This window comes from Aythya ferina, assembly GCF_964211825.1.
Source record: "Aythya ferina genome assembly, chromosome: 3".
NCBI classification, from domain to species: domain Eukaryota; kingdom Metazoa; phylum Chordata; class Aves; order Anseriformes; family Anatidae; genus Aythya; species Aythya ferina.
This window is the reverse complement of record NC_140298.1, coordinates 110,938,434-111,010,522: the sequence shown is the minus strand read 5'-3', so window position 1 is coordinate 111,010,522 and position 72,089 is coordinate 110,938,434.

The window sequence follows — 72,089 nt, the reverse complement described above, 5'->3', positions numbered from 1 at the left end:
TGTCCATATTTCTGAACCACGGTAATAGCATTCCAAGATTAACAGAGATGAGGAAAGCATTCATTTGTCTTCCATGGTGATTGTTTATACAAGATTTTCCAGAGTCCCACACACACACCAAAAAAAAAAAAAACAACCAACCAACCAAACAAACAAACAAAACAAACAAACAAACAAACAAAAAAAAAAAGGTTATAAATGAGGGAGCAATGGAACAACACCTCTGGAGCTCTGTTTTGTAAAGAAACTTTAAATAGAAATGAAAATGTCACATTCATGCACAGTGCATTTCACTCCTTTCCCCTTTAATTTCTGGGCTAAAATAAAATTCAGCTTTATTATAATGGTTAGCACAGTCTGTCATTTCTTGGTAAAAACCTTAGATAAATGCCAAACATAAAGTTCTCTGATTATTTTTGGCTCACTGACTCTATCACACAGGACATAACTTCTATGTGATAACTTTGTTGATCCTTGGAAAGAATAAGATGCAGTAATTGTTGGGGTCAGATTGTCATCTCCTGCCATGCAGAGCCACGTGGTTCTAGACTATTTCAAGTCAGATAGATAGTATAAAGAGCCCAGGTTGTTATAGGTCTTTCCACAATAATTCACAGGGATGCCCAGGCCAATTGGAGCTACCAGCATGTCAGGGTACTTTGAATAAAGTTCCATCGTGATAAGAATATGTAGCTATAGGGGTAAAGGAACAGTTTTGAACCTTCATTTAGGTTAGGGATGAAAAATATGGCTGTGAAATCTGTATGTCATATGCATACCCTCGTTTAGGTTAGGACATAGATGAAATGCTTTAGGCTTGTTGCTCATGTTACAACTACATGTCTGAGTAGGTATAAGTTGGTAGGTACAGGAATAAGTTTGCTTTAACTGTGCTAGTCAAGTGAGTCAGCTGTCTTTAAAATATTTTTCCTTCTCATGGAGATCAATGAACATAGGCAACACAGATCATTTAAGCAGGTTTGTATTTATAATATAGGGTTTTTCATAATCTAGGTTAAAAGTGCAAAAAGTTGCTATCCTTCCCAAGCTGAAACATGCTACTTGATTATATAAGTGCCTTCAGACCATTTCCATGCAAAATGGAACAAGATGACCATTAATCACTGTTGGGGTAGTTTAAAAAAGATTTCTTCTGCTTTACATCCAGGTGGTTAAAGTCAGTCACTGTGGACTAGATTAATCACTAAGTGCATGTGTCTGCTTCTGAGTTTGTTCTCTGGCTGCTATCCAAGGGAGAAAGAAATAGGAACTTCTGCACAATATCTGTTTCATCTTAAAGCAAACATCTGAAACAAGGCAGATGAAACTTATCTGAGTGAGACTTTCTCACCATTAACATAGAGGGAGCACAAGGTGATTAACATACATGCAAGCATCTACACAAACCTAAATTTATGGGAGATTAACGTTCCTCTGTGCCTAGCTGAGGAAGTGTTAATTAACAAATAGTATCCCAATAAAAGGAAGATGAAAGTAGATACTTAACATGAATAAGTCCCTTTCAGTGTACCCAAGTGCATTGTAAACTGATAGTGATACAAAGCAGCTTATGAAATCTGCTGTCACAAGCACACAGTTATCAGTGTTTAAAAGGAGTACAGATGTGTAGACACTTAGATGTGTGTACTATAACCATATCTACAGCTGCAATGTTATCATATTGTATACAGTATTTATTATATATCATTCTACAATCTTCAGGCAGATTCTGAGGAAGGAAAACACAAGGGTGCAAGAAAAATCTGTCTTCTCCAGTATCTGCTGATTCTTCCAATAATTTTTAGTGTCTCCATAGTTCCTGTTGAAAGAACAGATGAGCTAAAAAGAACAAATATATTTTGACTAGAAATAAAAATGTGAAAGAAAACTGGGGTTGTGAGCCTGTCTGTTTGAACTGGGGCTATCTGGTAGGTGGTATTTTATAAAACAGGATGGGGTTTACTGTGATATAATCTCAATCTGGAGTTCACAATATATTTCCAGCCTTCTCTCTAAAAGAAAACATCTCTAACTTTAGATTTTTGCTATGTAAAGATGTGTTCCAGCTGCCAGTGCAAATGGATGCAAGCCACTTACCAGCCTATGCATGTCTTGGACACCACAGAGGTTTGTAAACAGCACAAGAGGTTAATATTTAAATCAAACAAATCTCCTAACAAAATTCTTCTTCTTTCATTTTTAGTTATCTAGATGTTGGTATTTAAATAACAGTTAGGTGTTTAAAACAGCACTTATATAGCACTTGATTCATGTGCCAAAACACTTCCCTCTAGTGCCATTTGAGACACTCGGTGCCGTCTAGGGTTCAGACCTACATGAAGCTTGTAGATACAGAACTGCGTTGTGGTTTCAGCTGGGTAGGCAGCTAAGCCCTACACAGCCACTCACTTACACACACTCACAGTGCGATGGGGAATAGAATTGGAAAGGCAAAAGTGAGAAAACTCATAGATTGAGATAAAGACAGTCTAATAGGTAAAGGTAAAGCTGCATGCACAAGCAAAACAAAATAAGGAATTAATCCAGTACTTCCCATTAACAGTCAGATATTTAGCTATTTCCAGGAAAGCAGGGCTTCACTGTATGTCACAGGTACTTCGGAGGACAAATGCCATAACTGCAAGTGTCCCCTGTTCTTCTTCCTTTCCCCCATCTTTTATTGCTGAGCATGACATCGTATGGCATGGAATATCCTTAGGGCCAGTTGGGGTCAATTGTCCTGACTCTGTCCCCTTGCAGTTTCTTGTATATCCCCAACCTACTTGCTGACAGTGCATCATAAGAAACAAAGACCACAACACTCTGTAAGCACTGCTGGTATGCTAATAACTAATATGTGATTGTGTTATTAACATTGTTTTCATCACAAATCCAGAACACAGTACCATATGAGCTGCATGAAGAAAACTGACTCCATCTCAGCCAAAACCAGTACACACAGAAATTAGAGGAGGCCTATTGCCACTTGGACAGGCATCTGGTAACTAACAGAGGTAATCTAGAGAATCTTCCATGATAATAGATACATATCTATAAGCAACAGAATCAAGCCCTAGGTAGTACATTTAGTAGAATTTAGAGAATTATTCAGATAGTTGCGAAGTCCTTTCATGGCTTGCCAGCTGAAATACAGCTTAACTTATCTGAAAAAAAGCTTAGTTCTGACACTTAAATTTTGGAAATCCAAAGTTAATTGAGAGTGATGTTAACAGTTTTCTTTCAGCTGGAGATTGACCATGTGTTAAAGATGATCTTGGCTACATACCATAGCTAATGTGTAGTATAAATGTCCATGGAGAAGTGTATATAGACCATAATAATGGACCTAATTTAGGCAACAAATGAATAAATAAGCAACTGCAATTTGGTTGATAAAGGTCTTACAGCCTCTGACACTGTTTTGTACTAGATGTGTACACTTTGTAAGCTGCTCCCTATTGTATAAAGCAACTATCAGCCTAGTCTCTGTATCAAGCTATGTGGAATCACTAGTTGCTTTTAAATTAAATTACATTAACATCAATTTAGGTTAAGAAACAAACAAAAAATTCCAAAATTCTACCACCACCACCACCAAAAACAAAATTTTAAATTGGGAGTAGAAAAGTTAACAATATTAAATTCATTCAAGTAGGCAAAGCTGAGGAGACCAAACAGATTAAGATGATCCATAAATGATTAACACAATTTTTGTTTGGACCAGCCACCATGTTATCTTTAAAACCACATCTGCAATCTGTACAGCATTTGGCTGCACATGACAAAACAAGATGTCTTCTGCTCTGACTAGAGCTACTTGCGATCCTGAAGGCTTTTATAGAAAACACTGGAAAAGCACTAATTCTTATTTTCAAAACGTGTCACCTAGAAGTAGATATTTCAGTATCAATAATTACATCTTATAATTTAATAAATAGCAGCTCTTCTAGATGATGTCTAATTAAAGTATAAAATGTAAATTCTATTTCTGTTTACTTGAATCACTTAGGACTAAAGGGTTATAGTCTTCCTGTAGTACCTTATTCTACAAATCATTCCACTGATTACTTGTATATCTGTATTCCACTGAGTACGCTCATCAACATTTTTACTGAATCAGGGGAAATAAGATTAGAAGGGACTTAGAGGTCATTTAGTCCATTTTCTTTTCTCAAGCCGTGATCAACTATATTTAGAACAGCCCTGACTGATGACTAAGATTTTACACTCTGCAAAATCTCTTTGGTATTACTTACTATTATTATTACTTTTATATATTTATTTATTTATTTTTATTTTTTTAATAGTTAGAGATGTTTCCTTCATGCTTAAACTAGTTCTCCTTTACTTTAGTTTAAGTCCCTTGTCCTACAATGCTCCTTGTCCTACAATGAACATAGAGAAATCTCATTTGTCTTTTTTCCTCTACTTATCTGCTCGTTAGGTTGTTGAAAATAAGCTATCACCCTTAAGCTATCACCTTTAAGACTTTCTTTTCCAAACAAAGCAACCAGAGTGCCTTCAGTAAGTCAGGTTCTCTAGATTTCTTGCCAACCCCTAAGTGCATGAATAGGTCTGTGTATCCTCATCAGGCCTCCATCCATTGACCCAGGAGCATTATACAAACATTGAGACCCCAATACTTACCCAGCATGGTGTAGGCAGGTCTGTATCTGGCCCTGTCTCCTGCTCATCCTGACTTGTTCACTTTGCTTCATAGATTGACCGCAGACATTTTGCAATTATTTGATGCTCAACAACTTGTCAGTGGAGACTGCTATTGCCTTGATCTGACCCTGCTTGAATATTGCAGGACTACCCCTGGGGTCACCATCCTGCCTGTGCTTTGGTCACCCTCAATCCCCAGCTTGGCTTTCCATGTGGTGCAGTCTTACTCCTGTTTCTCTCTGATAGAATCATTTTGCTTCCCCTCTGTTGGAACCATTTTGAATTTGGGGAATTTCTTTTTCTGATTTGTCGAGATCATTTTGTATTCTAGTCCTTCTCTCAAATCTTATTGCAGCCCCTCCTAGCTTGGTGCTGATTAGTAATTAAATAAGTATACACTTCATGCTTTTGAAATAATTAAGGGAAATATCGAGTGGTGGCAGACTGAAGACAGACCCTGTGAAATTCCACTTATGGCATCCTTCCAACTTGGCAGTGAACCTTAACAGCTACTCCCCCAGTATGATATTCTCCCCTTCTAGCAGTGACATATTTCCTCAGCTTCTTTAAGAGAGTCCTACTGAAATTTAGCCACATGACCTCTGTCTTTTTTTTTTTTTTTTTTTTTTGAGGAAAGCTCTTCTCACAGAAGGAAGCTGACTAGAAAAACATGATTTGTTCTTGGCTGCTCTTCATCTCCTTATAAGCATGTACTTGTTGTATACAAGTAGTTCAATTATTTATTCCAGTATTTTCACAGGAACTGAAGGTCAGCTGCTAGGTTACTCCTTACACCCATTAAAACTAGACAATACATTTTCCTTTTCCGGGCTTCTGAAGCCTCTCTAGTCCTTATGAGTTCACAAAGTTACTGACCCTGAGACTATTTGAGTCAGTACCATAAAGTGAATTTCATCAAGCTCAGGCAGTTCAAAGTATCCAACTTATCTAGCTGCTCTCTAATTGGCTTCTCTAACTGCTCTTCTGGCCTAAGATTTTACCCCTCATCATTGATGGTGACGTAATGAGCTGCCTGATGATCACTGTTATTGTCAGTGAGGGCTGGAGCAAAAAAATGCAGTAAATGTTTTGGCTTTTCTTTGCATCACCTGTCAATAGCTCTCTCTCCTTGTTAAGCACCAGATCAACTCTGTGCTTGATCTCCCTTTTCCTCAGTAACATATTGCACTTACAGAGGATTCTTGTTTTTTTGTCATCCTTGCTGGAACACTTGGTACTTTTTTTTCCTTTCTAAATGTAGGTTTCTAAATCTGCTTTTAGGCATCTAATAAGAGCAGACTGCTTTTTCAAGGGTGCTAACTCAGCTGAGTATCTGAAGATTTTGTTCAGGTGCTTAAATGCAGATTTACATCTCCAACTTAAAACTTTGAAGTCTGAAAATGTTGGTTTATGTAAAGAAGTATCATATTGCACTTAACTGCTTTCAAAAACAAAATAGGACAGGAAAAAAAAAAAAAAAAAGGACAAATACTACATCTAATCTATCAGAGCTTCAATCTTTTTTAAGGTTGTTGTTTTCTTAATTTATTTTAAAAAGAATAAGCTCTTTATTGTAGTGCTTTTGCTAATTCTTCCAATAAAATACTAATTTCTTTTCCTTTTGCACATGTAATAGTCAGAACCTTATTTCTTGATTTAAAATTAAAGCAATTACTTACTGCATTATTTCCTTAATAGAAAAGCCTTAAATTACCTCCCAATTTAGAGTGCCTCAGTGGTTTCTACCAAGTGGTAATCTATGGTGTCTAGCTTTATTTCCACTGCAAAAGAGAATAATCTTGTTAATATTAACTCATCTTCCTCTTTCAGGCATTCTGAACAGTTCTAAATGACTTTCCCCCATTAATAGAAAAGGGAGGGAGAAAGGATCATCTCATGCTTAGGGCTACAAACTAAGATTCCAACAGAAATAACTCCATATGGTTTCTGTATGGTAGTGCTTCATGACCATGAACAAAATGCTTACAGCTTTCCCACACACACTATGTCTCTGAGCTACATAGATGCAATAGTACTGTTACAAGAGTTACTTAAGAGAATTCTGATTCCATAGACTGCATAGACTCCATGTGCATACATTACCTTATTCATCTGTGGAAACATGTGAGGATACATTCTATGCACAGAGATTCTCATTATTTGCCAGTGAGACCATACCTAATGATGATATTTCAGCTGATGTTTATATCACTTACCAGGAAATCTTATAAGGATGTTTGTATTTGTTATTATTATACATAATTTATTCCATTGGATCAAACTTTTCCCATGGCTAGATCCCACCAGCTAGTTTTCTTCATCCTCTATACCAATCAGCCTGCAACCCTGTGCCACATTGTGCCAGAGAGTTTCATGGGGGCTGTAGAGGACTCTGTGACAGTCAGGCTATAGTCAACAGAAGTTTTGAGATGTTTTAAAGGTTGAATATTGTTTTTCTCCCTTCGATACACATTTAGTAGCTGAAGAAAAATTCTGATTTGTGTTCCATACACACTGAGAGAAACAGGTACCCAGACTGTTTAACTTGTCTGAATCATTAATTAAAATTATAGGCAACTGATAAGAGGAATCTTTAATGAATGGCAAAGGGCTTAGCTCCACAGCCACTTCTGATTCCTGCATAACCTAATCATCATGCATTGGGCAAAAACTGGAACACAGATCGTTCCATCTGGACATCAGGAAGCATTTCTTTACCGTCCAGCTGATGGAGCACTGGCACAGATTGCCTGGAGAGGTTGTGGAGTCTCCTCCTTGGAGATCTTCAGAGTTTGCCTGGGCATGGTCCTGGGCACTCTGTTCTGTGTGTCTCTGCTTGAACAGGGGGTTGAACCCAGTGGTGCCTTCCAACTTCAGCCATTCTGTCATTCTGTGATTTTGTGATCACTTGACTTTTTGGGAAGGAAGGAAGGAAGGAAGGAAGGAAGGAAGGAAGGAAGGAAGGAAGGAAGGAAGGAAGGAAGGAACGCAGGCAGGCTAGATATGGCTAGTCTAGATATAGGTAGTGAAACTGATACAAATTGGATATAATCAAGGAACTGAAGTCTTTCAAATATACTTTAATATACTAAAAATAACCAAATATTAAATCACAAGAGCAAACCAGAAATGATTCATTAAAAAGATTTTTGAAGATTTTAAATGCTGTTTCCCATAAGTAAGAATAGGACTGAAAGAATAATTTTTACTCTGCTCATCTCTCTCAAATCAAAAATTTCAATTCTGGGATTCTTTTTTGGTTGGTTGGTTGGTTCTGGTTTGGTTTGGTTGACTTTGGTTTCCTTTGGCTTAGTTTGCTTTGGTTTGGTTTTCCTAGTGGAAGGTGGAAGCTACAAAAGTATTGTTTTTGATATTTTAGTTTTAAATTTATTGCTGGAAAAGTTGTCAATATTGACAGTTACTAACATTGTTCAGTAGGGTTTTTCTACATAGATAAAGGTGTGGCATTGTTCTTATTTCAGTCATATTGTTTTCTCATAACAGATGACAACCATAACTCAGTGCTCCTCAGCAAGCATTCAAACAGCCAAGCTCAGGTAGAGGAAGTGAACAGCTGTTAGAACAACAAATTGATCCATTTCTTACTCTATTTGAGTGTGATCCCATAAAGATATGCTCAAGAGATGCATCACGTTTTTCTGCTTATTCATCAGTATTACCTTCCACCCACGCTCCCAGTAAAACCACTCAATCACTGATTCTACCTGTTGGTTCTTCTTTACTTAATCTGACACACACTGGATATATTTGGAGTTCAGGAGATAACTGTTTTTAGAGAGGAAAGGCCAGAGAGTGAACTTCAGTCAGTGTGAATAAGCAAGTCTATAGTCACTTTAATATCACTTTATTGATAGGATTATCATTAAATACATTAAATATTTACAGAAGCCTCAAATTCTACGATTTCAATGGCAATAGAGCCAAAATATATAGGAGTGCTCTTATGCAAGATGTAGATCACAATTTATAGCACTCCATATCCTTCAGTAAAACTCACAAGATGAAATGCTTTTGACTTATGATCATTGCAGAACATGTCTCTGACAGGTAGATCCCAACTTGTAAAGCTTTTTCAACAGGAAATTGCCTGGAAATCAATAAATTTATCTGTGATGGAAAATAATAGTTAGTGATAACAACTTTGTTCCAATTATCTGGATATAAACTGCACATGCATACCCAACATCACCCCATGTTAAGTATCCGTGACTTGGGAACTGCACTTATGTATCAAGAGATGCATTCAGCTCAAGATTATGTACTGAATATCTCTGTTCTGGCTGAGCTTCACAAGTCTCTTGCTGGACTCAGTACTCCAGACATGATATCACAAGTGCCAGGCAGAGGAGAATAATCATTTCCCTTGACTTGCTAATTGTACTCTTACTACTGCTGACATCATGCAAGACCATCTCAAAATCCCAAATAATATCAAGGCATTAATTATTTAATGCTTCTTACTTATTCTTCACTTATCCGATCAGACATTGCTAAATGCACCTATTTCCCCAGAATCATTGATCCCGTATGTGTGGCTCACCAGTTGACCTGCAGCTAGCCCTGTGGCTGATCTTGCATACAAGATTTCAGATTTTTCCATCCCTTAGGGACAAAGTTAAGTTTCAAGGCCATTATGTCCCAGCAGCAGCTATATGCTTTCTACCAATTATAGTTACTTCTTAACTACTTGCTGAAGAACTGGAAGTAAGAAGGCAAGTGGCATTTTTTGTCAATTTGGAATGTAAACAAATCTTTGCAAAAGTGAAGAGAGAAACATTTCCAGTTTGGTTCTCTGCCCCATCTCTTGGGAACAGTGCCAGTTTTCAGACCAGGAGCAGGAGCAGGAGCAGGACACCACACATCTATATGTATACTCCTGAAATAACTTCTTTAGCAGCTGATCTATGCATAAAGATCTTGTCAGAGATTAGGCAATGTCAGAGATGTTCTCCATCCATGCAATTCTAAGGATTCAAACCTATGAGTATCTTGATATCTTTTCTGTGTTTCAACATCATGCCACTTGCTTTGTCTCATATTGTCATTTTGCTTATCTTTCCTGATGTCACAGACCTGTTACCCTTTTTCTATTTCTTGTTCTTCAGCCCCTTTAACAGAAGAAATTGTGCTGTTAATAGTGCACAGTGGAAGATGACATTGATTCAGTAACAAACAGTGTCCATCAAAGTTTTCTGCTATGTTTCTGAAATTTTTGGATACTGCTATAGGCAGCAAGAATTTGGCCAGACAGACTTTCCTGGCTCTGTCAAGCCAGTGATCAGAATATATATCTCCTTTATGGGAACATAGTTTCAGTATTTCAAATGTCTTCTGGGTACATCCCTCTTTGAACTGATTGCAGAGTGGGTTATGTCAAATAATAGTCTGAGTGTGGTATATAAAGCTTGATGATGTAAATATTACATTAAAAACTTATCAAGGGATTTTCTGAAGGAAGTGAGTACTGACCAGATATAAGTACTTTTCTAGATTTCTGGCACAGATTCAGGTGCACTAAACTGGGGCTAGATTTTTCTCAAATATTAAGTGGAAAGTGCAGACTCTAAAAGTACATTCCTATTTTTTGCCCTCTTCAAAAAGAGGAAAATAAGAAGATAGATTTTAAAAGCAATGCCATTGATTCTTCATTACAGTGTAGGATTATGAGATACTAGCCATGAAAAGTCAAGGCTCATTTCAGCATGTATTGGATTTATAATCAATAAAATAATTACTTTATTCAATCTTAGGTACTGGGTCAATTAATTATGTTAAAAAAATTATTTCTGGCTTTGAGGATTGTTTTACCTATATTGCATAGCAAAGTAATGATATAATTAAGAAGAAATTAATCACTCTAGAAAGGTAGTTTTCCATTTGCATTGAACAGATAAAAAGTAGAATGAATATGTATTTTAGTCAGGATGAGTTATATACATTTAGCACACACAGCTAAACTAATCAAGACTAATCACCATTATGCCCATGTCACAGAGAAAAATTGCTCCATTCACATTGTTTAAATCACATCAAATCGAAGTGGGGTTTTTGTTTGTTTGGGTTTGTTTTGTTTTGATTTATTAATGGTGTGTAGTTAATTGACAATCAGTGAACTATATATCCAGGATCAATATCAACAATTTACCACATAAACCATAATACTTCACACCTACAAAATGTTAATATATATGGACTAATTTCTAAATGTTCTTCTACAATTAATGCCAAAATTTTTAACCACATATCACAGAATCATAGAATGGCTCAGGTTGGAAGGGACCTTAAGGATCATCTAGTTCTAAACCCACTGTCATAGGAAGGGATGCCACCAACTAGATCAGGTTGCCCAGGGCCTCATCCAACTTGGTCTTGAACACCTGCAGGGATGGGGCATCTACAACCTCTCTGGGCAACCTGTTCCAGTGCCTCACTACCCTTCAAGTGAAAAACTTCTTTCTAACCTCTAATCTAAATCTATCCTCTTTTAGTTTAAAACCATTCCTCCTTGTCCTATCGTTATTTACCTGAGTAAAGAATCCTTCTCCTTCCTTTTTATAAGCCCCCTTTAAGTACTGAAAGGTTGCAATGAGGTCACCACAGAGCCTCTTCTCCAGGCTGAACAGCCCCAGCTCTCTCAGCCTTTCTTCATAGGAGAGGTGCTCCAGCCCCTTGACCATCCTTGTGGCCCTTCTCTGGACTCATTCTAACATTCCTCATCCTTCTTGTGCTGGGTGCTCCAGACCTGGACACAGTGCCCCAATTGGGGCCTCACAAGGGCTGAGTAGAGGGGGCAATCACCTCCCTTGACCTTCTGGCCACTCTTTTTTTAATGCAGCCCAGGATTATTTATGCAGCTGGACACTGAGAGCTCATATCAAGCTTTTTCCATCCATCATAACCCCTAATTCCTTCTCTACAGGGCTCGTCTCAATGAGTTCTTCTCCCAGTCTATACTCATGTTTGGGATTGCCCCAACCAGGTGCAGCACCATGCATTTAGACTTGTTGAACCTCACTAGGTTCCCACAGGCCCCCTTCTTTAGGCTGTCTATGTCCCTTTGGATGGCATCCCTTCCTTCTGTCATATCAATCGCACCACTCAGCTCAGTGTCATCTGAAAACTTGCTGAGGGTGCACTCGATCACACTGTCTATGTCATTAATGAAGATACTAAACAGTACTGGTCCAAGAACAGCCCCCTGTGGTACACCACTTGTCACCAGCCTCCACCTCCATAGATCCATTGATAACCACCCTCTGGGTGCGCCCTTCAAGCCAATTCCTTATCCACTGAATAGGCCACCCATCAAATCCATATCACGCCAATTTGTAGACCAGGATGTCATGTGCAACCATGTCAAACGACTTGCAGAAGTCTAGGTAGATGACATCAATCAGTCTTCCTTTGTCAACTGATACAGTCACTCCATCATAGAATGCCACCAGATTGGTCAGGCATGATTTACTCTTGGTGAAGCCATCCTGGCTGTCACGGATCACCTCTTTGTCTTGCATGTGCCTCAACACTGCTTTCAGGAGGATCTTCTCCATAATCTTGCCAAGCACAGGGGAGAGTCTCACTGGTCTGTAGTTCCCCGGGTCCTCCTTTCTATCCTTTTTAAAAAGAGGAGTGATGTTTCCCTTTTTCCAGTCACCAGAGACTTCACCTGACTGCCAAGACTTTTCACATAGGATGGAGAAAGTTTTGGCGACTACATCAGCCAGTTCCTTCAGGATGCCAGGATGCATGTCATCAGGCCCCCTAGACTTGTTCTTGTTTAGTTTCATCAGGTGGTCTTGAACCTGCTCTTCACTTAGAGTGGATGGGACTTTGCTCCCCCAGCCTTCATCTACAGGTTCAGGAAAATGTCTTGAGGATCCCAAACTTGGGATGCCTGACTAGCAGTGGCAATCCAAGGCAAAGAATTTGTTGAGTACCCCAGCCTTCTCCATATCTGTCATTAACAGTTCACCCTTCTCATCCATCAGAGGGGGTACACTCTCCTTGGTCTTTCTTTTCTGAGCAGTGCATCTAGAGAATCCCTTTCTGCTATTATTTGTATCCCTTGCCAAGCTCAGTTCAATCCTCACCTCACCTTTCCTTATCCCATCCCTGCACATCCAGACCTCATTCCTGTACTCTTGTGCACATTAATTCACACAGTTAGTTATACAGACTCCCCACACAAACTACAGACCATGAGGGTTACCAGCACCCCTGTCTTTGGGAGATTAGGTCCCTACTTATTTCCCCTTCCCATGGGTGATCTGGGTGCTTCAGTTGTATGTATATTCATCCTGCTCCGTTCAACACCCCATGCTCACTCAGGCAGAAAGCCCCTGTGAGTTCACAGACACATCCATGGGGGTCTCCACTCACTACTGCCAGCTGCCCGTCTCTGGCTGGGTGTTGTCTGCCCATGGCATCCATGGTGTATAAAGAGTGAGACCTTTATTCTGAAATTCCTTATAGCCTTTTTTCCCACTTTTATATATTTTATTTTTTTAAGTGATTTCTGTCTATTTTATGAGTTTTTCTTTCTAAAGTAAGTAACAGCTACATTATTGGCTTTTTTCAGTGTTGAGGAACTGTTCTCTAGTCCCAGCACTACTCTGCATGATACAGATTGAGTCACTGGTTTTATCTTTGCAGACTGGTTGAAGGCTCATATTACCAGTCTCTGTAGCACAGCCAGCTGATGGCACTGAATGGTAGAAATAGGAGAATTGTGTGGGAAGAAGTAAGGAAGCTGAAAACATACTTGTCTTGCCCAACAGCTTGAAGCATGTTTACCTTGACCCGAGGTTTTCAGAAAAACTTAAAATCTGAAAAACTTGCAAAGCTGTTAGGATTACCCCTTCATCAGGGCACACTGGGATAACAAAATCAGGCAAAAGAGACTCCTAATACTAGGAGTGTGAGAATTAAGAAAATGTTAGCCTGCAATTTTGCATCTCATGTCATTGACTTTGATGCTTAAGACTGTATGGGCTTTGAATGAAGGTTTTTCACAATTGAAGGCACTGCTAGTGACTGTATTTGACTGTATATTGCCTACTATCTAAGAAGAAACAAGTGTATCCTGAAGCAGTTTTTTCTGAGCGACAGCATGTGAGAGATTTCTCTGCTCTACCTAGCTGCTATATTTAATTAAACTTAGAGGAACTTCACAGATCTGAGATGTTTACTTTCCTTGTAGAACTTGACCAGCGGGATTAAACTTTATAAAGGAACAGAAGAGACAGACAGGCAGACACACAGAAACTGTAATGATATATAAGAAGTTAGGCTAACAAAGAGATAAAGGGGAAAATGCTTTGAGGATTTTGCAAATAGACACATCTTTTCTCATCACTGAAGAAACAAAACAAAAACAAATGCACATAGGAAATTGGAGTGAAAAAAAATGTTTTATTCTTCTTGGTATTTTTATCCAGAAACAGATATACCAGCTCTAGTTTCTAATGATGTTCAGAGCAAAAAATATTGGAGGATTTAAGGCTTTCTAACTTTCATTTAAAACTGTCCTGCAGGGACTTCTACTACTACCAGCATTTTCATTATAGACAATTTCCCATCATGTTGGAAAAATCCTCTGGAATTTGAAAGAAATAAAATTAATTAATTTAAAATTAATAAATTTTAATAAATAAATTATTTTTTAATAAATAATAAATAAATAAATTTTTAAAAAGGAAGGCACTTAAATCAGTCAGTAGAAAAATCATACAATATTATATCATTAGTATTTGTTGAAAAAATATGAAAATTTGTTATTAAAAATTCAAAAAGTCTGTATATATTCTGTTTCTCTGTTCTTTTTCTTTGGAATCTCATAGAAGTAGGGGGTAACACCCAGAAAACACAAAGGTGTTTTTAAACAAAACATCTGATTTCTCAAGTCTTTTTTTATTTCCTCCCTTATCTCTTCTAAGTTGGCAGCAATATTGTTCTTAAGAACCAGGAGTCTTCAAGGTTGTAACAACCCTCCCAGTGAGTCAGTGGATACTCAGAAGCAGCCTATATGGTCTGCCCATAGTTCAAGAAAGAAGCCAGTCATCAACCCATCTGAAATAACCAAGCAAATAATTCAGTGTTGCATCCTTGTATTATGCAGTGTTACTACATAGAAATCATTGGAAAAGCAAACTTTTATGTAGAGACAATAAAGGCTGATTTCTTAGCATAGACAGCACTCTCCCATCCTTCCTTATGACATACATTACTTCAGTTCTTGGATTATTGTGTGCTCTCTATGTTTTGTTTCTCATCCTCTGCACTGCTTTAAATGGTGTTTGCTCATTTGATAAACATATGCTTATGGTAAGGGCCGGGTCCTGCACCTGGGGCGCAATAACCCCAAGCAGAGCTACAGGCTGGGATACAAGTGGTTAGAAAGCTGCCTGGCAGAGAAGGACCTGGGAGCATTGGCTGATGGTCAGCTGAATATGAGCCAGCAGTGTGCTCAGGTGGCCAAGAAGGCCAACAGCATCCCAGCTTGTATAAGAAGCAGTGTGGCCAGCAGGTCTAGGGAAATGTCCCCCTGTACTCGGCTCTGGTGAGGCCGCACCTCGAGTACTATGTTCAGTTTTGGGCCCCTCGTGACAAAGAGGACATCGAGGTGCTCAAGCGAATCCAGAGAAGGGCGACGAAGCTGTTGAGGGGTCTGGAGAACAAGTCCTACGAGGAGTGGCTGAGGGAGCTGGGTTTATTCAGCCTGGAGAAGAGGAGGCTCAGGGGCGACCTTATTGCTCTCTACAGGTACCTTAAAGGAGGCTGTAGTGAGGTGGGGGTTGGCCTGTTCTCCCACGTGCCTGGTGACAGGACGAGGGGGAATGGGCTAAAGTTGCGCCAGGGGAGTTTTAGGTTGGATGTTAGGAAGAACTTCCTTACCAAAAGGGCTGTGAGGCATTGGAATGGGCTGCCCAGGGAAGTGGTGGAGTCACCATCCTTGGAGGTCTTAAAAAGATGTTGAACTTAGTGATATGGTTTAGTGGAGGACTGGTTAGTGTTAGGTCAGAGGTTGGACTCAATGATCTTGAGGTCTCTTCCAACCTAGCCAATTCTGTGATTCTGTGATTAAAGGAGACACCAGCTGGGTTTGATCCCAGGACTGCTATTTTTTGGGAAAAAAAAAAAAAAAAAAAAAGTCACCTCTGTCTTTTCCTGAACAACCTCTTATCTTATCCTTGTTAATCAGTTCCTAGTCCACATTTCAATTTTTACTACTCTAATTCAGTTTAACATGTAGTCTATTATACAGCATCAATTTCCTACACTTCAGTGAAAATATAATAGATATTTTTCATTTTCTTTGTCTAGAAAATCAATTATTTTAACAAGCAAAGGCTATCATGTTAGTCCGTCATGTTCTTCTACATTGCCTTTTCTCATTTTCTATATATCTCAATGTTTTTAATTATTCTTTCCCATTAAACCTGATAGTTTTGCATATAGCAGATTAGTGCCTACCTTGATAAAAATGTATTATATATGCATTTACCAATTCATTATTCCATATCTTCAGTATGAGAGATATTTATAAGAATTTACAATTAATTCACTGTGCTACACATTTTGTCATTCAGCAATGGTGTTTATCTATTTTACAATTTGAATTTCAGGTTTAGTTCTGTCTTGTGTGCAGTTATTCCTATTTTATTTTTCTTCTTAACATATTTGCCTCCATTATCCATCTTCTCTGTGTTTTTCTTTGTTCCACATCTCTCTTTTCACTGGAAGCTAGAGTATTTGTTTACGGTTTGGACCAGATACATTCTTCCTCTTCTCTTGCTTTGTGTTGACAGCTTGCATTTTATCCTTACTTTATCTCAATCATTTTCTGATTTGCAGGGATTCCTTCATGTTGTTTTTCCTTTTCTGTTCATTGTAGATGCTCAGTCTATGCATAACATCTTTGTTGATGTTGCTATTTATCCGGTTCGGAGTGCACTCCTTCTCACTTTTCCCTCACAGTCTGCAATTTGCAGATAATTTTATTCACTTTTTGTTCAAGATATTTGAAGCTTCCAGTAAATTCAACTCTGACCTTGTTTTACAAACTGATTTTCTTGATATTTTAAAGCTTACTGTCTTGAAATCAGAGAGGGAGAAACAGAAGATATATCTACCAATTAAGAAGTTAACAAATTTAAAACCAAGTACGAGATTGTTTCAAAAGGGTGAATGTTATTGCAATGAAAATCCAACAAACTTAGGGCTGAGTTAAACATCATTTTCCGCTTCACATGTGTAAGGCTGTATGGCTGTTGCTATTCGTTGCAGTTTGCAAAATTAGTTGATTGAAAGCCATAATCCTCTGCAAGGTAGACAATTATTATTCTCATTTACAGATGGGTAAACAAACATTCAGGTTAAGTGACTCGTCCAAAGTTAATCAGTGGTGGAAGTGACACTTCATGCACCTGAGTGACAGTCCTATAGATTACACCAATTTAATGTTGTCTATGCAAACTGCAGATATGAGGGCAGGTTTGCATGCAATTTTTCTACTACCCACTTCTACCTAACTTGTGTTTAAATTTACCTGTTCCAAATAGTTCCTGATAAACAATTATTATCGCAATGATAGCATGAACATTTAACAGAGGCCTTTGGAAAGTCAACAAAGAGAGCTCCATGGTGACTGAAAACCAATTGGGCAGAGAGAAGAATAAAAATGATTTTTGTAATGATTCCTTTTGAAACAAGTATTCGAGTTGCATGAGAACTCATGGCTCAAATAGTGTTGCACAGTCTTATGAATAGTAATGAAATCAAACCCTAAATAGAGGTATTAGATTTTAATTGAGCTATTCTTTAAAAGACTTTTTTTTTTTTTTCATAGTGTCAAGGTCATATTCTCACAGATAAGAAGTTTATTATACAAGAGGAACAGCGATAATAGGCACCAGAGACATATTGAGTACATGTGGCATGCTACATGAAAGAAGAGAGAAAATATACTAAAAGCAATAATTGAAGTATACACAGAAGACATTCCCATTGATAAGTAGTTTAAATTATTAAAGCATATAAGAGGTTATTGAGTAGAGGGTGTATAAATTACTTTTTGCTGAATATAAGTTTTGTTACACTACAAAACTTATTCTTTTTAAATAAAGTTTAAATGCAATTCATTTTTTAAAATATCTTTTAAAAATATTTTTAAAATAGATGTGTGATTAAAAATGTAATCCTGATGCATTTATGATCAGGTTACATATACAAGATGCTAATGTTTTTAACTGTGAGTCTGAATAGCACTGATTTGAGCAGACCAGACATCTTGGCTCTGAGGACCTCCTAAGGCTTCCCTAGACTCTGCAAAGCCTTTAAGCATGAGCCAAACTTTAAATACAGAAGTAATACCATCTTCCTTAAGCAGAGTTTAGTCATTTACTACTAAAGCCAATGAGATTTAAGCAAGTGCATAAATACTTTCGTAAATCAGCTTCTTTACTTTTCTATTTGTCTATGTTACGCCATACTGAGATTTTTGCTGGTTTATATCTCTTTATGGAGTCTCTAGCACTTAGTGTCTGTCTCCGCCAAAATTTGTGCTGTTTAAACCAGTATTTCAAAATTGCATCTGGAGCCTTATTAGGTTTCAGAACATACCCTTTCTTTACAAAGTTTTTGTTTGTTGTTGTGGTTTTTTTGTTTGTTTGTTTGTTTTTGGTTGGTTGGTTGGTTTTTGTTTACTTACTTAGTTCAGGATGGTCCATTCTAAAAAGAATATAAAAAGCCATATGGGTCTGTGGCAACAAGTTTTCAATCAAGCTATGGGATGTGCAGAACAGTGCACAAAAGTGGGTTCTCCATGTTAAACTGGTTGTGTCAAAGGAGCAGGTATGTTTTGCAGAAATGAAGAATACTTATAACTCCTTCTCCAGAACCTTCCACCTGAATGCACAGCAAACCATCTGCCTTCTGATATGCTATGCTTAACAGCTAATGTGGGTGTTACAGCCCCTTTTGATCCATTGGTATAATTTCCATTGCAGAAAGAGTGCCATTGTCTTTTTTTTTTATTATTTTTTTTCCTTTCCATTTAAACTTCTAATCATCATATTTGGTTTATTTCAGCCAGTAGTAGTACTAATAATTATAACACAATGTGCTCATACAAAAAGGAACAGATAATATTCATGGAACAATATTAGAAAATATTCATGTGAACATATGGCACACAGAAATTACTATCCCATTAGCTGTTAGCTTTCTGTAAGTAGAAATTGGAGTCAATTTACTATTGACATGTCCATGCAAACAACCTAACTTCTGTAATAGCATATTCATAATTTTCTAGTCAGGAATCATTTCCAGCACAGCAACAGAGTGTTACAAAACCTGCGTCAAAGAGATTTCACTTCTTGCAGTTTCATGTCTTCACTGTTGACATGATTATATTGGTAATCATAACTGGCAACAATAGTAGAAAAACTGGTCTTATTTTTTTGTCTTATGCCTACTACTTGCAGAATTTCAACATGTGTCTTGTTAAAGCATTTTGTTTAGTTCAATAGTAGGTTGAAAACTCTCTCTACATCCATTCTTCACAAAAGGTTGCTTATCAATACAGCCACTTATACTGAGTACCTAGTTATATTTCTACCATTCAGGTAAAAACCTCTTTCTCTGAATTCAGGGATTTTCTCCAGTACTTTTCTGGAAGTATGAGGGGAAAAAAAAAAAAAAAAGTTACACTTTCAGAATAGTTTTTCATCTTATATCTCACATTTAGCTTTTTTTTTTTTTTTTTTTTTTTTTTTTTTTTTTTTAATGCAGGCATTGGATTAAATCTTATATACACAGAATTAAGTTCCAAATATTTAAATCTTATGACCTTTGTTTTTTTACTTACCTGAACAGCACACTGTTTTGCTTTCATGGGTAAATACTAATTCTATTTTTCTTAATGGAGTACACTAGAATTAGCTTTTTTTTCTTCCTTATTTTTTTTTTTCCTTTCTTCGCTACATACATCATTTTCTTTTTGACACCCTCAAAAGTTCATTAAAATCCAAAGGAATATAAATGTTGTCCCAGCATGATGAAGAACCTATTTTTTTCCAAGAAACTCTAATTGATTTTTTCATGTTTATGTAGGAATTTTCTGAACCCTGAGACAAGGGAGCTCTCCCAGGAGTTTCTCAAAACATCATAGAATTGTAGGTGGCAGTCAAAAGTATTGCCATGGCCATGGTCCCCACTGCTCTGAAAATGTCTGATATTTATTTCAGAATGCAATTTTCATCTACGATTTTCCAGTAAACACTCTTCCTGCAGACATTTTCAAGCTAATCATAAGTATTAAATTCTCTTCCTTTACCTCTCAGATTCTATTACAGCAGATTCAGTTATCACAGGAATGAGAAAATCTTACAGAAGTTTTACAGTGACATATTCAGTATTTGCTTTAAAATTAACCAGAATTTGCAGCAGTTCTGAAGTACTGGTATCTGAAATGCCACCGTTTCCTTAGCTTAGAAATGAATATATGTCCACAATGTTTTATATACTCTCTGGTCTAAGCATTAATTCTGAGCAAATACCAATTATTAAAGGTGATTTCTTTTTTCCTACCTCTTAGCCTTGGACACAGTGTGATATTCATATTGATGGAAATTTTTGTACATTTACTGGTTGCATAAGAACAGAGCTATCTCTGCAGAGTTATTTATTCATGACTGATTTCCTCCTCTTCACCCCTACCATCTCCCCTTTGTATTTATCAGTACGGTATGTTTAAGAACACTGGAGTTTGAATGGGCAGATTTTATAGGATCCGTACCATAACTGATTTTTTCTGCATGAAGACTTTAAAGCAGACTATAGCAGACTATATGGCAAAGGCAATGACTAAAAGCATTTCTATTTACAGTAAATAGAGACAAAAATCATGATATTAAATAAGGATGTATTCATCTAAGTAAGCTGTTCAGCATTGTATCCACAAGGTAGGCCAACATCATACATTTCAATAAAAGGTTTTAGTATTGAAATGGTCATCTAATGGTGATTATGTCCATACATAAGTACATAATTTCCGCTAAGACTGAGTGGTTGAAAACCAGCATAACAGCCTTGATGAAACAGCCTTTATATTCTTTCTTTATTGTTTTCTTATGACTTTTTAAAATTCATTAAAGATATATTAGATGTATGAAAAACTTTGACTAATTTGATTTTCAAGAAGCATCATGATTTGCACTTGAGCTTAAAACACAAATAAATGAAACAGTGGGATAGGATTGGAGGGGTGGTGATATCCATCTTTCAAATAAAATTCCAATATTTCTGCTGAACACGATGTTTTTCTTCTTATGTTCCAAGAAAGGACTATATCTTTCAAGGTCTATTAAGATAAAAAATTGGAAACTTTGAGCAACTATCTCTTTTTCTTTTTTTCTTTTTTTCTTTTTTTCTTTTTTTCTTTTTTTTTTTTTCTTTTTTTTTTTTTTCTATTTTTCCCTACAGTTATTAAAATTAAAAAGGTTGCTTTCTGAAGTTAACAAAGATTCAATCAGTTTCAGGTGTGCTAATGAGGAAACATTTCTAAGGGGTAATTCTCTGACTTTTAATGGTGTTTTCACACATCCAGTTTTAAGAAGTTATTATAGCTAGGCAAGTTGTCCAGCTCCTAATTGCTCCCTGTAGTACGTAGAGAGTGACAGACTCTTCCAAAGAACAGGTTGGGAACATAAAGTACATGCTTGACCAAGGTTACGCAGCTGCTCTATGTCAGAGACAGCCCTGAGTGCTAACAGATGGACTCCGAGGAGTGTGAAAAGAGGTTGCAGGACTGCCCCTGCACTCAGGGCCCCAGAAACATCTCCCCATGGTTACCTGGAGTTCAACCCTCATGATATTACTGCAATGGAAATGAGATGTAATGGGATACATTGTAAAGATCAAATCTTCTGTTCAATCTTCTGCTTCTGATCAAATCTTGAATTGAAGATCTGCTTCTCCCTTCCCTCTGAGGGCAGAGGTAATTCATGCTTACACATATACGCTACAAAGTCTTCTTCATATAATGTGTTGATTGTACCTACAGGTCTTTCATCTTGCCAGTTGAAGAATACCAGGCAAATTAACCATCAATCAATGTGATGGACAATATGCACATTTTACTTTGTTCTGAATGATAGAAAAAATAGCCTAAAAATTAAACTGGTTTCTATAATTTTCATTCCTTAATTTTTTATCTTTTATTTCCTTTTAATCAGTTGTCCATAGAGATGGTATTATTCATTAACTTGTTTGCCATAAACCAACGTCAGATGAACCTGAAGAATAAGGTTTTTCTGAAAGCTCTTCATGGCGTCCAGTCACCACTTGCTTTTTGTGATTGATTAACTTTGGGATTTTCAAAAATTTTCAGGACTTAATGCTCAACAAGCAGAAATGGGAATGACCACTTAGATGAGTAAAACAAAAGAATAGTAAATAAAAGGCTTTCTAAAACACTCTTTTATCTTTGTTCTTAATTCAGGATTTTTAACATCTGTGCCCATTCAGGCACCAATTAAAGGCCATTTTTTCCACAGTTTTCAGCATGCACTTGCTAACTATATGAACCACTTTTTGAACAAAAGATTGCAGCTGTGTTCACACTTTACTAAAAAAGTGGCAGTTCATTTAGCCACCTAGAGATGCCACAGGTACCTTGAAACAGTGGCCTTAAATAAGGCATTCAGTAGAAAGGAACTGGAAGTTCCAGGCAAAGCTTGTTTTATTCTCTCACTCCTTGAGTGATATAAATTTGATAAGAAAGTACTTTCTAATATATATTTTTATACGATTTTATTAATTAATATAGCAGGGTCTAAGAAGCAGAGGGGAGATGAAGAGTATAACAAATGATAACCAATTCCTCTTTCTCTTTTTTTCCTCCTCTCTTTTTATCTGCTTTTTGATGACATATACAGGAGTGTTATAAAACAGCGTATTTCTTTCTTTCTGTGGATCAGAAAGCATTTAGCTGCTTTTACGCTTTTTATTTTTCTTGATGCATTCTCTCAAAGTAATTGCATTGGAGTGCACTATGTTTTCTAAAGTTTTCTCTTTCACATTTCTCTTATATTAACAGTAATGACAAGGAAATAAAAATGGATATTACTGAAGCATATTTATTTGTTTTGTTGCATAAAAAAATTACAGATACTATATCCTTTTATGGTCTTCATATCAACATCAGTATCAGTGGAACATTAGATTTATCTGATGAAAGCAGCAGGCAAGGTCTACAAACCTCTCATTCGTCACTTTTATGTCAGCCCTGGGGAAGCATTGGAAACTGTTGTCTACTAAAAGGTCGTAGCACTTCAAGTCCTTTTTTGTGTATTTTTTGTGTACCTTAGTATTTCATGTAGCTTCTGGAACAGTACTTACTTTGCCCTCATGTTCCCTTTCAGAATTCTACTTGTATAGTGATTGAATGTATGTAAATGTATGCAACTCTTTGCAGCTCTATTAATAACTGATGGAAATGAGCATTTCCCTTCACTGAGTGTTTTTTCCTGAGAAAGTAAAGCAGTTCCAGGAAGGACATGAGCATTCCTACAATTGCCCACTGTAGTCACCAAATGACACTGTTTGAACAGAATTTTGATTCCACCACTTTGCAGAACAGTGAAAGGGATAAATGGTAAAAGACATAAGCACAGGACAATGCTGTAAAATACAACATCTTTTTATACTCAGAAGAATCATTTTATACTTTGCCTAACAGATATATTCTGCTCTTCCTGCTTCTGTTTGAATCCTAATTGCTTTACCGTGCTTCTAACACTTCAGTTACTTTTGAGGTATCATCTTTCAGTGTGTGCACTGTCTTGTATTTCATGATACTTCTATCATCAGAATGGTCTATAAAGCTAATACTTCTTTGCTACTGTCTTCTCCTTCCATCTCTCTCCACTATTAATCTGCTTCCTCTGTGTCATAAAATTTCTCCACAAAATATCGTTGTCAAGCACCTCATCAGTTCTCTTTATGTGGTCAGTACAGCCAATGTCACTAAGTTTGTGATATCCTAGTATTGGTACTGGTCAGTCAAAGACACTTCTGATGTAAGAAAGAAAGCATGAAATACTTGAGTATATGCAAAAGTCTTTGCATATGTCTGTGGATTTTGTTGAGAATATACTGGTGCTGTTAGCAACATACTGAAGAAATACAACCTCTTTTTCCTTTTCACCTGATGATGTAAGAATAGGGAACAATAGCTTAAATGCTCTTTCTCTTTCCTGGCGGAATTCCAGGTACACAGATGATTAAGCAGGTTTATCCTCTGTTTTGAAGAAGTACCACATGGTGAACATCCATGTTCATGTTGATGGTTCTTTTGCATATTGTCCTTTACTTCCTCCACAACAGCTGCTCATTTTCCTGTAGGCTTCATGGAGAAAGTCATACTTGCTATTTCTCTGCCAAAAGCCTCCTTCCTTCTTCTTCCAATTCTCAGCCCACAGAGAGCTTTCATAAAGGTCATGCAAGCACATGTGATATCAATGTTTGTGTGAATACATGCTTGCATGCATATTCATGGCACTTTCACATTTGACAAATGTTGCAACAAACAGAATTTCTCTCATAGAAGTGTTTTTTAAAAAAAGGCAAATAAAAGGGGTAATAACTACCACAGAAATATTTTTCTTTCATTTGGAAGAAAATGCTTGCAGGTATGATAGCATTTTGCTGGGCAGCAATCAGTAAGTATGAATTTGTCATGTGGTGAAAACTGAAGGTAATGAGAAAATTAGGTCCATGAAGCTATGCCAGCATATACACTAGCCAGATATTCTTAGAAAAGGCTACTAAGGATGTACTGTACTCAGAGAAAGCTCAAGAGGAACATAATTTTCCTGTACAGCATCTCAGATATTTCAAACCTGTAGCACATCGTTTGTTTTTTTTTTTTTTTTTTTTTTTTTTTTTCCCTCAGAACCAAATCTGTAGCAAAATGTCATAAATCAAACTCCTTTTAAAAATTGATCCCTCTACCCTTTTCTTTGTTTTCATAAGGTTGCAAAGAGGAATGTAGCAGAAAAATGATGCTTATGGCATACAAAATATCTGTTTCAAATACAGTGTCTTACAGGAAATGACTGGAAAAAATGTAGATCAGCAGAAGGCAAACAGGGGAAAAAAAAAAAAAAAAAGTTTAAAAGACTTTCATTTCTTCTCTACAGCTTTGTAAGATCCAGCAGTTTTAGGTGAGTTTCTCCGTAGGGTTCTGTAGCCCTATACAAACTTTAGAAAGAGACCCAATGTGAATCCCTGCAATTTCTGATAGTTTGCCATATTTTCCCACTTCTAGAAGTCAAAGGACAGATACTGAGCATTACTTCTGTAGAAAATTAAACTAACTAGCATCATACTTATGCTAGTATAGTTCCGTATATGTGATCTTGAAAAATATTAATTGCAGTTTTATCAAAAGAAATTTAACATAATAGAGACTGAAAGAAGAACTATTGATATATAGGACAACAGCAGGTGTCACAGAAAAGGCACAGACTAAAAGCCAGGAGAAAAGTTTGACCATTTTGAAGTATTATCAAAGTATAAAGCAATGACTTCTCTGTTATCTTTTTTCCTCCTGCAATTTGTCTACAATAGCTGCTTAGAGGGAAGGTTGGCTGAATTATTGTCTGGCATATTAGGGTCTGAGACTAATTATGCACATATTACGCAGATTTCTAAAGAACCAAATGCATCTGCAAAGTTGAGAGAAAGAATATATAGTTAAAAGACTGCTTTCATATTATGGGACTTAGAATATATAAATCTCTGTGTGGTTTTAAAAGACAGGGTGGAAGTTGAACTCAGTTTTCCTCTTCCTAGTATATGGCTACCAATTTTTATGTGACAGGCAGAAAATATATTTATTAATTAATAATTTTTCCCCAGTACCATTCTATACCATTTCATATTATTTACTGCTATTGATTTCCTTTGACTCTTCCTTCCACTCATTATCTCATCTGATTCGTAATTCTTTATTATGTTTTCTTTTCAAATATGACTGACTCGCATTCTAAGAATGTATTCAGTACTTTTTTTTTTTTTTTCAACCACAAAATACATGATCTGTTGTATTTCAGCAATTTAAATCAAGAGCACAAGTCTTTACTGTGCTTTTCTCCCCAATTAGAAAGCTAAGTGTTTCCCAAGTTTCTCAGAAACTTTCTCACAGGTGATTATATACCAGGAAAAGCTACTCAAAGTCTAGTTTAAGTCTAAAAGAGAAAGATCTTAAGAATTGGACTTATGATACATGTAAGAAGATTAAACAAAAATTTATCTTCCAGTGAAGTTGTTCAAGTAAGGAAAAATGGTCTGTAAGTCAGGAAGCCCATTTTACACTAATGTGGTAGTATGTTACAAGTGGCTATTCCTGTTTCAGAAAAAAAAAAAAAAAAAATCAAATAATAGTTCTGATGTCATAAGTCCATGTAGGTGCCAAATAGTTGGGGCGGTAGCATCTTTTTAAATTAATTCACCTTTGTTGCGGGAAGCAATAAAGCAGCTATCTTTAAAAAAATAATAAAAAAATAAAATATAAAAATGCAGAGATCCCATTATATCTTTTATCTATCTCTGTTTCAAAACTAAGAGAACTAAGAGTTGAAAGACCTTCTGGACTGCATACAAGCTTTGAATTTATTTATTTATTTATTTATTTATTTATTTATTTATTCTGAGGTAAGTCTGATTTACTTTTGTCAGTATTTCTTTTGTTTTCACATGTGATATTTTCATGCTCCTTTCCCCAGGTGAAGTCTTCACCCTGGCTTCGTGACAGCATTGATATCTCATAACAACCAAGGCTGAAGCCACCAACAGGAATGGCATTCCCAGCAATTAGTAAGTAGGGCTAGGGAGGTGATCGTCCCCCTGTACTCAGCTCTGGTGAGGCTGCACCTCGAGTACTGTGTTCAGTTTTGGGCCCCTCGCTACAAGAAGGACATCGAGGTGCTTGAGCGGGTCCAGAGAAGGGCGACGAAGCTGGTGAGGGGCCTGGAGAACAAGTCCTACGAGGAGCGACTGAGGGAGCTGGGCTTGTTCAGCCTGGAGAAGAGGAGGCTCAGGGGTGACCTTATCGCTCTCTATAGGTACCTCAAGGGAGGCTGTAGCGAGGTGGGGGTTGGTCTGTTCTCCCACGTGCCTGGTGACAGGACGAGGGGGAATGGGCTTAAGTTGAGCCAGGGGAGTTTTAGGTTAGATGTTAGGAAGAACTTCTTCACTGAAAGGGTTGTGAGGCACTGGAACAGGCTGCCCAGGGAAGTGGTGGAGTCACCATCCCTGGAAGTCTTCAAAAGACATTTAGATGTAGAGCTTCGGGATATGGTTTAGTGGGGACTGCTAGCGTTAGGTCAGAGGTTGGACTCGATGATCTTGAGGTCTCTTCCAACCTAGAAATTCTGTGATTCTGTGATTCTGTGATATGTGAGGGCAAGAAAGAACAAGCTGAAGAAACCAACATATCTGTGCATGCAGTCTGTAGTAGCAATGAAATTTAGAAGAAAAATAATGTCTCCCATAGTAATGTGGTAGTTTTACTCAGATAGGCCTCTGAGCTCTACCACAATCACTTTCTCACTCCCCCTTCTCAAAGGAAAAGGGGGAGAAAGTATGATAAAAATGGCTCAAGGGTTGAGATAAGGACAGAGAGATCACTCAACAGTTATTGTCATGGGCAAAACAGACTCAGCATAGGAAGATTAAATAAATTTATTACCTATTACTAACAAGCTAGAGAAGTGAGAAACAAAGAAAAACTAAAAACAGCTTTCAGTCATCCACCCTCTTTACCTCCTACCCCCAAGCAGCACAGGGGAACAAGGAATGGGGGCTGCGGTCAGTCCCTGACGCTTTGTCTCCATCGCTCCGTCACGGTCCCTCTCTGCCCCTGCTCCACCCGGGGTCCCTCCCACGGGATGCCGGCCTTCCCGAACTGAGCCTGCAGGGGCTGCTCAAAGGCAGCAGCACTTCAAGAACTGCTCCCACACGGCTCCGTACCACGGGGTCCCCCAGGAGCAAACTGCTCCAGCACGGGTCCCCCATGGGCGGCAGCTTCCCCCAGACACCCTGCTCCTGCGTGGGCTCCTCTCCACGGGCTGCAGCTCCGGCCCGGGGCCTGCTCCTGCGGGGGCTCTCCATGGGCCGCAGCCTCCTCCAGGCCACATCCACCTGCTCCACCGGGGGCTCCTCCACGGGCTGCAGTGTGGAGATCTGCTCCATGTGGGACCCCTGGGCTGCAGGGGGACAGCCTGCTCCACCACGGGCCTCTCCACAGGCCGCAGGGGAACTTGCGCTTTGCTGCCTGGAGCACTTCCTTCTGCACTGACCTGGGGGTCTGCAGGGCTGGTTCTCTCACATTTGCTCACTCGACTCTTTCACCTGCAGTTGTACAGTATTTATTTTTTTTCCCCTTCCTTAAATCTGCTCTCACAGAGGCACAGACAACATCGCTTATTGGCTCAGCTCTTGGCAGTGGTGGGTCCCTTTTGGAGCTGGCTGAAACTGGCTTTTATCTAACATGGGGCAGCTTCTGGACTCTTCTCACAGAAGCCACCCCTGCAGCCCCTTGCTACCAAAACCATGCCATGTAAACACAGTACAAATATACAGAAATAGATTGACAAATGAGAATATAATTTTCTATGAAATTACAGTTGATTTTTTAGGACTCTACTTTTATAAAGTGAGTGCTTAAATCCAACCCAAACTGAGCACATTTTTTGATCACATGCTCTTTTTAAGGAAGTGTTAATTTAAGCACGTTTATGTTAGCTTGACTGATTTTAGACCACCTTTAATGAGGTGACACCAAATGAAAATGATATGAGGGACAGTTGTATTTCTGAATAATGATTCAAAGATCGAAGCCGTAATTCCTTTAAGTGGTATATTCTTTATTGCAGCGCTGGATGCACGGGGGATCTCTCCACCTATCGTGCATACCCAAAGCAAAAAGCAGTCTTGAATTTATACAATCAATCTATCAATATTCTACAAGCACCTATACATATGCATTACCTATCCCCGCCTTCCCTCGCTTCTCATGCTAATTAGCCTTTTGGCACCTTGCGCCTGCGTAGAGCCTTCCAAGAATTGTGGGCAGGGGTCTTTGGGACGTGGGCAGGGGTCTTTGGGAGGAAGACCCCGAGTCTTCCTCACAGTGTACTTTTCACCTTTGGTCAGGAATCTGCTGAATTGGCAGGTTTCTTAATTGCAAGAGCTGGTTGTTGCTAATTCTTCCATTTGTTGTATCTTTATAATGAATTCCAATGTCCAGTTTTGAGATTTATAGTCCTTACGTTTGTTTCTCTGTCCGTCTGCCGCTTCCTTATCATGAGTTCCAGTGTCTTGTTTCGAGATATACAGTCCATGTCTGGGGATTGTCCTTGCCTCCCCAATGCCTCCCCAATACCTCCTTAATCAATAAGGAAATAATCAAAGGGAATGATTTTTTTTTGTGCTGGTTGTCCACAAATGCATGCACCCACTGAGCACGTTTTAACACATTTCACAGCATGAACTCCATGTATTAAGCTAATCTGTAGTGTATGGTGGTAGGAAAGCATCAATGAGACATGAATTATTGCATGACTATGGAAATATTTTTTAAAACTTTGTGTAAGTATCAATAAATCCTGAATGGGCCATGAAGGATCCATAGAATCCATTCCATCTTCACTTTTCTGTAGTTTCTAGGAAACTGATAAAGGTGGGGTATCTGGCACTTTTATTGACCATATTTGATTGGTCCAATGCTTTGTTCATGTAGATGTTTGCTTGTAGTTTATGCAAGAGAGGGAGAGAGCATATCAGAACATCCAGAGATTCCTTTGCATAAATTGAAGGGTTAAGCATCCCTCTGCCATTACAATGTCACTCCTTTGTTGCCTCAATGAATGTTAGTTTTGAGGCAATTTTATACCCTTCTCACATATAGTTGCTCCTTTTTAACATACCTCCCACCCTCATGAAAGAAGCTTGAACTGAACTGCTAGAGCTTTTCTGTTAGGATCATATTTGTCATTATGTAAGTTGGTATTGAATTAAAGGGCTGCCATCCTTTAGTTGTATTCAACGTGAACATATTGTGTGTCTACATTTTTTATTCAGGCCAGAATTCTTGGTTCATAGATTTATTTCTTCAATGAAATTGCTTAGTGCTGAAAGTTGGGCTTTGCTGTTCAGGTGAAATGGTTCAGTGCTACCTTTAAATAAGAATGTGTGTTTTTCAGTAGTGCAGTGTTTTGCTCCCACAGTGAAGAATGTGATTCCAGCAAGTCCAAAGTGGGTGAAATAGTTGAATATGTAGAACATACAGACTCTTATACTGAATAAGCAGAACTTAAGCTACCTGTACAAACACTAGAGACTGTTTACTAGGGTGCTCCCAGGTAACAATAAAATAAGTTTTCTGCAGGGAAGAAATATCGTATTTTTTGGTGTCTGGGAATCACTGTGTAGCATATGATTTTTCAGTTGTCAATGTATTATTCTCAAGCTCTGTTGTATGACTTGAGCACCATCACAATACAGACCTAAAGACATACTCTTTGTCAGAAAACAAGGTAAATTTTTTGTTCTCTAATACTCCGTTTTTATTAAAATACAGTTAGCTTAGGTCAAATGCTATTCAATAAATGCAAGTCATTGATTTTGCTGCTTTATAATATAATTTATTCTCCTCATTCTTGTAGTATTCAGACACCATGAACATAATACATTATTCAACAAATACCAACAATTACTCCTTGAATAATTTAGTTGATTAATATTTTATTCCTGTGTTAAGACCAGCTCTATGTGAGGGATCTAACCCAGCCTTTTTTCTGCTGGACCATTTGGAAAAGTTTAAGTAAATGCAACAGCTGATATGGAACTTCTTTTGTGGTGTTGGGGTACAGAGCAAGGTAAGATACTTTAGGATAGCTTGTGTATTTTGTAGAAAAATGAGTGATTGTATCTCTAGGTGGTTTTTGTTTAATTACTGTCTGTGTTTGATTATAGTAGGTAATGAATAAATACAAAGTACAGAATGACTTATATCAAATGGATAGCTGTTAAATATGGCAGATAACTGAGGGAGAAACTTGAATAAAATTTCAGCCCATTTGAAAATGAAAAACACGTGAACTGAGGAAAACAGAATGGAATCAAGAATCCATAAACCTGAAAATGTCAGAATGACTTAAGTTTGAGGATTTGTTCATCAATTAAAACACATAAACATATGATGTGATTGCAGTCACAGCTTCATCTCTCAAATGAAAATGTTCTATATCTTCTTGCCTCTCCCCAGACAGACCCTTGCAGGAGTCAGATAATTCATACTTATTCAATACAGAAGTCTCCACATCTCAAAAAACATTTGCTAGTTATAGGTGAATGGCCTCATCTGCTGATCAGTTGTATTTGACTGTCCCAGGTAAAAAAGCATTATCCAGGGACAAGCAAAAATTTGGATTACACAGCAGTGGGAGCACAGAGTGCAACCTCACTGGAAATGTATTCCCAGCTGTAAGGATCTGATATGTCTGGGATCATGCCTCCCAGATGCCAGGGCATATATACATATGGCAATCACAATCTGACACATCGGATGCCTGTAAACAGGATCTCCTAGTGTTGTAAGATCCACTAGCTAGAGTCATGCACACAGGGTCTTTATGGCACGAAAGGGCCTGCACACAGAAAATCTGAGAATGAATTTTCACAACAGAAATTTGTGAATTCCACTCCTATGGTTTCATCAGAAAATCAGTCTTTTTCTCCGTGTACTACTATATGCATTGTTTCAGTCCTTGCAGCACCTACTATATGCTACTGCCTTGATATCTTCTGATGGATAGTTTATCAGATATCTTCCTTGAAAGTGAAGTGACTGTTGTTTTAAAATGTTCACTAAATGTAGACCTTCATCAAGGTGAGGCTGTCTTCTGTTTAGATAAAATGATTATAAGTGTTTGCTTTCGAGACTGTAATATCCTCTGTATCAGTTTGCCTGCAAGTACATAATTAACCTGTCAGCCCACCCTGCAGTAATAAGTGTGATAGACGGGAAATATATTAGGAAAGAACCTGTGTGTGATATGCTTGTGAGCCCTACTTTATCCTTCAAGTATCTATCCTTCTAATTAGCACTGAGGTAACTGCAGACCTTAATGAATTAGCATATAATTGTTATCAATATACATTATTTCTTTTTGTTCTGAACTGCTCATTCAGATGAGATGTAAAAGATCTGAATTGAGTACTTGGGGACAGAAAATATAAACAAAATAAAATGGATATATACTTTGAGGAACCCAGGGCCTCCAGTATTTGCAAAGTTTTTCTTGGTAAATAAGATGTAGCATGAACTACAGAGTAAAAATCCTGAAGGAGAAAGACTAACAAAAACATTGTCTCACAAATATTTAATATCAAAAATAAAGTGTTTATGATTCATATTAAAAAGATGTACAAAATCTAACTTTGAAATTAAACACTGTCACAATTACTGGAGGGCAAAACAGGTGTTTGGTGGAATTGATGGGCTGAAGGTATCTCAGTGATGTAAGAGTTTGTATCTGCTGCTTTTCAGTGCAATTCACCACTGAATGTCAAATGGATATACTCATTTTATATGAGAACTAAGATAATACTAGATACAATAGATAATATTTTAGAGGGTTGATATCAGAGAATCATTTTTAACAATCATAAGAAATGGTGGTATATGCAAAACTCGGGGGTGAGGGGTGGCTATAGCCTCTAAGTCTTAGTGGCTACCTCTCCACAGTGATAATCACAGAATCACAGAATTGTAGGGGTTGGAAGGGATCTCAAGAGATCATTGGGTCCAATCCCCCTGCCAAAGTAGGTTCCCTAGAGATAGATTAGCAGAAACAATTAAAAGAGCCAACTGAAACATGTGTATGTGTATATGTATATATATTCAGATGCTGAAAAACAAATCTTATGATATGAAACTTAAAGAGCTCAATTTATTGAATAGAATGGTTGAGAGGTCATTCTTGGTCATTGTGAATAGGTACAGACACAAAGAAGAAATACTTGATAGTGGATGTCTTTCAGTATGGCAGACAAAGACCTAACAAGATCGAATGTCCGGAAATTAAAGGTAGACAAATTCAGCCTTGAAGTAACAAAATAACTGCATTTTCCTAGCAGTAAAGGCAATTAAACATTGGAGCACCTCAGCAGATCTTGGAGTCCCTAAATGAAGAATAGATTTCTTTCTGAATGGGATGCTCTCATCCAATTTCTGGAAAAAAAAAAAAAATATATATATATATATATATATATATATATTTGTGTGTGTGTGTGTGTGTGTGTGGTCTGAATAGAAAATCAAATAAAAGATCATAGTTTGTGAGTGAGATGTCTATATATGCTATGGTATGCAACGTCTTCTAGTGACAACAAATATAGTAGATATAAATTATCAGAAGTAGGGTCAATTCACATGGGTTGAGAGCCACATTAGGATAGTTACACTACCATAGAAATACTTCAGATAAATATAGACAGTGCTACACTGTGCCTATAACCATATGGATTTCAGTATAATTAAAAGTCTTTGCAACTTTTTTTTTCTGGTGAAGGTGAAGAATGTGTCCAATATGCCATGTGCTGATGTGCATCTGCTTTACTTCCAGGAAGCCCTGCCTCTGTCACTTGCAGAGCAGGTATTGAAATTCTTGCCCTTTTACATGAAATGATTGTCAGTCATGTGGGATGCTGCACACAACCACACTTGCATACAGTAGATGGACTGACCATTCTTTCTTTTTTTTTTTTTTCATTCCAGTCCAGTTGACTCTCCATTCTCCCATCAAAGTTTAGTCTCCCATCAAAAGGCTTACTTAGACTTACTTTGTAATATAGGCAAAATTAAACTCTCTTTTTCAAGAGAGATGTTCTAGTTACTTCTGACAATATTTTCCTGATTAAGCAAAAACAACAACAACAAAATCTCAAGAGGTTTCTAGAGAATGTATGTCACATTTCATAATGCTTACTGCCACATTTCTTCAAATGACTTTATATCATGCATAATACAAATGTGATAACTCATCCTTTTTAAAATTGTGCTGGATAAATATGACATTCTTAAAACTTTCATCTTCATCTGTGTAACAGTAATTGCCATCTCTTTTTTTTTACCTTTTCAGAGATCAAAACACTGAAAAGTTTACATTAAACTGGGAAGAAACTGGTCACTAAGCTCTCCATTCCACAGACTGTCAAAATAAATTTTGTTGTGCATCAGGAGGAACACATTGTTCATATCACACAGAGACTGAAAACCATGAGAGACTGAAATTCATGGCCAGCATCCCAGATGGGGCTGGGCAAAGGAGCTGCAGTCTAGCCCTTAAAGAGTATTTTAAAAATGACCTTTCTAAATCTCAACTGTACTGTTATTACAGTACAAGAGAAAGAGTAGTCTGAGAAGGCAGAAAGTAGAAGGACGTTGGACAGAGACTTTTCTATGTTCCCTTCAATATATGATAAAAGAGACATTTTGTGTCGGAGTGACCCATTGCTTAATGTATTTCTGCAACAGATCTTGAGTTCTGAGAGCTGTAAGGACTATTTTCTGTTAACTTGAACCACTGTATCAGTCAGTTTGTCAAGTGCTCAGATGGGACAAGAACTATGAACAAGAGATGAACAGCTCATATACATACATCATGATTAAAAATATTTGAATGACGGGAAATATAAATTTGGAGTATTCTAATCATAACTAAAAGGCAGAGAAGGAAGAAAATAATGGATTACTTTTAGCCATTCCTGTTGTTAAAATTTTCATTTGAAATTGCATGACGAGCAGTCAAGAGTTTGTCTTTTGAAATCTTTTCCAGATGTGACAAGCTACAGCAAAACAATAGATAACTCATGTGCTTTCATATGACATCTATTATTTTACATATAATGTTTGTCCTCCAAGGTGATTTTATTTTTTTACTTTTATTAATCCTTATTAATATTAAAGAGAGAATAGTAAAATACTTTTTTTTTTTTTTTTTTTTTTTTTTTCTGGAATGCATAAATGCTATAGCTAATCATTTCCCAACAATTATCATAAAACAGCAGTGACATTTTCAGCTCTTCAAAGTTATGCAAATTATTGAGTGGGTAAGTACAGCAGCTCTTTTCTCTATTAGAGCACTGCTGTTTAAAGTGGTATTGCATGTCAAGGAGGGCAAGGTGCGAGTAGTTTGATTAGAATAATCCACCCTCCACCACCATCTCTTTGCTTCGTGCAACTACATGGTACAGACACCCACTGTCCATTATTAAAGCACATTTGCATTTATAAATTAATGGAGATGGGATAAAAAAAAAAAAAAATGTTTTGTTTTACAAAACCCAAAAGAAAGTAGGCAATTCCGACCTAAACTGTCTTTTATTCTACAACATCATCATTCAGTGTACAAGTAGTTTGTCTCCCCATGGACTTTTATAGTATTAGAAAAAAAGGGAGATGAAGATTTTCAATATTAAATCTAGACTGAATTTTGAACCCAGAAGGTCATTCTGCTCTGTATAACCCAGACTTTTCTCTTCTGTTGTCATAAAGTCATGTGGTTATGGATCTACTCAGCTGAGAGATCATAGAGACAAATGACAAAACCAGAAAGAGCAGAATGGGAATAATCTCTTCCCATTCAGTGTAGCTTTGGAATGGTAGAAAATCATTTCCATTTATCTGGAGGTCAGTTTCAGAGATGCCTGATAAAAAGCATATCTACTGTTGTCCAGCTTAACAGGTAGTTCTTTCCAAACAGTAGTTCTTTCCAAATCCCCAAAAGAGACAGTAACTTCTTTCACCCCTTTCCTTTCTGCGGTGCCTCAGTTACACTGCCTATGAACACTCAAAGTGATACTGCTGCTCTAGGATGTTACGCATTGTCCTACTCATACTAATCCTACTTGTATTTTTCCTGTCTGCTTTTTTGTGAGTTTTTGTTTGTTTGTTTTGAAATCATCCGCTGTCTCATGTCTTCTTCTTCAGTTCCCGATCTGCTCGTGTACTGAAGGAACAGTCTAACTATTAAGCTCACAGCATGGAATCATGAGTGCTTCAGGCAGTAACGGTGGAACCTGATGCTCAAAGTCCTTCAAGTACCAGTGTGCCCGTGGCATGCAGTGCAGTGTTTCTTAGAAGTACCAGCACAGGAAATGAAAGTGATGCCATCATAAGGTCATGCCTGAGGGGACATGGCCTGCTCCTTTTTTGGTTCAGGGAAATCCTGTTCCTGGCTTTGGAGTTAGCTCTGCATAAACCCATCCGAGGGTACCTCACTAACATGTATTATGCAGAATGGACTTGCCTTTGTATTGTATACTATCTGAGATGGCATTTCTGTTGTGATCTGTATATAGGATTCAGCACTTTCAAGATACCTTTTGATTGACTATAAAAATCTACATAATATTAACAACATGAAAAAAAGGAAGTCAAATGTGAAAGAAGCCAGTTTCTCATTCTTTGAAAGCTAACTACTGGCCGCTTTGCCTGTCCTTCTAAGCCAGTTAAATGGAAACATTGCTCCCTTGAACAAACTACATGTGAAAGCTATTAACATTGCCCAGTGCATATTTCTACTCTCTCTCTAAATACCTCATTGAGATATTCAATTCTAATAGCTAAAAGGTCTAATATCCATTCTAGCATTTGGACGGATGGATTTTTTGAGGTGTTTTTTTTTTTTTTTTTTCAGTAGAAGAAATAAAGCCAACTCTACTCTTATCTTTTATTTTCAATTTAGCTTCAGAAATTAAATCTCTACCATATAATTGAACCAAAATTATCTACAACTTTCCAGTTCTTTTCATTCTGTATAGCCATACTGCGGATAGAAATCCAAGGCAATGATCAAGTACAAGTCACCTATTGTCAGTGAATAGAACATTATACTATGCTGAAGAATTTTCCTTCATTTTAGCTGCTGTTACAAACAATTTCATGGTCACAATGGACTTTCTTTAGAATAAAAAAAAAAAAAAAAAAAAAAAGGCAACTTCTTTTCTTCCAAAGTAACGCTGTAGTATTCATTGCAAATTCACACAAGCAAAAAGCAAGCTATAATATAGATTTCCCTACACATGAAAAAATATTATTTCATTCAAGAAAAGTGACTATAAACATAATATTTGTTTGCACATTTTTACAGAAATAGTATATTTTAAGAGTTTTGGGGTGCTCTTTTTCTTCATTCTTCTGTCCTCCATGTTGAAAACTAGATTTTGTAACAGATGCTCTAGCCCAAACGTTAATATGTTATATCCTTTGGGCAGAATAAGCCTTATGTGCATCTTCTTTTACATCTTTCATATTATCCATAGAGTTTTATGACTCATGATCTCTGACTTTGCAGCTATTTCCTGCCCCCACCCAATGTTAAAACCTTCACTACAGAACTTGAACTGGGTAGTGAGATACAAAGACAACATATAGTAACATTTGAAACCCACAAAAGAGCATCAAGATAAGCCTATGTTAATGAATAAAACAGTGCCATGGGTCTGACACCAGTGATACATCATCCATTAAATTTGTTAAATTTTTGAACATTTCTTGGTGTACTTTTTCCTGGGCCAAGTTAGCATTCACCCAAGCAATTCCCAGGGATGTTCAGGGGGCCAGAATCAAGGAAGGACAATTCCTGTTAGGCAGCTGAAACACAGCTTCCAAGTTTTGGAAAGTGAGTGTTTAGTAGGATGAATGTGGCTAGATAGTCCAGCTGTCGTCAGAGCCAAAAAAAACATTAATCCACTATTAAATGTATTGGTATAGATGGTCTCTCAGGCTACTGCCTATTTCCAGAGACAAAAATAAATTCTATAGAGGTTTGCCTTTTCCCTCTCAAAAGGACACAACATCGCTGATGATGACACTTGTGTTATATGTGAAATTGGCATGATGTAAACAAATAGGAAAACAACAGAAGGTATTATCCAGGCTCCATCACTTGAACAGCTGTGAAAAATTACACTGTGAATAAAGAACTTTTGAAAGCAGTTCTATAGCAGCTTGTCTACCCCTTGCAGACAGTCTTTTGAGCCCCATGCAGACAGAACTGTCATGTTTTGAGCAATGAATACAAAGTGCTTTTCTTCTATCCCATGTCCCTCCCAGGGGTATTCACTCCATGTTGCAGTACAGATACGAGATGCTTGTGCTTTCTCCAGACCTTGATGCTGTGACTGTCTGTGTCCATTAGTTGCAATGAAATCAATGTTATGGCAGCCCTCTGTGTTAGCACCACAAACGATAAAATAAATAGTACTGTCACTAATACTAAAACTACATAGAGACATCATAATACAGCTACAAGATTCTTCAGGTACTCTCATGGAGTGAGACTGAGAAAGGCATGAAAATGTATACATCACAAAACATGGAGTTGAGGAAGAAATGTTCAAGAGAAGGTCAACACATAAATCCCACACGTTAAAAGAGTAGGTACCTAATTCAGAGTACAGAAGGGAGGACCTCTCTCTCCCCTCCTATTCTGTGTTATGAATACCCACTGTGCTTATGCACACAGTTTTTTTCTCCTCCCCTTTTTTCCCCATCAAAGGCTATAATTGCTTTGAAAGACTTGGTTGCTCACTCCATAAAGTCCAAAACTGATGCAAAGATTCAAAACAATAAAAGCATTTTTTTTATTTTACTTTAGTTAAGGAAAATAAAAATAAAAAAAAAAAAGAAAGGAAAAAAAGAAAAAAAAAAAAAGAAAGAAAAAAGAAAAAAAAAAAAAGAGGGAGAAAAAGAAAGAGCTCTGTTCATTTAAACTTGTCCAAGTTGCTTTTAGGGACTTAGATTCTCAGTAATCCTCTAACAGTGAACCTGTCCACCTGCTCTTCAATACTGTCTGCCTCTGCAAGCACTTAAAACTCCCCACACATTAGCCATTCTCTGAAATATGCTTGCATATACACAAGTGCAGAAATGCTATTTTTGGAAATTAACCCACTTAACTCTTACAGTGGATCTGAGGCTGGATGTTAGCTCTTACAGTGGATCTCAGGGTGGATCTGCCTCAGAAAACCTGTAAAGTTAAACAGAACCAAGGTACAGGGCTGAGCCCTTGCTTGTTGTCATCTATACTGAGGAATCAGGCAGTTGTGATCCAGGTAACATTTCTGAGAGAAGACCTTGGAGCATATCACTACCCCTTTCTGTTGAAGTTTTGTCACAATCAATGAATCAGACAGAATGGTTAAGGTTGGAAGGGACCTCTGGAGGTCACCTTATCCAACCTCCCTGCTTAAGCAGAGTCACGTAGAGCAAGTTGACCAGTGCCTGTGAACGCAAGGCTGCTCTCACTTGTCTGCAGACAGATCATCTACTTGCTCTTCCTGATCAGGTAGCAGACCCCCACTATAATCTCACCTTTACCTCTCCTCTCTTTAAACATATCCCATAAACTCTGAGTTTGTTCCTCATCCATTCCCAGCCACAGCTCTGTGCACTCCATCTACTCTCTCACATAAAGGGCAACTCACCCTCATTGTCTTCCCAGACTGTCTTTCCTAAAGAGCCTGTATCCCTTTACTGCAACACTCCAGTCATGTAAGCCATCCCCGTATGTCTCTATGGTCCCAACAAGAGCATAGCCTGGCAACTGCACACTGCTCTCTAATGTCATGTTTAATCCCCATACTGAACACATTAGTATGCAGGCACTTTGGAGAGGCACCCCAGCATGTTGAGTTTCTAGAAAGAGTTTGGAAGATTTCTCTACAATGGTGTCTTATAGGCACTTTCTAGCTTAAGTGCATGTGCTGGAGGTGATCCCACTTAAGCCCCATTTTGTTGATTTTGTGATTCCTCCCTATCACATCAACCCATGGCCTTTGTTCAACAGCTCTGCACTCCCTCATCGGGCTTGTGGTAACTCTCTTCTCCCTTGTCATTCTAATTTAAAGCCTTCCTTGTCCCTTCTCTCACCTCTAGCTTGATGGTCCAAGCACTCTGCCAGGTGTGGGAGATATGTCTGAGCTCAAGGGATTGAAGAGACTAACACTCCTTAGGCAAAAGGCAGTGATTGGAGTGATGAACAGCACTGCTTTCATGTTTTAAGGGAACCTTCCTGTTAGGGGCTATCAATAAAAGGTATCTCACATTTCTTATTATTTCCCTGCACAGTGAAGAGAAAACTTGTGTTTGCTTTAAGCAGACTGGATCACTCTGTAGCTTTCTTCACCTTGATGGGAATGTAGATTCCCACTGACTTGCTGAAGATGAAGCACCACCTTATCCAAATGCCTAGGTTACATACACAACAAGGCTCTCCATTCACTGCAGACTATATGGCAAAATTCAATTTCTTTGGAACTGTGTTACTTTCAACTAGCTCTGCTCTTAACTCCACTGATGTTATGATTGTATCTTGAAAGCTAACCCTCCCTCTTTGCTCCCAAAAGAACTGAAAAAAAAAAAAAAAAAGTACTTCATGAGGTCACCTTTTCACTAAATTCCTTTAGTCTGTTTTAGTTTCTGTCTGTCAGAAGTGCATAAGCTTCATGTACCAAAAAGGAGAAAAGCTTGGAACTCCCTTCAGCATTTTTCTAAAATGCTTTTAAAAACTTCATACTTGAAGCTTGTTCTTGAATTCAATTCACTTACGACTGGGATGTTATATTACTATTTTTTAAAATCAATTTCTCCCCAGACTCAGTGGATTAGTGACTGAAATCTGAAAGCTTTGGAGGAAGATGTCTAAAATTGTATTAAGCAAATGTTTATCTCATTTCCTGTAAGTTCAGGATCTGTTTTTGGCAACTTTTCCTCCATCCTTAGTCCTTTAAGCATCAGCAAAGTGTTGTTTTTTAAAAAACGGTATTACCTTAATATATCAATGACATAGAACATCAAGTTTGCAAATTACTTGGCTTTTGTCTTTCAAATGACAACCTGAATAATTATAAACTGCAGACACACTCAGGCATGTCATTATTGGTCAAACTTCACAGTTTTGTAAGCAGTTACAACACCATGTGTAGACATTTGGCTCTGTAATGTACTTATGAAACACTGACCACCTAAACTTTTTACACACAAGGTGCAATGGCATTAACAGAACCCAAGATGTAAATCCAGGAAGAAGCATTGTTGTTCTTTCTAACAATGGAACAGAGAGTGATCTTACTCGTGTTAGCATTGTGCATAACGAGCATAACAACTCAGTGGGCTTTAGTGGAGATCCTTCTAAATTACTTCAGATAAATTAAACTCAAGTCTGGAAATGTTCTATTTTTCTAATGTCACCCATCCAGCAATCTTAACGTACTTAAGAACATCAGTTAAGCTTCGGAATCTCTCCTCCTATGGTTTCCCAAGTGGAAAATAAAAGATAAATTCCCAAGTGGAAAATAAAGTTATAAATTTATGGGCATTTAAATCAACACCCAGAAAAGTTCCCCAAATTTGTGCAAGATCACACAGTAAATCACAAGCAGGACCAGATATAATACTGTCCCAGCTGCTCTACTTGGGCTCTGGTACTAGACATTATTTTCTATTTTGGAATATTAACTTTAAATTCTTACAGATTATTACTTTTGTCTTAAACTCTCTTTTACCCTGACTAGCTGCTGAGTTCTCAGTTGGACCATTTAACATAAGTGCCTGTTCTAGTTATTCAGTCCATTAAAACAGAAATCAGACTACATTACCCAGAACTCACTTAAGCCTCCCACAGCCCTTCTCAGTCAGAGTGGTAGCCTGCCAATGTTCTCTCTACAGAGCTCACTACTAAAATCAGCTGGGAGTTCTGTGTTAAAATGTACAAATGCATATTTTTATACAAACCCAACAGTCAATATCAGGATTATCAGGTAATTTACTTAGGCAAGCACTTGCTTGTGCATATTGAGTTAGATAGTTCATTACCCAAGGCTAATTCCTGGGATGCTGTTAGCAAGCTGCTTAACTTCTTTCTCTGCCTGCACAGTCCTCTGCTGTAGAAACATAGGCTTTCTTTTCCCTTTTTTTTTTTTTACTTGTAGGATATCCTTGCTACTTGAATTAATCTGGCCACGCAGAAAACAGGTTGCTTTGTGTGTATGTGGTTCTTGATCGCATAAAGATACCTAATCTACACGGGTAAGGTAAGTAATTTCCTTGGTTAACAGGTAGGCAAAATAAATAAATAACTTTAAAAAATCACAGTATAGTCCTAATGCATGTTTTTCTAAAGTCCTAAGAAGACACATTTTTTTTTGTCATTTATGCAACCAGAGAAAGTTTGGACCTGTGAGAGGAGGTAAGTGCTTCCAGTTAGCAAAGTGTTTAAAGAAGTCGCATAGGTGGCTCCTCAACAAAAAAAGTCACAGTTCTACCTTCTCTATGGTGGCAGTGAAACCAGAAGTAATGATTTTGGAGGATTCTTCCCCAGCTCTGTCTTCTACTATTTCTGTTTCACCTATGCCATAGCATGAATATGACTTGTCTCTTTGTCCTGAAAGCAGCAAAAATCAATTTTCCCTACACTGCCTTGAACTGGCTGTGAGAACACACCTTTGCTTTATAAATTCAGCAGTCAGTCAAGGAACATACATGCCTTTGTGACATTACTAGACCACAAGTCTAAAGATGTTTGAATGCTCTGAACGCTCATGTACATAATGTGTGTCTTTGCAAGGCCTGCTCTCTATAAGAATAAACAATCAAATTCAGACATTTGCTTGCCTATTACTGGCAGATTTACACCATTTGTGGTCAGTCCATTATTACACAGCAACTACAAATTGAATTTGTAACAGAAAATGTTAAGAAGGAAGGATCTTTGGCTTCAATTTATCCAGAACAAATGGGCAAATGGAAAAAATCAAATCTGAATTTGTAGTTACAAGGCAATTTGGCCAAATGTTAGGCTATGCTGTCCTATCTGTGGAACAAATATGGTCCAAACTATCTCCGTTCACTGAGATTATATAATTTGATGATAGCTTCTAGCGCTTCTGCAGCACAAACAGCCTGGTGTACAGCACATTCCTGAATTTTGGTTAAACCCCTTATTTTTTTTTTTTTTCTTTAGTTCATCTAATCTGATTAGCATGTTTTCTTCCTCAAGGATATGCTATTTTGAAAGATGCTGTAAACAGAGAGATAGGCAAACACATAGACACACAAACACAGCCAAGTTAATCTGTGTTTAGAAACAGATATGGATTAAAAGTACCCACTGAAAAATGTGGCATTTGCACTATAATACATGCAAGTAATTTAAATAGTGAGAAATGATGTAGGTTTATCATTTCTCATATCTAGGCTAAACAGTTGCATATCTCTGTGGTGGTTTTATGCACGTAGCTGGTGTTCAGGAGGAGGACCGACGTTTTCCCAACAAGAGCCCACCCCTCCCCTCTTCTTCCTGTTTCCACCTTTTATTGCTGAGTGTGACATCACATGGTATGGAATATCCCTTTGATTGGTTTAGGTCAGCTGCCCTAGTGATGTTTCTCTCCTCACTTTTTTGCCCACGCCCTAGGAGGGTTAGAGAGAGGCCCGATGCTGTGCCACTGCTGCTCAGCAGCAGACACAACACTGGTGTGATAACACTGCTGTTCCAGCTACAAGTACAGAGTACAGCACTGTATGGGCTGCTGCCAGGAAAGTTAACATTCCAGCCAGACCCAGTACACTCCCTCAGCCTTCCTCCCTTTGAGAGTTGGTCTAGGCTCTTAATAATTTTCATGGTCCTTTGTTCGACTCTACCCAGTATTTCCATATCTCTACATACCAGTTAGAGAAGGAGAAATTCAAAGGGCAAAAACACTGGGGATACCTGTGAAGATAGCATGTCTCATTGCAGAACTGACATGGGTCTTCAAATCTCTTGTATGGGATTCATATGAAAAGCCATGGATAAGGGTCCTTGATAAACTTCAAAAGGCTAAATTAAAGTCCATAAGGAGCTAAATTGTGCACAGAGGTTAAATTTGAGAGTTTAAACACAGTTGTCTACAGAGATATTCTAGGAGAGCCCACCTACCTCTAGCTGTTACGCAAGAAGGAGGAATTTCCCCTAATTCTCTTGTCATAACTGTCAGCCTGGTGTGGATGACTTGAATTTTTCAGGGTTATATTATATGATGTAGCTGTGTGGCTATCTGAAGGAAGTCTTAATGATGATTAAATCATCATATCTTAATGATGTAAAACAGGATAAAAGAAGATCACTCAAAGTAATAGAGATAACAATAGACTGGAAACCAGAAGCAGTAATTAGTAACAGAACCTGTTCTAATCTGTTGTCTGTGAGTTAAAGAGCTGTAATGAGAAAAAGGTATGACTGACTTTCATGTGTTAAAGTGAAAGCTAGGTTTTTCTCTCTGAATTTATGGTATCTACACATAGCACAGCATAGAACAACATAAAAACACTAGCTCAGTGAGGTGCTAAATATAATGTCTCTTTACTATTCACGTTGACCACATGTTGGGTGAAAAGTGGACAAAAACAGAGTGCTTCTAGCTGGAATGAGCACATCATTAACCCTTTTGTGCCTATTGTCATGACTTACAGCAAAGGACAAGTACAGAGGTCAGCAAAATTTCCATGGACAAGTTATAGTCCGTAAGAAAATTATAGAAGATATTCATTAGAATTTTGGGACTGGTTACAAAAATATTTAATTTTTAAATTCTCTGAAGTTGACCCTGAAAATTTCCATCTCTCCTCTCCTTCCCTTCCTCTGATCAAACATACTCAGTCATTGCAAATTGTGCACATCATGTGCATACTCTCATAACAACTCAAACAAAACACAAAGTCACCATGTAATTTTAACCTCATACCAAAAAAAAAACAAATAAATATCAAAACAAACAATAACAATAACAAAAAACACATATTCCTATTGCTTATTGCTATAAAATTTAATTCTGAAAGGAGAAACTGGCAGAATGGGAAGATCCATTAGCCCTCTTGTTATTCTCTTCTTTCAGACTTCTTCCAGCTCTGTTTAATTTCCACTTCCCCTTATGCATTTCCAATCCCTTACCATATCATTTTGTATCTGTCTTGTGCTTTTATTAGTGGGGTGCCATTTTAACTAAGCTTTCCATCTGTGAGAGAAAGAATCCTTGCCACAGACCTACCCAAATTTCACCTGGCGTAATGTTACAAAGCCGTGGAAGAGATGCAAATTTCTGTTTCCTAGAAACACTAATTTTAATCATATTTTTTATTCGTTTCTCATGGCATTTCCTAACTTCTTTATTAACTTGACCCAATAGGATGCAAGAAGAGATCTTTATGATCCAAATTTTCAGGAGAGAATAGCTCACATCTTTGCTTACAGTTGTAGCCACTGATCCTTATCACATTTGAGTTCCGAGATCCTGCTTATTACAGAATCACAGAATTTTCTAGGTTGGAAGAGACCTCAGAATCATCGAGTCCAACCTCTGACCTAACACTAACAGTCCTCCACTAAACCATATCACTAAGCTCTACATCTAAATGTCTTTCAAAGACCTCCAGGGATGGTAACTCCACCACAGCCTGTTCCAATGCCTCACAACCCTTTCAGTAAAGAAGTTCTTCCTAACATCCAACCTAAAAGTCCCCTGGCGCAACTTAAGCCCATTCCCCCTCATCCTGTCACCAGGCACATGGGAGAACAGACCAACCCCCACCTCGCTACAGCCTCCTTTAAGGTACCTGTAGAGAGTGATAAGGTCGCCCCTGAGCCTCCTCTTCTCCAGGCTGAATAAACCCAGCTCCCTCAGCCGCTCCTCATAAGACTTGTTCTCCAGACCCCTCAACAGCTTTGTTGCCCTTCTCTGGACAAGCTCTAGCACATCGATGTCTTTCTTGAAGTGAGGGGCCCAAAACTGAACACAGTACTCGAGGTGCGGCCTCACCAGAGCCGAGTAAAGGGGGACAATCATGTCCCTAGTCCTACTGGCTACACACTGTTTCTTATACAAGCCGGGATGCTGTTGGCCTTCTTGGCCAGCTGAGCACACTGCTGGCTCATATTCAGCCGACCATCAGCCAATATTCCCAGGTCCTTCTCTGCCAGGCAGCTTTCTAACCACTCCTCTCCCAGCTTGTAGCTCTGCTTGGGGTTATTGCGCCCCAGGTGCAGGACCCGGCACTTGGCCTTGTTGAACTTCACGCAGTTGACCTCAGCCCATCGGTGCAGCCTATCCAGATCCTCCTGCAGAGCCTTCCTACCCTCAAGCAGGTCGACACATGCACCTAACTTGGTGTCATCTGCGAATTTACTGAGGGTGCACTCGATGCCCTCGTCCAGATAATCGATGAAGGTTTTAAAGAGGACCGGCCCCAGCACCGAGCCCTGGGAAACGCCACTAGTGACCGGCCTGCAACTGGATTTGACTCCATTCACCACGACTCTTTGGGCCTGGCTATCCAGCCACTTTCTAACCCAACGAAGCGTACGCCAGTCCTAGCCAAGAACAGCCAGTTTCTTGAGGAGAATGCTGTGGGAAACGGTGTCAAAAGCCTTGCTGAAGTCAAGGTAGACCACATCCACAGCCTTTCCCTCATCCACCCAGCGCGTCACTTGGTCATAGAAGGAGATCAGGTTCGTCAAGCAGGATCTGCCTTTCATAAACCCATGCTGACTAGGCCTGATCGCCTGCTTGCCCTGCAAGTGCCGCGTGATGACTCTCAGGAGGATCTGCTCCATGAGCTTCCCTGGCACTGAGGTCAAACTGACAGGCCAATAGTTCCCCGGGTCTGCCCTCCGGCCCTTCTTGTAGATGGGTGTCACGTTTGCTAGCCACCAGTCAACTGGGACCTCCCCTGATCGCCAGGACTGCTGATAAATGATGGAAAGCTACTTGGTCAGCTCTTCCACCAGTTCTCTCAGTACCCTCAGGTGGATCCCATCCAGCCCCATCGACTTGTGCACATCTAAGTGCCGTAGCAGGTCGCCAACCATTTCCTTGTGGATAGTGAGGGCCACATTCTGCTCCCCATCCCCTTCCACCAGCTCAGGGTACTGGGTATCCAGAGAACAACCGATATTGCTGCTAAAGACTGAGGCAAAGAAGGCATTAAGCACCTCAGCCTTTTCCTCATCTTTTGTAACAAGGTTTCCCCCTGCATCCAGTAAAGGATGGAGATTCCCCTTAGTCCTCCATTTTGCGTTGATGTATTTGTAAAAAGATTTTTTGTTGTCTTTAACGGCAGTAGCCAGATTGAGCTCCAGATGAGCTTTGGCCTTTCTAATTTTGTCCCTTCGCAGCCTTGCAACATCCTTATAGTCCTCCTCAGTGGCCCGCCCTTTTTTTTCCAAAGATTATAAACCATTTTTTTTTTCTCATAAGCTCAAGCTGCAACTCTCTGTTGAGCCAGGCTGGTCTTCTTCCATGCCGGCTCATCTTTGGGCACGTGGTGACAGACCGCTCCTGCGCCATTAAGCTCCTGCTCTTCCTTCTTGAAGAGCACCCAGCCTTCCTGGACTCCTCTGCCCTTCAGAACCACCTCCCAAGGGACTCTACCAACCAGTGTCCTGAGCAGCTCAAAGTCAGCCCTCTGGAAGTCCAATACAGCGGTTTTACTGGTCCCCTTCCTGGCCTCGCCAAGAATAGAGAACTCCACCATTTTGTGGTCACTCTGCCCAAGACAGCTTCCGACCACCACATCTCCCACCAGTCCTTCTCTGTTTGTGAAGAGAAGGTCTAGTGGGGCACCACCCCTGGTAGGCTCACTAACCAGCTGCGTCAGGAAGCTATCTTCCACGCTCTCCAGAAACCTCCTAGACTTGCCAATCCAGGAAGAGAGAAAGGATATGAGTACTGTTTGCTTTCCCAGATAAATATAAAATAGATTTCAGTGAAGCACACATCTTAGAAGAAACTACATGCTTTAGCTTAGCTGGAGACAGAATCACACTAGACATCAGAATGCATTGTCAAGACTGGTCATTTGTTAACAACTAAAGGGAAATATGTTAGAGTTGTGGATATGTTTAGACATAAAAGGTGGCAAAGATGGGTGTGAAGGTTGCCTTTACTTGTTTTCCAGTGATAGCACTGGTGGCAAAGTCATTAGCAGCCTTCACAAGTTTGTCACAAGTTCTGGTGTGCTGCAGTCAGTGTTACATGACACACTCCATGCTCAATCTCTATCAGCTGAGAATCCGTTATTCTCTCTTCTCCTCCCCCAAATTCACCACACAAAGAATCATATTTAGAACTTATGATAGTTCTTTTTCACATTATTATAACATAAAAATTCAAAAGCTGGATGTACTCAGAGTTATTCATGAAGTTATTGTCATTGTGACATTGGTACTCTTGGACAGACACAGAAAAGGCAAACTACAAAAAATGTGTAAATGAATTTGAGATTCTCTGGTTCAAAATTAATATCCTGAAAAATATATATCTCTACTTCCTGACTGCTGAAGGTACCTGAAATTTTGCAGAACAAGTCCTGCATTGAAGTTTAGGTTGACATGCAAGTCAAGTCAAGTATATCAACCACTACTTTTATGTTCTAAAATCCAGGACTTGATTCCTCTCACACAACCTGGTCATCTAGAAACTAACCTTGACTTTCCCTACCTTAAATGGAGACAAACACCCCCACAGACTGGTTCATCTCATCTAAAGATATCCCTTATGAATCACCCTGTGACAATGTCTGTTCTCTTTTGACTGGAGAGAGAAATTAGAATGGTGAATTTAAGAAGTAGTTTTATGCAATGGGCATAAAAATTTTGTTTGGCATAATGATATCACAAGGTACGCTAATGTGCTTGAGATCCTATCCTGTACTCTGTACTACTCCACATACATTGAAAGAACTGACATATTTTTTAAAGTTATATTTTTAAGCCCATGCTTTAAATCCATGTTGTTAATAAACTAAGTCGTATCAACCCATAGCCTTGGACTTTGACAATGAACTTCTAATTGCATGAGATAACTCTTAACAATGTGTACATATTGGTCTAATGATCAGAACATTTGGCAAGAAGTCTGGAAGTCCTAAGAACCATATTTTTGTCCAATGGGTTCTCTCCTGCCATCTTTAACTCCCAATGGTCAAAACTCAAATGACAACGCTTTCTGTTGGTCTGGAATGGCAACATTCTTTCAACTTCCTCTTGAAGCACTTCCACTGTAAAGAAAACAATTCATTTTTCTTTACAGTCTAATGATTCTTTCTTGGACAGGAAGAACAAGGTTTCTAGTTGCTGACCAGTTTTACATGGCTTCTTCTCCGGTATTCAGTCTTCCTGTTTGGCTCACACACTTTCCACAAAGAAAAATAAATGTCTAATTTATTCTCCATTCTCTGAGTTAGTCACCTCAAAGTTAAATCTGCAACAGCAAACTTTTGTGATTGATCTCTTTGTACTTATCCCAGCTTAAATAAATTCCATTTACAAAATACTAGTGCAGGGCCGACCTTTCAAACATTCTCAAGTGTTGGGGTACGTCAGAAGAAGGATGAAGAATCTTGATCAGGCCCAATATAACTCCCTAGTTTGAAAATAAATAAATAAATAAAATAGATGTGAATGAACACTATAATTGAGGAAAAATAATCTGTGGATTCAACAGAGGGGAAAAAGGCTAATGCTTTTAAAATGTAGCCTGATTAATGAGGCTGTCATAGAATTTATTTATAGGTACACTGTACAAAGTATCATAATCTCTGGGCAGATTTACAACAAATTAAATCCATCATAGTTTAGAAATCATGAAGCTGATTTGACTCAAAAAAGTTTAAAAAAAAAAACAACACAAACCAATCAGAGGATTATAGCTGAAGCAAAGAAGTTGCAAAGAGCAAGTGTTCTCAAACTTGTCCAATGTACGGGTCATATTTCCCTTGACTCCCCCTTTCTCCTCCTACTGGTCAACATACAGAAAATTTCACAGCTAGGTATCAGTCTTCTGTAATAACAGCAATTTCCAACTTTAAATAGTAGCATTTGGAAAGTATTTAATGTAATTTTAGCTGTTTTTAATAGCAGCTGTAAATGTAGAGTAACCCATGCTTTACTAGGCAGTTCTCTGTGGACCTCCAGCAAGTGCTCCATGAATCACTAATGGTGCATGGTCTACAGTTGGGAGCTATTGATTTGGAGAAAGCCCAGATAAGTAAACACATAGACCTTGTAGTATATGGTGAAGGTCACTAAACATACAAAATGAAATTTTCCCTACAGCAATGCACGTGGAGCATTTCATATACTGAAAGATCCAAATAAAATAAAATAAAATAAAATAAAATATAAAATGAAATAAAAATTGGGATTTTGGATATTATAAATATAATAAAGGAAGAACTTTGACAGAAAAGACTCAGATATATAGGGGCAAGACACAGACAGTCTGGGAAATGACAATGGGACTCCAGACTCTTTTTGAAAGAATGACAAGTCTGCTAATGTAACCGGTCTTTAAATCCTTATTCCTAGGGATCTGAAAGGCTATCCAAACTAGGCTAAAAGGAGCAGGAGAGAGTTGAGCCTTTTGTAATTTTCCTGTCTTAGAGAAGATAGCAGCCAACAAGTGGGAAAGAACACTTATAATCTTCTAAGGGTCAGAGTTAAAAAAAAAAAAAAAAAAAAGTAAAAAAGAGTAGTCAGGCAGAGCAGTTTGTAAAGTTGAGTGTCTGGATATTCTACCAGACTTGAAAAAGGTGAAAGAATAAAAAACACAAACAAACAAACAAACAAACAAACAAAACTATTATTACATTCATTCAGAATATAATACAACGTTAAAAGGAGAAAATGCTTAGAAATTATTAATTTCCAAGCCGACCATCATGTCTTTGGATATCAATATAATATTTGATGATACCTGTGTTTGCCTCTTGTTCCTTTCGTAACTCTATAAATGTTAACTCACAGGCAGCCTCACCAGCACAAGAACATAATAGCATATAGGATTTTGGTTATATTGAGCACTGGATAATTTTGTTGACTAAAACGCTTCAGCCTAGAAGTGCTTTATTTTCAGGCTCCACTATAATTAGTTACAAAGGTTATTTGAGTGAGACGAGAGGCAAGGCTGGAAGGTTATTGTTAAATGAAATCAATTTCACCTCCCTTTTTTCTTGCTCTAACATTTTCTTTTAAATCTATAGTGAAGAAAAAGACTATTAGGCAGTCATTTACCAACAATGACTTGTTTGGTAGTTTCAACAGTATGTTCAGAAACAATGAAGGGATACAGCTGATGCCAACCTTTGATTTAATAGTTCGCTGTCTCTGTCAGAAATTACATATTCCAAGCATGGTCAACTTATTCAGCCTTAAGGAAGACAGTGCTGACCTACATAAACTTCTCACACTTGAACTGAAGTTTGAGCAGAGGCAGCACGTCCCACCAGCTCTGTTCAGTCTCCCAGATTTCAACAGCCTCATACATTACTGATGCTTCATAGTTTGCAAGATCAAAAGAAAAAGGATGTAACTCCAGAAAACCTGGTCTACTTTTATAGTGCATGAATTCTAAAACAAAGGTCTCAAGGAACCACAGTGCATCCCATGCTCTTAAGTGGGCTGGATGGAAGAAACATTTTCAGCACAAGCAGAGTAATGGAGTCTTGGTTTAAGAACCATGTTAGGGAACTGACCAGGTATGTCACAGAAGTGAGAGTTACTAAAAGTGAAAAGTCATCATCCCCTTCTCTTATTCTCTAATACACGATACATCAATGTTGCAATTATTCACATTCCAGATTCTGAAATGGTTATGTTTTTGTGTTCATTTTCTTAAGCAAAACTTGGCAGACAAAAAAAAAAAAAAAAAAAAAAAAAAAAAAAAAAAAAAAGCTTGAGATGGATTTGTGAGTACACACATACCTTTATACAGACAATGGAAAAAAAAAAAAAAAAAAAAAAAAAAAACAGAGAGAGAGAGAGAGAGATTTTAAAGCTGAAAAAATATACCTTTAATGACTACTTAAGTCCTGACTAGAAAAGATAGTTGCTGAAAGCATACCAGTGATTAGTCTCTTGACCTTTCTTCAACTTGAAGTCATCAGCTACTGTTCACCACTGATAATAATAATAACCTTTATTTTATGAGGTGAGTGACAGACAATCCTTAGAGACCACAGTCTTTCACAAGAGCAACATGCTTGAAAAAGAAATTATATTTAGTAGGCTCGATACAGTGAAATTAATTCAGAATTTTACATCAAACACTAGAAGCGTTAAAGACTATGTAAAATAATAATAGTAATAATAATAATGCAAAATGACTTTTAAAGGAAAGAGCTGTAGCAGAAGGTTGTGCAGCAGAGTAGTAAGTTATTTTCCCTTTACTTTTTTTTTTTCCTTCTCTCTCTGAGAAGGAAGAAAGTTTCTGAAAGTTTTCTTTTCCTTTGCTGTATTTTGAAAGGGAAGAGGAAGAAAATCTGAGAGAGACTGTATGAAAAGTTACACTGAATATCTTATCTTTAACAATGGCCAGTTCTGAATCCTTAGGTATGAACACTATTATAGTTCATTTAAGAGGAGGGGATTTTTTCCTAATCACAGCCAGCAATCATCTCATGACCTGAAGCTGCAGTGGCTGCCCCCTTCACATTTTGATTCTTCCTAGTGTAATTGCATATGTTACTCTAGACCAGACTTGAATGGAAGTCCCTTTAAGAAAAACCCCAGGAGGTAGAGTTGATAATACGGTAGGTGGCTCTCATACCTCAGAGTCATTATTGAACCAATCACACAATATAGTGCTAGGGGTCAGAATGCAAGTAGCAGTGCACTGTTCTGAATGAAATGTAAAGCCAAAACCCTGAATAACTGTGGCCATTAGAGAGAATTTTTACATGAGTGAAGGAGTTTGCACCAGCAAGACCTAACCTGAGGTATTGTACTTTATCTTCCTGTCAGTTCAGTCAGTCCCTTAGCCTGTATTAACAGTATATAGGAGGTCTATGTATGCTTAAATAACATTCCTCTACCCCAGTGGAAGGAGCTGCAATTCACCAGTGGGATTTTCAGTTTGACAGAACAATATAGTTTAACCTGTTAAACTATTATGATGATCACTTTTCCTGGAGGACTGTAGAGTAACTGTCCTTAAACACAATGTGCTTCCCATTATCCAACACAAATGTATAACTCCTATTACCTCCTAGCAAGCTGCGGAACTGAATATCCAGCATGAATACTAGGAAGATCAGTGATTGGTTGGAGATTTATTTGAAGGAATGTCTTCTTTACCCAACAATACTCATACCTCAGATTAAAGGCTTTGAAGTAAGAACAGTAAGCAACTAAATTGAAGTTATTATCTTGGTGTTTCACTTTAGTCATGTACAAAAAAAAATGAGATATTTTTATTTTAAAGCTATTGTGGGAACTACTAATATGGACAAAAATGATATTTTTGTAGGTTTTTTTATTATTATTATTTACTACTTTCTAAATAGTACCATATTTCATTCATATGCAACATTCTTTGAAGAGTAAGCATCTGTTTCTAGGTATGGATGACATCAAAATTTCAGGCAACCAGCTTGTCACATTTTTCTATGTAGAGAAGGTCTATTTAAAACCATTTTTAATGTTGCTAAAATATAGTACTCATATTTTTTCCACTTCCTAAGGTTTGAGTACATTTGCAACCTGAGAGATCAGATCTAAATTGAATGGATCAGCAAAGTGTACTACTGTCAATGAAGTTATGCAGGTTTACATTATCTAACAGTATGGACCAAAGTGATAAGGATTGGCAGGAGAAAAGCAGCAAAAAATCTTGAAACACATTTTTAAAAATACTGTAGAATATTATTATTTCTGCTAAATATGTAACATATAAAAGATATATAATATATTCATGTTTTTGTAAAGATTATGCATTTTTTAATGGCTTTTCCAGTCAGGCATAATCTACTCAGCCAAAAGACAAACTGCTCTAATCGTATACTGTACTGCACATTTGTGTGTGTTTGTGTGTAATTGCATGTGTGTGAACAAGAGAGAGAAAGGAATTTACATCCATAGAAAGTTACTAATTAAGCAAATTAAAGTACGCACTTTTTTTTTCTTCATCAAAAACTCAGATATTTTCTTTTGCTATTTATTGTTTATTGAAAACTGTTCTTTCTCTAACACTATCCACAAAGGATTTTGTGAATTTTGTGGCTTATGTTGACTGTTTTGCAATTTATACTAGTGTGTAAAATATTCCCAGCACATACACTTAATCAAAACAAGCCCAATTAAGCTCAGTACTCCAGATTCCACCTCATTAGCTTTCTGTTCCTAAAATATAACAGATGTGATTGCTGCGGGCCATGAGTTAAAGACGAATTTTTCAGCTAAACACTTACAATACAACCTAAAGTTATATGAAGATTTAATTATTACTTTCATTTTCATGGCTTCCTGTAAAAGCTCATTTTTCATTTAATATCTATAGCATTCTACTACTGCACTTTTCCCACTGTTACAGAGTAAAGTATCAAAATATGGAAGAAGATAAAGTTCAGGATCCTATTTTCACTCTTGGTCTTATATATTGGATGGGTGACTTCATAAACTTGTAGTGCTTTTATCCTTTTAAAAAAAATACTAGAATTGAGAAAAGAACCGGAATTTCAGCTTGCAGAATCTAATTTCTGCCTAAAAACTCTCACTGTGTGAATGATTGTGCAGCATATTTACGTGACATTCTTCAAAAAGATTTTATGGGTTAGGGTACAAGAAAAAGCTGACTACTACTCCCCTCAAATAATTCCTGGTGCTTCTTAGCTGTATCTTAATGGTTTAGAACTACCATCTTTGGTATAACGTCCAGTATAAGGGAAAATATTATCCCTTTTCTGTAGACAAAAGGCCAAGAAGGATTATTATAAAACTAAATGGTAAACAAAAGGAAGCACTGCCAATTTTCAGTAGCTGATTTTCTTTGTCAACATCCCAGTGTCAAGTTGGTGACCTTCTTCCACACTTTGTCCTTGTTACTGAAGCTCAATTCTCTGGTGGGTCATGAAGAATCTCTGTCCAAAGCATAGAAATTCCAAGAATAATACCTATGAAATGGTCTGACGTGTCTACAGCACAATGCTCCATGGAGATTTCCAAATGAGCTTGTTGCTCCCAGTAAATGAAACTTCTTTACAGATTTAGTACCAATTATTAGTCACATCATCCTCTCTTCTTATATCCCAGAAGATTGGAGTCATCCTCTCACACTTACGACCCACATTCTCACACTGTTTACCCAGTGGGGTTTTTCGCTTATACTGTGTGAAACAAAATGACAATATTTTGTTTGTCCCAGGACCTGTGCAGTGCAAGATCTGTCCCAGTGCCTCAACAACTGTTGAGTAAAGACAACTCTGCATAGGCCTATGCACATAATACACATCTAATCCTGTATAAGTGGGCATAAAATAGTCCTATTAATATTAGTAGCAATAGTAGGGACCCTAAAAAGGTCTTCTTTGAATAAATTCTTATATAAGGTACAAGGCAGGGCTAGCAATAAAAATTACACAAACAGCCTGATACAACATTCTTGCTGCATTTTTATGCTGGATGACTTTTTAAAAGTCTGTGGTTGCTCTCTCAGTGGGGTGGGTATCTGAGATAGCTTAATTGAAGTCAATGGAGCTACACATTGACATAAAACTAGTATACTTAATAGGAGGTTAATTCTCAGGAACTCAGGGGAAAAAAAAAAATAAAAAAAAAAAATAAAAGAGAGAGAGAGAGAAAAGAAAAAAAAAAAAGGAAATTAAAAAAAAAAAAAAAGGCAAGATTTTCCCTGAAACATTTTCTCATGGTTGAGATCTTCTCTTATTTGTACTTTGCTACTACATTATATTTTTTTTTTCTCCTCCCCAAAAGATTCATCAAAAAAATTAGCATGTTTCCTTTGAGCTTTGCACTGAAAAGGAGACATAGCTTTTCTGTTTGTTAAAATGTACAAGGAGATAAATAATGAAAATTTCTAGTGATTAGTCCCTCAGGTCTTTATTTATGGAGCCCTGGCACAGACACACTTCAGATAATAGCCCAATTTAATATTTATGATGTGCTAGGTTTCTCTAAATATATAAATTTGGCAATTATCATGGGAGTTATCCCTTATTTATCTACTTTTGACTTTTAATTAGTAGGATTGCCATTTAATCGTTAACAATCTCCCCTTCCAAAAAAAAACACCCTACCTGCTACTTCTTTGATGAATGTGCCCCCATTGTATCCTTGTTAGAAGACACATCTTAGTTATTCCAATGACAAGCTCTTACATAATAAAACTACATCTTCAAAAACAGCCTCTTGAAAGGACATCTGACATTGACTGGGTACCTTGCAACTTCTACACTGTTATGGACCCACCAGCCTTCAACAGACCAACCATTAGGGGAATCACAAGGTGGCCAGTGACCCTTCAAATCTTAGACAAAATAATGCATTTGTGCGAGTGGATAGGGGAGGAGGAAGCCTGGCACGGTCTGTTTAATTAAGCATAATAATAATCAATGTAAAGATTATCATTCTTCCCTGACAATATAAAATAGTGTCACAGAAATGACACCTTTGTTAAAAAGATCTTTCTAACATTAATCAAGTCACTTCCATAGAGAGATGAAATTACGAGCTCTCACATGGTAACATTCAGCAATGTGTTACTAATAGCATCATTAACATATACCATATATAGCTGCATGGAGTGTCTTATATTGAGCTATTGCCAAGTCCCCGTTTGTCCAGTTGGGACATGGGAATGGCAAAATAATTTCATTTGCTCCACCAGCTAATTAAGATGGAGCTTAAAGGATGGAAGTTGAGAACCTTAGCAGGTCTACTGTGCTATTCCTCCAGGGTGACTTTGTAGGGAATAGTGAAAATGCTTAATATAGTCACTGTTGCATGTTAAATGATTGTAAGGGAAGTGTAAGCGGTACAGGTAAAGGATGAACATTAATAAAGGATGAACACTGCCATCACTATGCAGTATTCACTCCTCCCTATCCCTGCTTTCATGTTTGCCCATACTGCTATAAGAATATAGTTTTTTTTCTAACATAGGGACTCTTGACATTTACTTTAAAATCAAACTATCTTCCTTCAATGTGACATTACCCAGCGTGTATTATAGAACTTTGCCCTGAGAATGTGATGGGGTAATTTACAGAATCACAGAATCACAGTATTTCTAGGTTGGAAGAGACCTCAAGATCATCGAGTCCAACCTCTGACCTAACGCTAGCAGTCCCCACTAAACCATATCCCGAAGCTCTACATCTAAATGTCTTTTGAAGACTTCCAGGGATGGTGACTCCACCACTTCCTTGGGCAGCCTGTTCCAATGCCTCACAACCCTTTCAGTGAAGAAGTTCTTCCTAACATCTAACCTAAAACTCCCCTGGCTCAACTTAAGCCCATTCCCCCTCGTCCTGTCACCAGGCACGTGGGAGAACAGACCAACCCCCACCTCGCTACAGCCTCCCTTGAGGTACCCATAGAGAGCGATAAGGTCGCCCCTGAGCCTCCTCTTCTCCAGGCTGAACAAGTCCAGCTCCCTCAGCCGCTCCTCATAAGACTTGTTCTCCAGGCCCCTCACCAGCTTCGTCGCCCTTCTCTGGACCCGCTCAAGCACCTCGATGTCCTTCTTGTAGCGAGGGGCCCAAAACTGAACACAGTACTCAAGGTGCGGCCTCACCAGAGCCAAGTACAGGGGGACGATCACCTCCCTAGCCCTGCTGGTCACACTGTTCCTGATACAAGCCAGGATGCCGTTGGCCTTCTTGGCCACCTGAGCACACTGCTGGCTCATATTCAGCCGACTATCCACCATCACTCCCAGGTCCTTCTCTGCCTGGCAGCTCTCCAACCATTCCTCTCCCAGCCTTTAGCTCTGCTTGGGGTTATTGCGCCCCAGGTGCAGGACCCGGCACTTGGCCTTGTTGAACTTCATGCAGTTGACCTCAGCCCACCGGTGCAGCCTATCCAGATCCTCCTGCAGAGCTTTCCTACCCTCAAGCAGATCGACACACGCACCTAACTTGGTGTCATCTGCAAACTTACTGAGGGTGCACTCGATGCCCTCGTCCAGATCATGGATGAAGATATTAAAGAGGACCAGCCTCAGCACCGAGCCCTGGGGGACGCCACTAGTGACTGGCCTGCAACTGGACTTCACTCCATTCACCACGACTCTTTGGGCCTGGCTATCCAGCCAGTTTCTAACCCAACGAAGCGTGCACCAGTCCAAGCCAAGAGCAGCCAGTTTCTTGAGGAGAATGCTGTGGGAGACGGTGTCAAAAGCCTTGCTGAAGTCAAGGTAGACCACATCCACAGCCTTTCCCTCATCCACCCAGCGCGTCACTTGGTCATAGAAGGAGATCAGGTTCGTCAAGCAGGATCTGCCTTTCATAAACCCATGCTGACTAGGCCTGATCGCCTGCTTGCCCTGCAAGTGCCGCGTGATGACTCTCAGGAGGATCTGCTCCATGAGCTTCCCTGGCACTGAGGTCAAACTGACAGGCCTGTAGTTTCCCGGGTCTGCCCTCCGGCCCTTCTTGTAGATGGGCGTCACATTTGCTAGCCGCCAGTCAACTGGGACCTCCCCTGATCGCCAGGACTGCTGATAAATTATGGACAGTGGCTTGGCCAGCTCCTCTGCCAGTTCTCTCAGTACCCTTGGGTGGATCCCATCCAGCCCCATCGACTTGTGCACATCTAAGTGCCATAGCAGGTCACCAACCAGTTCTTCATGGATAGTGAGGGCCACATCCTGCTCCCCATCCCCTTCCACCAGCTCAGGGTACTGAGTATCCAGAGAACAACCGGTATTGCCGCTAAAGACTGAGGCAAAGAAGGCATTGAGCACCTCCGCCTTTTCCTCATCTCTTGTAACTAAGTTTCCCCCCGCATCCAGTAAAGGATGGAGATTCTCCTTAGTCCTTCTTTTTGTGTTGATGTATTTATAGAAACGTTTTTTGTTATCTTTAACGGCAGTAGCCAGATTGAGCTCCAGATGAGCTTTGGCCTTCCTAATTTTGTCCCTGCACAGCCTCGCTACATCCTTATAGTCCTCCCTAGTGACCTGCCCACTTTTCCAAAGATTATAAGCCCTCTTTTTTCTCCTAAGCTCAAGCCACAATTCTCTGTTGAGCCAGGCCGGTCTTCTTCCCCGCCAGCTCGTCTTTGGGCACGTGGGGACAGACTGTTCCTGCGCCATTAAGATTTCCCTCTTGAAGAGCGCCCAGCCTTCTTGGACTCCTCTGCCCTTCAGAACCGCCTCCCAAGGGACTCCACCAACTAGTGTCCTGAGCAGCTCAAAGTCAGCCCTCCGAAAGTCCAATACAGCGGTTTTACTGGTCCCCTTCCTGGCCTTGCCAAGAATAGTGAACTCCACCATTTCGTGGTCACTCTGCCCAAGACAGCTCCCGACAATCACGTCCTCCACCAGTCCTTCTCTGTTTGTGAAGAGAAGGTCTAGTGGGGCACCACCCCTGGTAGGCTCACTAACCAGCTGCGTCAGGAAGCTATCTTCCACGCTCTCCAGAAACCTCCTAGACTGCTTTCTCAGGGCTGTGTTGTGCTTCCAGGATATGTCAGGGAAGTTGAAGTCCCCCACGAGTACAAGAGCTGACGATTTCGCAACTTCTGTCAGCTGCCTGTAGAATTCCTCATCCAAGGAATTCTTAGGACCCTTTCATCTACTTACGTTTCCTAGCAATTTCCATTATGAAGGAATCTTGTGGCTTTCTCATTTGAGGAACTCTCACCAGCCAGCTTTGCAGCAAATGAATGAATGCAGTATCCAGTTTCTCATGCACTTGTTCATTAAGTTATTTTTCACCTTACACTGATGTAATTATTCTTTCTCTAAATCTGCCCTGTAGAATCAAACAATAATACACTTCAGCGAACTAAGTGTTTCTCTAATACCTGCAGCAAGCTCGTCAAAACAACAGCACTATCTACATAGGTCCCAGCCCTGCATGTAAGACCTCAGAGTGCAGATGTGAGTGACCATCTGCAAACTCCTGTGCAATCAATTATGAAGGGAGAGAAGCAGGTCTGCATGGTGATACAGCAATTCTCTCTCTATCAGACATGTTAATCCCTTTGGTAAACCCATATCCAGTTGCTGCTCAGCACACTACCTTTCAGTTAAGAAGTTATTTAAGGTATACTGTTTTCTGATGTTTCCCCTTTATGGTTGCTTACTTGTGAAGATGCTAAATTAATTTGATTTTACAAAGCTTAGGTGTATACATATTGTCAACCAATAAATAAATAAATAAATAAATTACTCAATTAACTCACAGTTACATCCTTTTTTATTTTTCCTTTATGCTGGATATTTCTCTTTGTTCTAAACTTTTTGACTCTGTTTTTCTGCTGTATTTAAGCTGTTAGTACATCATCACATTACTGCCTGGGTTTTGCTGAGGCAGTTTTGTTTTGTTTTGTTTTTTTTCTTTTTTGTTTTATGAAAAGCTTGGTTAACCAACAATTTTTAAGGATGCCTCATTCTACTGATATGATTCTTTTAAAACTACTCCTGCTGATTTTAGTTTATCATACCTTCCATCAACAGGGGGACCTGGCTCTATATCTTAGATGTTGTTTTTCTCATTTTGTCATTTGATTCATTTTTGTTGCTTGTCTGTCATTCTTTCTGTTTGTTCACACACTTTTAGTTATGCTTTATTCTGGCTTTAATAAAATTAGAACAACTTCAATAACAAAAGCAAACCTGGTATATAATATTTTATAAGCTAAACTTAAGGAGACAGGATACATGCTCAGTACCTACTTTGATGCTCTGGCTGCCACAACATTTTCTTTTGAGTTTAGATTTTGTAATATCTCAGTGAAATAAGTGAGTTAGAATCACTTGTAGCATAATTTTCTGAAGGCATAGAACTGGAAAGTTTACAACAGAGTCCTGTGCATTTTGACGCACAAACCTCTAATGCCACAGTAAGAGCTACTTTTGCTCTCCTAACCATTCTCAGGGACATAAAAAAAAAAAAAAAGATTTTTTAAAAAATCCAATCCTAATTTGTGACGTTGACTGTCATCAAACAATATATGTCCAGACCAACAGCAATAGGACCCAAGGGAATGGAATGAAGCTGCATCAGAGGAGGCTCAGGTTAGATGTTAGGAAAAAGTTCTTTACCGAGAGAGTGGTCGAGCACTGGACAAGGATCCCCTGGGAAGTGGCCATGGCACCAAGTCTGCCAGAGATCAAGAAGCATTTGGATAACGATCTCAAACATATGGTCTGATTTTGGGTGGTTGTGTGTGAAGCCAGGAGTTGGACTCAATGGTCCTTCTGGGTCCCTTGCAACTGTATTCTGCATGATTCTAACAGGACAGATCCTCAACTAGTGCAAACAGGCACTGACAGCATGGATAGTGCATTTGTAACATCTAAGTATTCAGCCCACTTTTAGTCCAGAATAATAGTTGTCTGGCTGAGGGTAAAGAAGTTATAACGAAAGGTCCAAGAGCATAGTTTTTCAGAGTTATCATACATTTTTTGGATCCTGAAAATTCATGCATTTATTAACATTTTTGGACCAGTTCCCATTTTAGCTCAGATTTTATTTTACCTATACTTTAGTTCTTTATAAAAATGAAATGTTCTTCATCTCAGTCTGTACATTCAATAAAATAAATCTAAAACCCAGAGCTGTCTTAGAGTCAAAGAGAGTTATTCTGCTATAAAACTAATCTATCTCTCACTTGTTTGGATTTAAGTAGAATTAAATGAAGCTGCATTTAAAAATTGGAAAGATGATGTTAAAAATATATTTTTTGAGAACAATCCGGTGGTAGGAAAAGAGTGAATAGCCTGACCCATCGGCTTCCCTTCCATCTCCAACTGTTGTGATTCTCCAAGTGCTCAGAACACGTGACTTAGCTTCAGAGATTAAACTGATTGCTTTTTTTTTTTTTTTTTTTTTTGGACACATCTGTCATGCAGCAAAATATACATATTTGTATGAGATTTACATTACAGACAAAAAAAGTAACTGGAGGGTAGATTCTTACTATCAATTAGAGGTACTGTGTGCACAGAAGGAGGTAACCTGTTGGATGTGCATTGACGTGCAATAAAAAGATTGCATGAAGAAAATGCAGATTATATGAATGTGATTTAACAGAAAAGAAGAATCAAAATGAAATGATAGGAATAGAGTACAGAGGTGCTTTTGGTATTGCAAAGGACAATCAGGTGTTTTGATTCAGAAAGTGTCATTATCATGACATTGTGGAAGTTGAATGGAAAAAGTGACTCATCCTACAACTTCTGAATCTCTTGATCATGTAGGAGCCATAATTATTGCTAGAAAAATTCTGTAAAAAACAAACAAACAAACAAACAAAAAACAACACTTGAAAATATCAATTTTCTGTAGGATGGAGAAAGCAAACTGAATACAACATTGTCACAAATTAGACCATCTTCGCAAAGACTGAAGCAACAAAAAATAAAAAGGTCAGATGTTGAAAGACATCATAGACTGCATGCAACATACTGCTTGAATGCCTAAAAGCTTCAGAATTGCAACAGCCAGCATTAAAGACATGGTTCTGTGTCATCCAACACTTCGGGTGGGCATGCAGGTACCCACTACAGCGAATGTGACATTCAAAAAACTCAGAATAATGCCAGCAACCTGGCTCACCTATTTAATGACTGAGTGCTTTAAAAATACTAAGATAGTATGTAGAAACAGATAGAGATTGATCTGATTTCATGGGATGGCCAGCAGCGTGGATACTTAAACAGAAACCTGGCTGAACATCTGGAAATGCTGATCAAATGTTCCAAAATATCAAATTCAAAGAAGACCTGAATGAACCCTAGACCTCAGGTACATCAAATCTTTTTCTAGGATTTTCAAATACAGTTTAACACTTGCATTTCCAATTTGTGCAGACACTAGTCCTTTCCAAAAGTATTTAGATTTGCTTCATAAATGATGAATTGATACCTTCAGAAGAGATAGTCAGGGAAAATCTCATATTCTGGTAGGCAGCAGTTTGCTTAGGTGCACCTAACTGGAAGTACTTCTGCATATTTGCAGACCTCAGGCATAACAGAAATAAGAAGGACACAAACAGATGTGTTTAGGAGCCTATTCAGAAAAGTAGCAACGAAGGATGAGGAGCAGGGGTGCTCAGCAACCTCTCTCCTGCTGCCCCAACTGTGAGGCACAAAGATCACACTGTGTGGCCTCTCAAATGTGGAGGAAAGACATGAGAAGAGGTAAAAAGAAGCTTCAGTAAAGCTTCTTTACTTCTTTACTTTCCTTCCACCCTTCTCTTTCTCAACATCATATTGCAGTAGCACACAGGCATCAGTGTTGGAAGAGAAAGAGAAAGATGCTCAGGCTGCATTTGCTGCTCAAATTACTGTGCCCCGGAAAAAAAAAAATATAAAAAAAAAAATAAATAAAAGAGTAGGATAGATGGAAGGAGGCTGGATCTGGTCTAGAGGCCATCTGTTTGAGTGACCATGCATGCTCCCATTTGTCTCAGAGAGTTGCCTGAAGAAATAAAGATAGTGGGTAAATATAATTCAGTGTTGGTTATAGATACTCAGGATTTGATTTCACAGCAAAGTAGCTTCATCAGCTCCTTGTACTAAAGGTTAATTAAGATTGTACTCATTAATATACAAACATGGGTTTAAATATGTGCATTTCTGTGAATTTTCACCAACTGTGAGATTACTTATGCTATTAGTATTCCTGACGTAATCCTTTGGTATGTTTTGGTACACACTTCTCAGTTCTTATTTCCATATTCTTTTAGACAGTATGATCCTATGAAACACGACAGTTTTGTATGCAATCACAAATATGCCAAAAGAACCTCAGTCCAGCATTCATTAAGATAAATATAGTTGTATGTAATTAATTACATAAGGAGCAGTTTTAGCAGATCCTCTAGAATGTGCAGATTAATATAAAAATCAGAATCTCTTGATGAAGTTATAGGTATGTCAGGGTAATCAAAATGTCCCCTAAATGACTTTAAAAATGTAATATTTCCCAATCTTGTTTTCACATGAAACTGGAGCAGAATTTAAACCTACGACTGGGCATACTCAATAAAATAATAATTGATAGTTGTTTTCCATATTAACGTTTTGGGTACTATTGAAATCTCTTTAGGAATTAATGAAGCTATTGATAATAAATATATACACAGAGAAACAGTATATGCAGAATATAAAACATAAATCCAGAATGCTGCTAAAAGAAACACAATTATTTCATATTTTATCATGGAAAGTTTTGACATCAATACTTTTTCTGTTTCCATATAAAGAAAAATACAGACACTAAGCTCTTCTCTAAACACACAAAAAGAAAACAACTCAAAATTTATTTCACATAGGAAATTGGAATAGTCCATTCTTTTCATTTATTTTTATGAATTGCAGAATGATAAGACCCTACTCTTAATCCTATGCTATAATGAATCAAGAAAGGATGTGCAACAAAATAAATGGAAGGCAAAAGTACAGTAAAAATTGTGATAGTGAATACTTTTCACAGCATGGTGCCATCTCTTGGAATTAACTTCAGCAGGAGAATATTAAATTAAATATTTTAGAAAGATTTTAGAGGGCTGAATAATTTTTTGAGTAATAACAACAATATGAATATATAACATATTACTATGCTTCAGAGTATAAATTGATAGCTGTAAGGGTCAAGAATTTATCCCCTTCTCACCTTCCTCTCAACACATCTGGCTAAGTCCATAAAGGGTTTTTCCCCTCAAGCATCAAGCATTGGTCACATCTGAAGGTGGTAGAAATGCAACTCAACAATCTCAACAAATGAGGAGGAATGTATGACAAATCCTATGTTCTCTCTCATCATCATTATCATCTGGACGTATTTTACCTCAAGGAAAAAGGAGATTGCTTTTCTGTGTTCACCACACCTATGGATGCAGTATAGATTCTTGCAAGTTTGGTCTTTTAAGTCACATAACATCTTAGTTCTCACATCTCATCAACATTTCCTTTGGGGATTCAATCTCTCTCTCTCTCTCTCTCTTTTTTTTTTTTTTTTTTTTTTTTTTTTTTTTTTTTTTTGTATTCACCAAGTAGATTTCATGAACTAGCCAATCTCAAGCTCTGAAGAAAGTTGAAGGCAGGGGAGAGTGGGAGGGGCAGGAAGAGGGATGGAACAGAACAAAACAAAACAGAAAGGAAAATGAAAACAAAACAAATGGTGCAATTTTCTGCTGTTGTCAACATTAGTTCATCCCATGAGGAGGATAATGACAGTCTCTGTGGCACTATTCTAACTCTATTTTTGAGAACTTCTTAGTGACTACCAGGAATAGCAGTTGGAGAAACACAGGAAGAAAACTTTATGCCATGGAAGTTTCTGCTACTTACACTGTCCTTAACAGCTGGCCTACCATGAAGTTTTGGGATTTTCATAGGTTGGATCCTATGCAATATATATACGCTTTGCAGCATTCTACTGCTGTGGATTTCAGTTGTGGTTCCTATAGCAGTGTGAAGCTGGAGAAAAACATTGAGGAGAATTCAGCTGCCAAAACAGGAAAAATAGCTCCAACATTTTATATTTATTGGAAGGAAACAAATTTTCATCCATTAAAATGTTGATTTTTTATTTTTTATTTTTTATCCTGTCATGAATTAAAGTGGTAGTTCAGAAACCCACATTGACTTTACCTTTCATCCCCAGTGTGAAATGCTCCTTGTGTTTCTTGTTTTCAGAAACTTACCTGTTCTGTGCAAGAACAGCATGAACAATTGTACACCTAGAATAACACTGACATGTTCATTTTACTTTTTTTCAAGAGGTTCTAGTAGTTGTGCTCCCTCTGTACAATACCATTCAATACAAATGACTTGCGCGAAACCAAAGCCACAGATCTAAGCAACGAATTTGATCATTTGGATAAAATGATCAAATTGTACACAATCCATAAAAAGAAAAGAGAGTTTTGCTTTCCATAAATGTTATTTTATGTGTAAAGATTTTCACTATGAATATAGCTAAAAGAGCTCTAGTACAAATATAAAGGTCATCAATGAGAGTAATACAATATTCTACTCTATGTTAAGTCGCTGCCACTTTATGAACAACCTCGGCTTTTCATCAACAGATGTTGCTTCCTCTTCTGCTTCAGTGAACGCCACTGAATGGTCTCACAACTTTAGCTACAACAATTATATGTTCCAACTTATTACAGCAAATAAAAAACATTCAGTCTAAATCTTGCTGGCTTTCCATCACACTAGATTGACCTAGAAACCCTGATTCCTTGTCTTTATTTGTTTTCTGCAGAATTCTCTTATCTCTTTTGGTTCAAGTTCAACTGGTAAAAAGCTTTTCGGTAGTTAGTACAATTAGCTGGTATACATGTTTGTTTTTCAAGATAACTGTTTTCATATTTTTCAATATCATGTTTTTATAGATATGCCATGATGTGGCTTGATGGAGGAAGTTAAACAAGGTTTATATTCTATCCATGTAGACTGTACTCAGTAAAAGTTTATATAAAATTCTGCTGACAAATGGCAGAATCCAGCTTGACTGCTATAGGAGGTGGAACAGACCTACAGTGGACAGGGAAATGTACTATCAGAACAATTAGTAAATAAAATCTATCATGATGTAAGTTACTGACAATTGTTAAATTAATTCACTTTGTTCTTATTCAGCTTGGAAGAAATAGGCACAGAAATTACTCATTTACCCTGAGTACATCTCTGTCACCTTCTTCTCATCTCCAACATTATTCTCATTTTCAGGTTGACCTCAGTGTAAACTGTGAGTCTATGTTAAGTGTCATGCAAAAAGTGACAGAGGCGACTGGGCTCTGACCAAGACTACCTGTGCTGAACAAGCTATCAAGAGCAGAAATATTTTTGTAGTGGTCCTAGGAGAACCCCAGTTTATTTGGCTGTGGCTCTTATTAGAACACTAAAGAAAATCTATTCATCAAAGGCTGCATCTATATTAGATGCTGGAATGAAGCAATAATGTAGTTTTGCAATAAAACTCCAATAATCACATTTACTCCATACAATTGCAGTTTCAGAGAGGATTAGTGGTACATGAATTAATGTTCTCTCTAAAGAAACAGAAATTAAAGATCTATTTCAGATGCAAGATATATGTATCGCAACCCCTAAGGGGAATATAATAACCCAAATTAATCACTGTTTCTTCAGATAGATTTGAATCAGATAGATTTTTGTCCAATGGCTCCAAATGAATCTAGTCCAAAGCTCATATATGCTGGAACCACATGAGTATGTAAGACCTTTAGCCTTTGCTGCTTTGATTTACTGATCTTCTCCAGTTGTACTATATTACTTGTTACTATACCTCCAAGGGAACGGTACACAATTTGGATAAATTCACAATCTAGAAAGAGCTCCAGCGGAAACATGGGTCTTCCTCACTACCATCATCATAGAAGGTGAAGCAGCCACAGGACCACTTCATTCATTCACAGAGCACCAATAACAAATATTCATTGTTGTAATATTCACTTGTTGCAAAACTACATTATTGCTCCATCCCAACATCTAATATAGATGCAGCCGTTGATGAATAGACTTTCTTTAGTGTTCTAATAAAAGTCATTCCTTATTAAGTTTAAGTGCCTTTAAAAAAATAATAATATGAGGTCTGTACAATTTGCAGCACAGTGGTTTACCCATATATCATCAAGGGTCTGTCTGGAACAGTACTAGTTGGTAATCGTTTTGTTTCAGATGTATTTCACATATGCCCATTGTCTACCACAGAAACAGAAGATATATTTACTGTTTATACTGATTATAACAGAAGCATATTTACTGTTCTAGATGTCCAACACTCAATTTTAATTATTCTTGAAGTTAGGGGTCAACAATCCAAACCAGATGCCCGGCCTCCCAGTATAGTGCATGAGCAGAGGGGCTATCTGAAACACACCAGTATGGACTAGGTGACAAATACATTGAAAGCAGTCCTGTAGGACTTGCAGGTACTGGTTGATGAGAAGCTCACCATGAGCCAGCAGTATGTGCTTGCAACCCAGAAATCCAACTGCATCCTGGGCTGCATCAAAAGCAGTGTGGCCAGCTGGGCAAGGAGCTCTGCCCTCAAGAGTCCAGGGTATGGAGTACCAGGGCTACTAGCACATAAGAGACCTGAACCTGGAGTTGGTCCAGATTAGAGCCACAAAAATGATCATCAGAGGTATGGAGTACCTCTCCTATGAACACAGGCTGAGGATAGACTTAGATAAGGAATAAATTTTTACTATTAGGGTGAGGACATACTGGAAGAGGTTGCCCAAAGAAGCTGTGAATGCCCCATTCCTGGAAGTGTTCAAGCCTAGGTTGGATGGGGCTTTGAGCAATCTGGTCTGGTGGGAGGTGTTCCTGCCCATGGCAGGTGGGTTGGAACTTGATGATCTTTAAGATTCCTTCCATCCTAAACCATTCTATGATTCTATATGTTATAGAATATCCCTTTGGCCAGTTTGGGTCAAATATCCTGGCTATGTTGCCTCCCAGCTTTTTTGCAACCACAGCCTCCTCACTGGCAGGGCAATGTGAAAAGAAAATGAAAGAGACCTTAACACTGTGCAAGCCCCTCTCAGCAGTAACAAAAACATTGGAGTGAAGCCAAGATTGCTCTGATCGCATTCCTCATGATCCAGCACAACTGACTGCTCTCACAATATCAGGTTCATTTCTTCTGAACCAGTCCTTATTTTGGAGTCTTCTGTTTCCTCAAAAATCTCCGAATTCTAACAAAATACATCATTCATGCTTCTGTCAAGTACACATGGATTTTTTCTGTTTTATTATGGACAGTGAGCTTAGGTAGGCTGAATCTATACCTCAGTAATTGTCATTACAGCCACATGGTAAGATGGAACTCAGAGACACTCTCAGCTGAGGAAACAGTTTTATCATACTATCCAGAATCAGTTTTGTTGTTTCAGAGTTACCTTATTGTCTTTGTGAAGACCTCATTTCTTCAGCTTCTCCTACTTTAGACAAATTACTGAGTAGGAAAGCAATTAGTACTTAATGCTATAATATATCAACTGTTTCAAATCCAACAATTGTGATTTTCTCAGACATTGAGAAATAACATAAAGAAAAGCAATGTAGTATGAACAGTAGTTTGCATTGCTATGGTTATTATTGTTACCATTATTATTGTTACTATATGTAAATAAATAAATAAATAAATAAAAAGATGGTGTATGTATACTGTTAAGACAAAACAACAACAACAACAACAACAACAACAAAAACACAACTTGTTAAAATGTACTTCACGTGTAATGCAGTGAGATTTTCTGTTATATTTGAATGACGATTTTTCCACCCGCAAAAATAAAAGCTGTCATTCTGGAACATGTGGTCAAGAAGTGTGACCAAGAAGGCTGTTGGCCTTCCTGGTTTTTATCAGAAATAGAGTGGCCATCAGGACTAGGAAAGTGATTGTCCCTCTGTGCTCTGCTCTAGTGAGGCTGCACCTTGAGTACTGTGTTCATCAAAGACATCGAGGTGCTGGAGCATGTCCAGAGAAGGGCTATGAAGCTTGATAAAGATTTAGAGAACAAGTCTTATGAGGAGCAGCTGAGGGAGGTGGGGTTGTTAAGCCTGGAGAAAAGGAGGTTCAGGGGAGACTTTGTTGTGCTCTACCGTTACCCTAAATGAGGCTACAGGGAGGTGGGGATTGTTCTCTTCTCCCAAGTGATAAGACAAGAGGAAATAACCTTAAGTTGCACCAGGGGAGGTTTAGGTTGGTTATTAGGAAAAATTTCTTCACTGAAAGGATTGCTATAGTGGGTTTACATGGCAAAGTTTTGGTAGGAGGGGGCCATATGGGTGGCTTCTGTGAGAAGGATCTAGAAGCTGCCCCATGTTAGGTAAGGGCCCTGCTGCTGACCAGAGCAGAGACAATAAACAATGTTGTTTGCACCTCTGTGAGAGAGCATAGAGAGCATATTTAAGAAAGGGGAAAAAAAAAAAAAAAAAAAAAAAAAAAAAAAAAAAAAAAAAAGACTGCTTCACTTCAGCTGGGAGTGAGAAAAAGCCTTGCAGGTGCCAAGGTCAGCCAAGGTCAGTAAAGAAGGAGGGGGAAGAAGGAGGGGGAGAGGTGCTCCAGGCACCAGAGCAGAAGTCCCCTGCGGCTTGTGGAGGGACCCCTGGTGGAGCAGGCTGTCCCCCTGCAGCCCATGGAGTACCACAGGGAAGCAGGATTCCACGCTGCAGCCCATGGAGGAGGCCACGGTGGAGCACGTGGATGTGGCCTGGAGGAGGCTGCGGCCCATGGAGAGACCCCGCAGGAACAGGCCCCAGGCCGGACCTGCAGCCCATGGACAGGAGCCCACGCAGGAGCAGGGGGTCTGGGGGGAGCTGCCGCCCACCCGTGGGGGACCCGTGCTGGAGCAGTTTGCTCCTGGGGGAGGGATGGACCCCGTGGGACGGAGCCGTGTGGGAGCAGTGCTTGAGGAGCTGCTGCCTGTGGGCAGCCCATGTGGGATCAGCTGGGGAAGGACGGCATCCCGTGGGAGGGACCCCGCGGGGAGCAGGGGCAGGGAGTGACCGACAAGGAGCGGCGGGGACAAAGCGTCAGGGACTGACCACAGCCCTCAGTCCCCTGTTTCCCTGCGCTGCTCTGGTGGAGGAGGTGAAAGAGGGCAGATGGGGAGAAGGCGTTTTTGGTTTCTTTCCTTTGTTTCTCACTTGTCTAGTTGGTAGTAGGCAATAAATCTTACTATCTCCCTATGCTGAGTCTTTGCCCGTCACAATAGTTGTTGAGCGATCTCCCCGTCCTTATCTCAGCCCTTGAGCCATTTGCACCGTATTTTCTCCCCCTTTCCCTTTGAGGAGGGGGAGTGAGAGAGCGGCCATGGTGGAACTCGGCTGCCCACCTGATCCAGACCACCGCAGTTGCAAAGGACTGGAAAAGTTTTCCGAAGAAACAAGATGTTTAACAAGGAAATGCATAGTTTCCTTATGAAGGCTTCCTTGATAATTGGGGTTATTTCATATTCCCAGCTCGGAGGAGGAGAATTGTTGATTTGACCTTCTTTTTTCTTACATGGAAATAAAAGGTCAGCTGCCCTACAAGTACGGGCAACGTATCAGAATCAAGCTCTTTTTGTCTGTAATCCTTTCTCGAGAAAAAGATTTATCCCACACCTTCCACAGACGTAGGGGAGCAGAGAATAATTTTGGAACTCCTCTAATTAAAGTCAGTTTGGGCATAGTGGTACTTCTCTAACTGTTTCTGAGACATACGCATTAGCTACAGAGAGTGTTGTGCTGTCATTGTGAGGCGCCTGCGGTGATGACTTCAGAAACAGAACTGAATTATGTCAGCACAGCACTTTGGGAACAGCTGCCTCTGTGCACGTTTAGCTGGGAGGGACAGAGAAGGGTGCTGGATGTGATGAAACCACATGAGGATTTGTGGATCCCACCTTGAGGTGCACAGAGAGGGCCCGTGCCCTTCTGTAAGTGTTTTGATGCCTGGCTGAGGAAAAAAAAGTGGGGGTTTTTTGTTAAGCATAAACAAGAGGCTTAAGTGTACCCCTGCCATGTTAAAATTCAGGACAGCAATGTACTTCATCACATGGGCTGACCTGTTGAGTAGTGTCTCAGGCTGTGGTGTATGAAGATGCACTCCATCTGCTTTCAGGCTAGCACTTGCAGTGGGCAAGCTGCCTGACCTTAACATTTTTCATTTAATTTTTCACCTGAGTTTTCACCTGAGTTTTGCTTGTTCCCCACAATTCGTTCCTTCTTGGTCTTGGAAAAAAAATAAAAATAAAAGGATTTCCTTTCCATTAATTACATGTTCTTAACTCGACAGATTTGGTTATTGACCTGGAAGGCAAATATCTGGGCAGACTGTAAGACTTATGCTCGCAGCGTGGGACAGCTCTCGTAAAGATGATTCAGGGTAGTTTCTGGAAAAAGAAGACATCAGATCTCCAAAACAGCTTTCTTTGTGCTAATGTAGGAAGAGTGAGTAAGAGTCAAGGTAAGAGTCCAGATACCGTAAGAAGCGGCAAGTGTGAAGGAAACTTCCTTCTGGCTGATACAGCTCCATATCTAGTGGTCAAGTATGAAGAGAGCAGTTCTAAGTTTCTTGGGGAGAGGAAAACAAAGAGGGTGGGAGATTGTACAAAGAAAAAAATGGGATTAGCTATTTCAGGGAATCCTAGTAACTGGAAAGAGAGGTTGGAAGAGTGCTTTAAGCCAAGACAGAAACTTTTTAAAAGTAAAACCTAGGAGTTGGATGAACCAAGAAATGAATATATTTTGATTATGGAGTTGTGTCCAGTGTTATCTTGGGAAATATGGTT